Genomic DNA, 66,775 nt, shown 5'->3' with positions numbered 1-66,775 from the left:
CTTCAGCTTCAGAGCCACGCAGAGTACTTTCTCCTTCCCGGTACAAAAAAGACAGGGATCTCCTGAAAAGAGTCCAGAGGAGGGCAACAAAGATGATACAGGGCCTGAAGCATCTCCCCTATGAAGAAAGGCTGAGAGACCCAGGTCTGTTCAGTCTTGAGAAGAGAAGACTGACGGGATCTTATCAATGTTTACAAATACCTGAAGTGTGGGAGACAGAGGGATTTGGCCAACCTCTTTTCAGTGGTCTGTGGGGACAGGACAAGGGGCAATGGCCACAAAATGGAGCACAGGAAGTTCCGCACCAACATGTGAAAGAACTTCTTCACAGTGAGGGTGACGGAGCACTGGAACAGGCTGCCCAGGGAGGTTGTGAAGTCTCCTCTGGAGATATTCAAGGCCTGTCTGGACACCTGCCTGGGCAGCCTGCTCTAGGGAGCCTGCTTTGGCAGGGGGGTTGGGCCCGATGATCTCTTGAGGTCCCTTCCAACACCTACAGTTCTGTGATTACCTGAGTCAGGGTCTGTACTGTTCACCTCTCAACAGCACAAGCAAGCTGAGGTCTCAGGCTCGCTGGAAACGTGGAGCTGCTGCTTTGTGCATGAGCCCCTGGGACCTCTCTGCAGCATTTCATTCTCTGCCTTGATTTTCTCAACGCCCAAACCCAGATTTCAGCTGTCAGCACCACTCCGGCACAATACTAATGCTCTGAGAAGTCACACTTCAATGCACCACTTTAGTGTTTATCTAAATTTCAGACAGACTAATTGTCTAACTTCCAGCCTGAAAGGTCTGAAAGCACTGAAAAGCACGCCAACATAGGTAACTATGGGAAATGTATTTTGCAGAGAGCTGGCTGGAGCACATCCGTGGGAGAGAAAAGCAGAGAGCTCACTGAGTGTTGTGAAGAGCTGTAAGAAGGGAAAGTGCCTCATGCAGGGGAAAAGGGACAGGAAATTTAAGGAACAGAGTGGCACGAGGACACGACTCCAACTTCTTCCCCTCAGAGAGGTCAGCACCTCAAAGAGAGGTAACGCAGCTCCCCAGCCATGTCTCAGCAGCTTTCTCCCCTCTTGAAGGAAAGTAGGCTCCTTCCTTCTCCCAGAGGCAAGCAGCAGCTCGCTCCTCCTTGCTCCTGCCCGCACACTTATTTTCCTGCTTCTGCAGGCTCTGGCAAGCAGCACCTCCTCTCCTGCAGGCTCCACCATCCTGCAAACAGCCAGGGATAGGGACAGGAGAAGTGGCAAAGAGCTTTGTCTCCCGCCTGCAGTTCCGTAGGACAGCCATGTAACCATTTCCAGAGCCGTGCAGCCCCCTCCCTGAGCTGGTGCCTTTTTTAGGTCTGTCCCCAGGGATGAGGATATGCAACTTATCTGTAAACAGGACTCACAAAACATACTCTGCTGAGCACTTCCTCTAGTGCCTCCCACAGCAAGCACACCTTTTGGGGCTTAATCTACAAAGGTGATGCTTGTGACTTTTAGTTTCATGTTTAAAGCAGGGATTTCAGTCTTTGATCTCAAGGGAAAAAAAAAAAAAGAAAAAAAAAGGAAAAAGGCTTCCCCACTATCCTGACCTGAATATTTTCTACTTCTGAATCCGAAAGACTTTTGGATGCTGAAACCTTTAAAAATTGTGTAATTTTCTAAACGTTAGATTCTTCATTTCTGGAAAACTGACAGCCTCATGCTATATTTTATTTGACAGTCCTGGCAATTCTGAGCTTCACTTTAATGCTGTATTTGTCTAGGACTACATTGGTGAGGGAGTTGAGGAGGGCTGGACGTACATGACCTTCAGCCACCCGATTCCAGGATGTGCCATCTTACAGAAACCAGCTTTTGCTGATCTACCTGGTTCCAGGCTATGAGATTTAGGCTTTGTACACTCATCTGCAAGAGCAGTCTTCTCAAGTCTTCTGGGATTAACACGCTCCTTTGCGTAGCTGCAAAGGTTTATTCTATTGTTGTTTTGAATCCCATTTTACCACAAATTAAATCAATTTTCTGAAAAGCCTGCAACTCCAAGTCAAAAGTGTGTCCCTGACTGAGTCAGCAAATCAGACGGAAAATAGCTTGGGGGCTAGAGAGAATTGTTCATATGAACATTACTGGGAGGGGAAATGCACCGTATATTCAGGCTGTAAAGAACAAGAAGACAGGCTATTTCTCCCAGAGCTGGTGAACCAGGAGAATAAGCTCCTCCTTCAGCTGCCCGGCAGTATTAAGCTTGCCACAAGCAAACATTACAGACCTAGAGAAAACTAGACCTGGTTCCTCTGGTGGCGATACTTGTTGCAAGCACAGCAGAGACCTTGATAAGCACCGTTGTAGAGGCACTGCCCTCGGCAGCTCTGCGGGAGGAGGGAGACCTCTGGTCAGCGCAGGGGGTTGCTGCAGGGGAGATGGGAGGCCATCTAACCACGGCCTCCCATCGCCCTCCCAAACATCTTGGCTGTCTTAGGGGAAGGGCAGATAGCTGAGGCAAAGCCAGTTCACTATATCTTTTTATTTTTTTTTTCTTCCAATGAAGTAAAAAAAAAAAGTCAGCCACATTTTCTTTCAGTACATGCTCCAAGGTGCACTCTTTCTTTCTCTGCAACCCAGCGGTATTTTGCACCACACTAAATCCTGGCAGAGACACTATCCTGAGCTTTCAGAAGGCAAGTCTGAGGTTTACATCATGTGAAGGGGATCCTTCTCGCTCTGATGAGACTATCCCATGGCTACCAGAAATCTGAAAAACCGAAAAAAGCCCCAGGTACAATGGCAGTCATGCAGCACATTAGCAGCACCTCAAACACTGATCCTTGGGACAGCAACAACTGAGGAGACTAGGCATAGGGCTCTGTGTTCACTGAGCTGTCTAAATTCTTCCAGAAGGTCTTCCAGAAGGATCATGACAAATCCTAAACCCCTTCCTGGCTTTAGGATAGGACTTAACCTAGAATTTGAACATCTGTGGTCCCTGGAAGAGCTCAGCTCCTGGAGCTTCACACCCCTCTGAGCAAGGTCTCTTAAGAAAGAAGTCACCTCAAAATCGGGTTTTCTCCCCCTACCATAAGGTCTGTTATAAGTGTAAGATCAGGCATCCTTATTTTAAAATGGAGCAGCAGTCAGGCTGAGCTTTCTGCTTGGGCTCAACCACTCAAAGCATTCAGAATATTTGTCTTCTGTCCTGTGAAAGATTGGCAGGATGTGGGAAGTGGGTTTTAGACATGAAATGGACAGTTTAAGAAGTCTCCTTCATTTGTGGTCTTCTCCACAACAACAGGGCTTTCCTTTCACAGCCATGTTTTTTCTCCCGTTACTTATTTAATTTGCCAGAAATGAACATGGAACTTGCTCTTGACAAGGAGGAAAAAGCAGTTTTGCTGCTGGGATGAAATGCTGCTGAGGGACTCCAGAAGCACGTGGAGCTGCAGTGTGTCCTTCTCTTCCTTAGAAGCATCGCACACTCAGGATGCTTCCACTTTCCATCAAAGCAGCCGCTTACCTGATGAGGATCTTAGGTCATCTCCTCCTCCAAGCTGCCCTCAGTCAGGCTGAGCTCTCCACCTGGGAGCTCAGAGCCGTAGGCTGGAACACAAAACAAGTCGAACACACAACAGGAGAGTACAGGACTTATCAGGAAGAGAGATGTGAGAACCAGACTGGGGAGCAGATAACAAGCAACAATGTTTTCCATGGATCCAGCAGAAGGAAGATGATCTGCCACAGGCCGATATACTCCAATAACACTGTATTGTTAGGTAGATGCTAAGAATATGCAGAGCTAAGAACTATTCTTTAGTAGCATAACTGCAAACAGCATGGAAGGTAAGAGACTAAGAAAGCATCAACATTAGCATGTTAGTTCAGATTCAAAGGGTATGCTTTTGCAGCAAGCTTTCTACTTACCTCTGTGCAAACTTTGATTTGCACCATGAAGCAGTGTCAAACCACAAAAAGAGGAAGACACATTCCAAGAGCGCACCTGTCTGAGCTGGGCAACCAGTCCACAGGAACAGATCAGAGCAAGTCTGAAGTGAAACAAAAGCCCTAGTCTAAAATGACTGTAGCACAGACTACCTTGCTTTAAAGAGATTTGCTTGGCTGCAGTATTCTCAAATATAGAAATTGTCAGGAAAAAAGTCTGACCGTACAGTTACCTTCTTACCAGAGATGGCTCTATGCCCTTTGAAGTCAGAGAAAGCAAGGAGATCTGTATAGAGATTCTATAAAGATGGATTAAATTCCATTTATTCTTAAGTCAAATTCGCCCTCCACACAGCTCTGCCATCAGCATCAAGGATAGGAAGAGTTCTCCTACTTCAATTAGCCCTGCAACTAACAGGCTTACCAGTTAAAACAACCATTTATCTTTAACCTCCTGGGGCTGCAGTCCTGTCATCTACAGCTGCGCAAAGTGTTGGCTTAACAGCTGTGTCCTTTAAAGCTCAAGTCCAAAAAAAGGCTTTGTTATGGCATTCTTGTCTCTTGTATAAAAGGATACCATTAACATCTATAGCAAATAAAAAGCGATTCAGGAAAAATAAATAAATAAAACCAGAGTTTTTCCAACAACTCACACTGTGATACAAGCCTGTAGTTGAGCTAAACTTCTGCCACCAACTGATTAGCAACTATATGATGACCAGAGTGTTTTTGATGGACAACGGGTGGTACACTGACTGTTTAGCCATCCTGAACAGCTCCTCCCAGAAGTTTTTACTGATGTGGATGAGAAACACTACAGCCCTCCTACTAGTTGATGCTTATTTGAGTCCAGAGACAGAAAAAACCCCGCACAAGAGTTTGCAGGTCAACATTCCTGTTCTCATCTTTCATTCATTGCACTAAAAGGGCAACTATAACACACAAAGAAAAATCTGTCCTTGTTCCGTTGCCCAATAAGCCATGACACACTAGCACACCTGCTGACTTAAAATCCCTCTATAAATAGAGCATTTACACAAGCTGTTATGTATGGGTGACTTACCTTAGCAGACTGATAAGAGCCAATTTTAGCAGCAACATTTTTTCTTTATTCAAAAAACAAGAAAAGAATATTGAGGAAATTCACACATAAGGTTTCCTGAAAAAGAGACAGCTGCTGGTTTCACGACAGTCTTACCCTTTGTTTCAGCATGCAGAGCCCTACAGAAGTATGAGATTAGAAACAAAACCTACTTGCTGTCTATAGAAAGAATCCCTTCATGTGAAAGCCATGCCATTAAGACAAAGCCTAACTTTCGATTCATGCAAGTGAACTATTTTAAATGAAGCAACTAGAAAGTATCTCATTCCTAAAAGCAAGCCCATTCATAGACCAACCCCAAACCTCAGCAGCCTGTAACTCCTGAAAGGACAGCTATTTAACACCTGACAGCTTTTCACTTCAAATGCAAGGGGCCCATCCTCAAGGTTGTGAGCTAGGCCTCTTCACAGCATACTCAGAGTAGCAGATCGGAGCATAACACAAACCTTCTCTGATCTCCAGACTCAAAAGGATTATTCTGAAGTCAGTAAGATTCCTACAAGGTGACCGTAACATCAAGCTGATGACAGTGATGGCTTCCCTCCCTTCTGCTTTTTTCCCCCAAAAACACTATTACCCACACAAGTTCTTAGTGCCTTTAGTGGGTCTCACACTGAGAGGTCTGTTTTTCATTATTGTACAATATCCCAACCAGAAAGAGTCCCTGAATGACACGTGGCTTCTCATTAACTCACTGTCATGGCCTGCCCTATCTACCCCAGAAGTTTATACATCCTTATACATCCTGCTTTAAAAAAGCAATTCAAATTTAACAGTTTCCTCCCACCTCTCCTTTACAGACTAATTGTCTCTCAGAAACTAGAAAAAAACCACCATTCGCTGTCCTGAGCGGCTTCTTCTAGCAGGTCAGAAGCAGAGTTCCAGGAGTGTCTTATACGACAGGCTGTCTTCATCCAGAAGAGGAAAAACTAAAACCCAACCAAACCAGGTGTTAACAGAAAGAAACATACAGAAGTCTCCCTATGGAAACCTTTACAGCAACAATTATACCAAGTTTCCAAAACACTCTTGTGCTGGAGACACCAAAACCTCTTTGCAATTGTATCTAAATATACCTTGTGGCTCCTCCTAAAACATAAGCCATGGATGTATTTTGCCAAGGTTGGTTAAGTGCTTTCATCAAAAGCTTACTCAAATGTCGAAACAAACTGATAAAGACAGCATCAATAGAAGTCCATACAAACTGATTTGCCACTAGCAGGTACTGACCTTATTTCAATTCAGTTTTCCTCATTCATGAGGAAGGAAGCAGCACTACAAAGGGAGTCCAGGGTTTCATTTTTATTGAAAGTCATTTGCTCCTGCAACACTTGATAACTATTTTAACTACAGTAATTCGGGGAAGGTTTACATTAATGTTATTTCCATTAGCTGTAGCACGATATACAAATATTCACGTAAGCTTCCAATATGCATCCTCGTTTCATCGTCGTCCTGCTCTACTCTTCAGTGCTTTCAAAGTTTTCCTCATGATTGGCGCAATTTCTTTAACAGCAACAAAAAAAGAAAAGAAAGATCAGTTAGGATTAACAGCATAATGTGAATGACAAAGTGATAGTAGCGTAACGTTAAGCATACACTGATAACCAGCAAGTTAAAGCAATTATTCTGATAATTTCAGGAAATTCCACTTACTTTTGATAGACTTCTTTCCATCTTGAGTTGTTCCACTTGAGCTAGAGCTTCCACTGTTGCTAGGAGCATTCGGATTTGATGAATTACTGTTTCTGTCTCTGCTTTCTGGAATCCGTGTTCTTTTAAAACCATGAAATAAAGAAAATTAACTTTTTCAAAAAATAAAATAAAAACCTACTATTTGCTCCATCTCATTTTGATAAAAAAAAGGTCACAGCATTTTAACAAGTCTGTCTCCTCATCAGTACTGTGATACATTTAATATCATAGGATAATTCAGGTTAGAAAGGGCCTCTTGAGGTCATCTAGTCCATTTCCATTCTTGCACAATTTTTCCATTCATTAGATGATACCTCTTATTTGTCTTTAAAAGAAAATGATCTGAATTTACGACAGATGGAGCTATTATGACTCATAATAGGCTGTTGGCCTGTGTTCTAGTTTGCTCTGTGATTTTTTTTTTGTTTGGTTTTGAATACAGCTGAACTACTAATTGTCTCTCTGCCTGAAAACTAGGAAAAATTCACACTCAAGTTTTCAGGTTTTTTTTTTTCCTCCTTTAAGTTAGAAATGCCTAGGAAAAGGCACAATAACTAGCTTGGTGTTTCCAACCTAATATTTAGGGCAACAGGACAAGGACTGGGATGGTTGCAGTAGGCATCAGCTCTGTGTAAAACAGTTAAGCCAACACAGCATTTAACTGCCCAGCAATCTGGGCAGCCTCGTACGCCTTGGAGCCAGTCACCGAGGCCTGCTGCCAGTTAACATAAACCACTGCATGCCAAACTGTAAACAGCCTGCTAGGGATCTGTACATGTGCCACAGGACCTTTTTAGCTCCTGCAAGACCAGCTTCACAAGTGAAAATTTCAGCTGTACATAGTAAAACTGACAGGTTTTCAGAGGATATGTTCAAAGAAACAAAGAAGTTAACTCATCATGTCTAAACAAAGTCTTGTTTCTCGAGAAGGCAAACCAGTGACCCTCCTTGCAGCTCCTTTCACACAACAGCAGTTTGTCCTAATTTAGCATGTGTGAAAAAAAAATATGCAGGGCTTTGAGTACATCAGGCAGTTACTGGGACAGAAAGGACACTTACACTACTGTACTGAAGCACCTAAACTGGAAGGCTAGTCTGTCACAACAGATACAACCTCCCACAGGGTAACCAACAGCAGAAGCCTAACTTGAAGTGCCTTAAGCTACTGCGTTGGTGTTGGACCATCTTTTCACCAATAACAGCAACAGTCTGGAAAGAAGTTTCCTAATTTAATCACCTAAATGTGCAGCTGTAAAAAGATCATCTGCAGCATAAAAGCTGTTTTTAAGGATTTCCTACATGTGGGCTGTCATTCCTGCCTCATACCACCACGGTCTTGAGCAATACAGTAGGCTGCTGAACTGTAAATCAAGTTCCTGATACCAGCAGACTTTGTGTGTATATATATATATATATATATATATATACACACACACACACACATATATATAAAAACATTTATATATTATATATAAAAGTATGTTTATAGACACACTTCCCCAGGTTTTTGTTTGTGTGTTTTCTCCCCTCTCCCATAAGCCCAGGTCAGCTCAGTCTTAGGCACGTGAAGAATTACTCAGCACAACTGCAGACGCTGCAGCACGAGGACAGAAACTACTTACGACTGCTGACATTTTCGGTTACTGTCAGTCAGTCTTGCATCATCTTTGCAACAGCTTAAGTTTTATACTCCCCAGTTACCTGTCACTTTCCACTTACATATTTGCCAGTCTGCATATCTGCTAATTCAAGAGTAATCCAGATCAATTAGAACAGTTTTCCCCCCCTCAAAAGGATCATTTTTGACAGAGGTAGCTGCAGAACAGTTATGCCAACAAGGGAACACTCAAAGCTATGGGGAGAAGGGAAGGCACAATGCTCCTCACAGTGAAGTAAGTGACTGCTGCACAAGATGCCCACATCCAGGCAGTGTGAATAGTCTCCACTGCTTTTACAGTCCAACTGCTGATACACGGACTTACCAACCCATGGGGTGCTTTTAAATCAAACTGCTGATTTTCTTTTGGACAAGAACAGATATATAAACACAAAAAGAGTCTCTCCACATAGTTGAGAAGAGAAAAGGGGGTGGAAGTTGGTGCTACAGCTGTTTTTTCTTCCTGTTGCAGCTATTCTCCTGAGTCTAAGAGGAGTTCATCAGGCCAGCAGGAATGGCAGGACAAATCCCACATCTCTGCTTTGGTTCCCATGGCTGCTGAACTACCCTGAATGAAGTTGTCAGGAGGAGACCTTGGTTTTGTGCTGTACAAAGAAAACATTTGAGGAATCCCAATTTTCTGTTCCTCCAGTGATTAGTGTTGGCTACTGCCACTGACTGGCTGTTCCAGACACTCCTTCAGGCTGCCAAAGTGGAAGCCCACAATCCAGCGTATTAACAGTTGCTGAGATTCACTCTGGTCAGCTATATCACTCTGGACAGCTCACTGGGGATTTTATGAAAACAGGAGAACACGTGAAACTACTAGGCAGGTTTATAAACACCAAACATCAACACTGGGATCTCCCTCGGATGTCAAGCAGCATTAATGTAATCTGGAAGAAAACAACAGAGGCTGCTCACTCACTAGCAGGGAAGATGAATTCATCCCTGGCACTTGGAGAAACACGTGGTGACAGTGCACACACAGCAGAGGAGCATACAAGACTTAAAAGGCAACTTAGCTTCTAGCTGCTTAAAAAAGTAAACCAAGAGCTATTTATAAGAGCAAGATATTTTGCCAACAAATTTTAGCACTGACAGAGATGTTTAATCTCATTAAACGCACAGTACAGAACACTTACTTGCACTTCTCCGTGGGATGAAGCTGGGTGACAGGTCCTGCTGTCCCATGGATTTCTTGTTTTCGGCGAATATTCCTGGGTGGTTTTGCTGCACTAGTCATGTAAGCCATTTTCACTTGCCGACCTAATACAGAAGCAAGGAGCAGAGGATGTGATTTTTCCTTACTTATGTTTGAAAGTCAGTTGAGAACGTTTGTGTGGCAATTTCTAGGTTTAAATACCAAAAAAATCATTCAGAAAAAAATAATACGGTACCAAAGTAGTAACTGAACCACAGCAAGTCGCATACAGTATTTCTTCACATTAACTTTGATATTTGTAATTGTATCTGTATTTTTTGGTATTTGTTATTAAAATTGCACTCTGTATGATTGCCTAGAATCCTCAACCTAACCAGTAAGGTAAGATTCGTGTACAGCATGCTGCAAGCATTATGCATTAACGTACTGTATTAATGTATATGTTCACTTTGTGTGCAACCTGTAAATTAAAAGGAACAGCATCCTTACCTGATGCCTTCTCCCTCAGACACAGCATCAGTGATCAGTGCAAACAAGCCACTAATCACTACACAGTAAGCGTCAAGAAGAACAGAAGAGACTGGGTTTTGAAAACCAGAAGGTTACCCACATATTTTTTACCTTTTGGTTTCTCAGACTGAGCTGAAAGAATGTTTTTTGTAAGCGTCTTCAGTTTCTCTTCCCTCTCATTGAAGAGTCTCAAGTACATTTCACGCCAAGATTCATATTCCAGGAGGCTCTCATTTTTAAAATCCCTCTGGCAGTGTTTCTTCCACAAGTGGTCAGACACTTCTGTAAATGTCTTAGTTTGAACACAAGGTATTTTAAGATCAAGAATTTAAGAGTAACATTTCCAAGACTACTTGCTTGGCTGAGCCTGTCGACAAAGCCCAATCACCCAGTGGAGGAAGGTGCAGAACAAATCCCACCTGGTGCCCTCACTGGTACCCCCACCATGAGGCGTGACTGTGCCACACAGAGATGTCAGCGTCAGTCTAGAAATCACGTAGCTTCAGAGAGCAGAGCTCTATATTTGAGTCCATGAGCCATGCTTACAGGCTAGATTTGTGTTTTCAGCACAGGCTCAGGCCACGCCAGCTCTCAACTTCAGGCATGCAGAGAAGTGGCCAGCTTGCACTAAGGAGTGCCACGCATTCAGAACATCAATGTCCAAATGCACCATGGAGCTGAAGTCTTAACACTACAGATAAGAAATCTACCAGATGCAAATTGGGAAATATCTGGAGTGAAATTTCATGTATGCTTGGCAGCCTTAACAGTTTTTAAGCCTGAAAACATTTGTTCTTACTGTGTCTAGCAAATATTCTTTGTTGTTGTTTTCTCTTGTTTTCAAAAATAGCAACACTTCCACCCACAGTGGCTTTCACTTAGTCATCAGTAATAATTCTCCCAAATGCTTTACATCCTGACAGTGAAGAGAGGGAGGCTTGATGACAGCTGAACTCAAAGAAATAGGTATACAAGAAACAAAAACAGCGTAACACACAGAGAATCTTTATCAAGAGGGGTGCAAGGAAAGCAGAAACAGATGCCTAAAGTCCTCCGTGGTTCCCTGAATTTAGCAAGGCAGAGTTTACCGGATTACATTCCTCTATTCGAAACAACTGCTCTGGTGTGCAGCGTGTTAGCACAGGCTCAAGAATTTCAAAGGGCACACCTCCTACTTCATGTAGTGCTACAAGAGAGGACAGTACTTTTAGTAGCTCATTTGTTTCACTTGGTGTGTAACACCACTTACCAACAGTTTAAAAAATAAAAATACAAATTAACTTCAGCAAATACCAACAGAACACAGGTTTTGAAGTCAGGGTATGAAGCTATAAATCAGCAGTTCATAACTGAATGGTAGTTTTTATCTGAGGATGGAGAAAGCATCCTGGAATAGCTATTGCCCCATCTTTACTGATCTGTATCAGTCTCCTCTCTGCCTACACAAGGGAATAAACAGTTTCTTGATCACTCATTCCAGTTTACGTGAACAAACACTTTGGAGGGGCAAAAAAAAAGGCTTTTTGGCTTATACTTCATAGGACATTATATTTTAACTGAGAATTGGAGCTTTAAAAGAGGCAGGCCTCCAAACAAAACTGCATTTCAGCGTGATCATAAGTTCAGTTTTATAAACGCCTTTTGACCAGCTCCGAGTCACTGTCTGTAGGGAGGAACAGTATCTTCTAGTAGGCCAGCATGGAGGAAAAAAAGAAATCAAATAGTCTTTCAGTACAGCCTGCTACAAATCCCTTAAAGTACTCACAATCAATATTATTCTGAAGCACTCGGATGCACTGCTCATACAGTGTAAGCATCTTTGGAAGACAGACTGGTTTAGACCCGGAGTAAACCTGCATTTTAGAGTTCAGTCTCCGTCCCGTGAATTGAACTGGTTCGCTGACTTGCTGGGGTGCTTCCACAACAGGCGCTAAGGAAATCAAACAAAACATCAGGTGGGGTTTCTTTGGCTCCTGACATTTTACAGGGCTTTAAACATTCAGAGAAACATGCCTGGCAGGACAAATATATTCTTGCTTCTTGAAATATAATGTTATATAATGTTATTATGCTAGAGTTTGATACCTTACAGGTACTCTGTTACAGAGGTCCCCTCATACACCTAACAGAAATACAGGAACTACATTGCAAATGTAATTTTATCTGCATGAACCCAAACCAGCCTTACATTACTTAGCCCAGGTCTACACAAGTCAGATTCACATCTAGGCTGGGCCCTTAGCCTTCCCCTTGCAACAGGGATACTCATTGACATCTAGATACTCTCAGTTACCAGTCCACCACATGCTACTGATGCTACAGGGTTATCCTAGAGAAGCTGCAATAGCAATGATGTCTCTAGCCCACAGAGACGTGAAACTACTGAAACCTCACAGGAGCTGCAAGGGAAAACCACTGGCACTTTGTGCCACCTATGAATAAGAATACTAGCAGGTTTCTAGGCTGAAGCTACAGCTGGTGACAATTTCTACCACAGTTGCATAAGGCATAGACAGGAATAAAGACAAATGGAGCCTGGAGAATGACTACAGGATCTACACCTCCTCTACATCTGTGGAAACCTTCTACAGCATTTCTTTATTTGCAAGCTGTAAGACGGTAGCCTTTATATCTCTCCTCAGATTCAAAACGATTTCTACAGAGGAGCAAGTGAAGACATTTCTTTGCCACAGACAGATGAGTTACTATAGTTTATTAGGAAATAGGATGAAGACTACCCTAGATAGAGCTGTAAAAACATGCACTGCTTCACATTTATCAGCCTCACATACTACTTACCCTTAAAGTCAGCAGCATATGGGGGAGATGAGATTAAAATGCTTGGCAGAAATTTAGGCAGTGGAGTATTAAGAAGATCTTGGAGGGACGCCACCTTGGTCTGCACACAGTCAAGGAAACATTGCTTCATTGTTACAAATTCAGATTTACTAAGACTTAAAATAAACTACAAAATAAATTAAGCAAGCCCCAAAATTACCTAGGATAACCAAAACTACTGCTTTTCTGCACTAAGATTTGCTCCTGTATTTCAGCATAGTCTTTCATCTTCCGCTTACCGATACTACATCACAAAAGGAACTTAGTGGGGTATCTGCAATCAGTACATAATAAGGGATTAAAGAAAGGAGCAGATGTGTTCAGCTAACAGGCTTTCAGATAAATCGCTGCTGAGGTTAGAGGCATGCAGCAAATGAGACAAAACTGCAGGATGACAAAAAGCAGAGTTAAATGTTTAAAGGCAAGCTAAATGCCATCCTGAAAGACAAGAAACAGCTTTATACCTGGTTCTACCTCGTCTCCTGCATCGTGCTGGATAAGCAATACAGTCTTCCAGATATCGCCTTAAAAAGTGACTTAAAGATTCAGGAGTCTGGAAAGTGTTCCTGCAAACGCTCAGCATTGCATACAGTATCTAAATTAAGTCTTGGGTGTCTTCCAGTCGTAAGCCAGGCACTTACAACATAAAGCTTGCATCTCCCTAAACTTCATTTCAGTATCTGTAAGAACTTTTTGCAACTTCAACAGCCAACATTTTCCTCTCAATTTTACCAAGATTTCCCTCAATTCCCCAGTTCCTAGATGCTGCTATCATGTAGAAGCCTCCCTGTTAATATCCCTCTATTTGGGATAGAAGACATTCCTATCGCAGATCTTGCACAATAAATAAAGCCTGGAGCTTTCACATCACAGCAAAGATAATAGACTTGAAGAGACCTCTAATTCCCTGCGTACAAAGGGCTTCATTTAAAAAGTCTAATTAGTAAGCATGTTTACATCTACCTCAGCTCAAAGGAGCTACTTAAGCTTTCTGCCACTTCAAGGGACTACGATATTTCACTTTAAGAATTCATATAAGCTCCTCTTACATGTAATAATGTGGTTTACTTTAACGCATTGAAAGAAGAGTCTGTTCATTTCCACTACAGACCGTAACTAATACAGAACCACAGCTTCCAACAAAACAGCTGTGCTATGCCAACATCTGCTAAAGTCAAAAAACAAGCTGGTCAAGAATGAAGTTAGGGGTAAAAAGTCGATTAGCTGATACCAATTAAAGACCACTGCTACATAGGCACTTACCATAAAAACCATAAGAAACTGATTGTAAACTGTCAGTATGCTGTAAATCTTTTTTGTCCCAATTATAATTATTTGCCGTTGCCACGTGGCCTATGTCAAAGCCACACATTTGTTGCTTAAATTAATCACAGATTAATTCTGCTGGAAGTAATAGACCAGAACACTCCTTTGCCTGCAGTTTATTTGCTATTATTCCAAGCATGCAGGGGTTTACCTTTTTACTGGGAGTTTCTGACTGATCACCCTCACAGTTTTGGATCTTCTCTTCTCCCTCATCCGCGTGACAAAGTTTTGAAGTCTTTTGCGGTATTGAGCTACTCTTCTGTTCGCTGCGCTTCTTTGGACATTCACCTGTAGAGCAAGCTCTCCTCTTTCTTTTTTTTGTAACCTGATCATAATTAAGATAAGATTCAAAAGACATAGTAGGGGGCTCAAATTCCTCATCGCTAGGTAATTTAGCTTTGCTTCCCGTGACGAGCTTTTGTTTTGGTTTCTTCACGTGCTTAGGATCTCCCTGTTTGGGAGCATCCTTACTAGGCCTTTCCTTCGTGGGGGATACATCCTTACTGGCTACACAGGAACGCCTCTTTTCTGAGCCTTCCTTGCTGCCCTTGGAGGCTCTCTCTTTCAAGTCCCTTTCTTTAGCTTGAGGATCAGTACCCTGGGAACCATGTTTAGAACCACTGCTGCTACATTCTTTACTATCACATCCTTTTTGAGACTCAGAACCTGTATTTCGGTGCTTTTTTTCAATACAAGTATGCTGCTTATTCAACTTTTTAGAAAGGGGAGAGCTATTGGAGCTTTTGGAGGCCAATACAGATGCTTTGGACTTATCTGAAGGCTTAGTTCCTTTGGAAACAGAAGATTTTGTCTCATCTTTTTCTTTTTCAGTATTTTTTCTTCCTCTGTGATCACTGCAACACAAAGGAAAAAATACATCCCACGCTACATCTGATGCTAAATTCTTGAAGAATTAATCTTTTTATTTACACTAGTGAAACCAAAAACTTTAAATCACACCACGTGGCATAATTCTTACACAACCCAGAACCGCACTCTGTTGTGCTCTTATTTTGCTTCCACATCAGCACAGAAATCTGAGGGAAGTCACCATTGGGTCCAGCGCCACTAACTACTGCAACAAGAAACTGAGAGCAAAGCAAGGGGAGAGTAAGGACATAAGCATCAGTAAGAAAATATGTTTGACATAGTACTATTTGTTCAAAATGCTTTTGATACCACTGCTTTTACACAAGTTTCCCTGCATGCTATATAATACAGAGATAGTACCTGAAATAACTAGGAGGCAGAATTTAAAACATGTTCTGTAGGTGGTAAGAGTACAAAACATCAGCCTGGATACTTTGTTATTACCCATGTGCTCTGGTATGCCACTTTCCTGTTGTTTCAACAACTTCAAATTTAAAATGCACTGCTTAGTCAACCTGAAGCTTCAGCTTTCTCAGATCAACTTCTCCCATTGCCAGAGGACTGCAAAACACCTACAGCACAGTCAGCCTGCTGATGGCAGTGGAGGCGGACTCCTGAGAAGGAATCACATCTCTTCGAGTGTGACTGCCCTGACACACAAAACCCTTCTCAATCTGCAGAAATACAGTAGGGAAGTCCTGTATACAACCAAATCACTAGAGAGATGCTTCATTTAACAACAGCCTCATTGCTGAGAAGAAAAAGCAAACTTCCTACTTTTCTAGAGGAGTGGAGAGCACTGCCCATCGCTGGCTTAGTGCTGCTCACGCCAGTTGGCACCTAAGAACTTGTGCTGGTCAAAAAGCAGGTGAAGTTTGAGTGCTGGCTGGCTAAACCAACACTGGTTGCTTTGATCTGTCTTCTAGTAATTGATAAGAGACTCATTCCTACCGTTCATGTATATTTCATAATGCATATTTGTCATTCCAAATATTATTCTAATATATCCAAGTAGTATTTTATTAAATTAAGCAACAGCACAATTAATCCTTTAGAAAAAAAGCCCATACCTACCTTTTATTTTCTGGAGGAATAAGTTTTTTCCATCGCTTCACCAGGGATTTAGCTACATTCCCAGCAGTGGCATGTTTCCTAAAGCTGTTCACTGTTTTGCCTATGCCAGTTTCCTGTTGAAGACAGTGCAAGAAAGATGGGTGGAATAAATCACAGCTAACATCCCAAGTAGAACCTTCTCTAAAACTGCTACAAGCAGCATTAGCATAGCAGTCTGAGCAGTCTTACAGCAGCTAAAGAAGTAAACACTTCTCACCCTACAAACAGAACTGAAAGAAAAGCATATATTTATAACAAAATACTGGGAACAAAGTGCAGCCTTAATTCATAAAAGAAGCTACCTTTCTCCATTAAATGCATGTATTTCAGAAAGCTCACTTGGCTTGAGTGCTTACGCTCACAAAACGCATACTGCTAAAGCGAATTAAATTAATCAATTTGTTTCCTTTAGGCTTACACCGGTACAGGTTAGTGTGTTAAAGAGCACAAATGATCAGTGTATTGTAATCTAAAAGCCTCAACACGAAGCACCATGGGGCAGAGGTGCCAGATGAGCACAGTTCATGTGACTAAACTCAAGTCTCAGCCACAGGAAGAATCCCCTGATGTTTAAGATGCCATGTTAGCTGTTCTGTTCACTCACCATACAATTATTTTCACATTATCATTGTCTTCAAATCTTGCTCTAATGATTTCTAGATTGTCTAAGCAGAACTACCCTGCAGACTTTGTGCATATATAAGTATCACAGGTGAATTTTTTAATCCTGTTATTAGTATCTCCAGCTCACAAACCCCCATTTTTAAGACACACTTCTGTGTGCAAACCCTGGAATTTGCAAAGCCAACAGCAACCTATTAATGCTCTCGCTAGCCAGTGAAATTATACTCCTGTGAAGTCTGAGTAAGAGCTATACAAGTACTACTCCTCCGGGCTCAGCTCAGGCGTTAGAAGGGAATTCCTTAAAGTCTCAGAAAAATAATTTTGCTTTAAAAGAGATTCAGTTTCTGTATCATTCAGAAGCACTGGTTTGGAGGTTCAGTGTACTGCAAATACATGTGAGAAAACTGGTGGGAGGATTTCCTAAAGCTATCCATGTGAGAAATTTATGTTCCTAAAAATGTTTTAAAATATGTAGAATCCTCAATTTTAAGACATCTCTTCCCTCTGTCTCACTTGAAGACTTCCATCATAGTCTGCCACATTGTAACATGAAAGTATGCTGAGAACATTAATTATCTGAAGAAGCCCTTTGTCATTTTTAACAGTTCAGATGAGATTACTTCATTTCTCATTAAAAATATTGGTGGATTATAGTAGAGGCCCATCTGTTTTTAGGCAGGCAAGTGCCTTTGCCCAAATAAGCTGGCCAAATATTCCAATTACCGTATTTTTCTCTTGCTCTGCAAAGAACCATCTCAAAAAAAAATTCTTCTTCCCAAAACATAGATACATTGACCATAGTAACCAGAAGCTTCCCAAACACTGAGAATTTCCGATATAAAACATGACAGGATGCACCTTGGCTAAGGATACAAATCACAGGTATTCTTACTCCATGACTTGGGATGGCTGCTCTTTAGATGCAAGAAACTCACCTTGACCAGCTAATAAGAGACAGAAGATTTCGACAACTGGCCTGAAGAACAGATCACCCATATTTGGGGTATCTTAAGCACTGATTTGAAAGCAGATTTAGTAAGAAGAAACCAGCCTTGAGTAAGAGTATTCCCTATATGTTCAGATCCCTGCTCACCACTAACACTTGTCACAACGCTGAATTTGTTAGGTTTTAAGCCCAGCTTCCAGCTGGTTTTTGGAGAAGGCTCCATGGCTTCTTATACAGAGCTTTAAATGAACCATGCTAAGAGCCAGAATTCCCAAATGAAACAATGCCCACTGCTTCTGGGATTGCAGACCCCATAAACTCTTTTTTAGTGAATGATTGTGTAATGTATTACTGGTCACTTACCACTAGAATATCCAGCGATATATCCAAATCCTGTAGTACCTCAAGTGCTTTTAGAATCTGGAAGGAAACATTAGATTTTGGTTTTTTTTTTTTTTTTTAAGATAACATATTCATAAGTATCATCCTGCTTTTCTCATCCTCATTCCCATGCTTATCCAAAAAAAAAAAAAAACCTTGACAGAAGGAATATCCAGTAACTCCAGGAAAACATAAGCACTCCTTTACTGTACACAAGGGCTATGCTTGAAATTTGTTCTGCGAACCAGTGCAGCTCTGTGATACCCCCAGCAGCAGTAACACCAGAAATCCCAACAGGTTTGACTTTACTGCTACACAGATTACATTAAAGATCAATAATGCAGCAGCTCAGGCTACACATATGCCCCCACTCCTGGTGTACCAGTGACCGATCAGCACCGAACCGATTCAAAGGCTGCACTAAGCAGAAGCAGCACCCTGAAAAAAAAAAAAAGCAAGTTTCCCACAAGGTCTCCCAGCCAGCAGCACCACTCAAGGCCAAGAATTAAGAAAAAAAAAAAAAGAGCCTGTGGGAGTTCAGCTTGCAAAGACTATCAGGTTTTGAAGCCTTCACTGCTATTTGTACATTAACAAGACCAAATCAAGCTAGAACAGCTGCTTTGTTTCACGCTGGCAAAGTATATAAACCTTTGATTAAAATGTTGAGTTTTGTAGAAGCAGAAGAGTATTTTTCAAATATGAAACTGCTTATCTTACTCTGAGAGGTTTTTTAATAATACAAAAGTTTCATTTATAAATAGTATGAACTTATTTGGCAATGGGTGTGCAGCACACCTGAGTCTTGCAGTTGACTACACACAGTTTGCATCATTTTTGACGGATTTCTACAGAGTTATGTTATCTAGCTGACAGAATTAATGTGTAACTAAAGTAACAGCACTTCACAGGGCTCTAACAAAGCCTGGAATACTTATCAAGTTTTTTCAGACCATTACCACTTCTAAATGCAATGGCAGGAACCTCCTGGGATGCAAGACAACAACCCTGAAACTTTTTAAACTTTAATAATTGCTTTAATAATAGTCACTTCTCTCTATAACAGTTCTAATTTTCACTGTCCCTGTAATACATTAGAAGTGGAATCCCTGTGAATTTCACTGGGCTCCATCCATACGCCTGGCATGTGGTTCTCCTGCAAGGCATCAGCCCCGCAGTAGTGGCACTGAGACACCCAGAGGTGCAGGAGAAATACTGCACAGCCAGCTCCAGAACCAACACAAAAGCCACGTGAAGTTCTGCTCATCTCCTATTTAAAATAAAGATATTCCTTGACCCAGCAAATTGTGTTAAACATATGCACAATTAAGTTAAAACCAATTTTGCAGCTCTAGGAAGTGACTCTCCCTCCTGAGGACAACACAAGCTTAATATTTAACTTTTCCCAGACACTTCACAGGCATAGACTACACATTTTACAAGATGAAGACTTTTCTTAAATAAACCCCATCAGGAAGAAAATACACTGCAAAGATGCTTACAAAGTTAAGTGGAAAAAAAAGTATAAATAATATACCCACAATGTTAATGACAAGCATTAGAAACTAAGGTATCAGTGTCAATTTAGTTAATTTTCTTTCTAAAATGATATTCCCAGGCATTTAACTCATTTTGCAATCAGAAGGAGGCAGCCCATTGCTAAGTGGATGGACTTCGCTGTGTAGGATGACTGGCTACTCAAGCAGTGCAAACCAACTGGGAATAAATCCCACAGCCCAGACACAATCCTGCATGTAAGAATGCTAAAAGATGCTTTCATCAAGCTACAGAGACAATGAGGATTTTGAGTATTTCCTCTTGATGGGTTGTGGACCAAGTTAGTTCATGAAGCTGAGTTCATTACAGAAGAATCTTTAAAATGGGTTCAGGAAGCAAGCAATTACTATTAATGCAGCTTCAAAACAGCAGGGTAAATTACAAAAATACCTGGATGACAAGCATGTCTGAGAGCAGTCAACACATTTTAATGTAAGACAAAACTCTTAATTTTTAAGCCAAAGCCCACGCTGTTCATTCTGCTTTCCTGAAATGTGTATCCCATTTGGCGAATTAAGACAAACATAAGGGTTTCATTAGGTAGAAAGCAGAAAGCATTGATCAACCACTAACAATCCCGTTAAGAGAAGTGATCCCCATCTCCCAAAAGCTGGGAACAGCTCAGCTTGCAGTGAGACCAGCAGCCATGCCTGAGAGGGGCTGCCAAAGGAGAGAGAGCCCCGTGTGCCTGTGTGTGCAGCACAACCAGAGCCTCACGGACGAGCACACACATACCAGCCTGAGACACAAGTACGGGGGCCAACAGGAGCAGGAGCAAGATAAGATGAAGGGGAGGAGGGAAAGCAGACAGGCATTTGGGAAGCAGAGGGCCCAGGCAATGAATAACAGCAAGAAGCATGTGAGCAAGCAGCTCTCCAGAGTGAAAGCTGAAAGCAGAGGGATGATATGAAGAGGCCCAGCTGCGCCAGGTCTGTGTCTTCCCACTGCACCAGCGCTGCTCCAGCCTCGAGGTCACCTCGCCTCTTGTAGCTGGGCCCTCGCTCAGGCAGGATGGGACCCAGCAACCCAGCCGGGTGGTGAAACCCCACCAGGTCCCTAACTCAGAATCGTCTAGATTGGAAGAGACCTCCAAGATCACCCAGTCCAACCTCTGACCTAACACTAAGTACTCCACTAAACCATATCACTAAGCTCTACATCTAAACGTCTTTTAAAGACCTCCAGGGACGGTGACTCAACCACTTCCCTGGGCAGCCCATTCCAATGCCTAACAACCCTTTCGGTAAAGAAGTTCTTCCTAATATCCAACCTAAACCTTCCCTGGCACAACTTGAGCCTGTCACCAGGCACGTGGGAGAATAGACCAACCCCCACCTCGCTACAGCCTCCTTTAAGGTACCTATAGAGAGCGATGAGGTCTCCCCTGAGCCTCCTCTTCTCCAGGCTGAACAACCCCAGCTCCCTCAGCCGCTCCTCGTAAGACTTGTTCTCCAGACCCCTCACCAGCTTCCTTGCTGAGCTAGCCACCTTGTCTGAAATAGTATCAGGTCTCTGAAGACAGCGCTTTAGAAAAGTCTTAACACAATCCCAAGCAAGTCACTCCTACGTTCGGTTGCCCTCAATTTAAAAAAAAAAAGTTTCCTTTAAAAAGTCTGATTTTGTTTTCAGCCACTGAATCTCATCATCTCTTCCTGCTAATTAACGGGAGTCCTCTCTCAAATATTTTATACAACCCACAAATATAAACACTAATCATGCACATTGGTCTTTTTTTGCATATTGGTCACCTCTTGGTCTTTTTTTTTAGGGCCAACCAGACCAAGTTCTTGAGCTTCAGTAAGTTATGCTGACCAGAGCTCTAGCCGTTGTGCTGCTGTCCTAAAATCTTTCCAGCTCGGCAGCCTTGTTTTTAAGAACAGCCCCCAAAACAGGACATAATATTCCTGTAATTGCCCCTCTCATACTACATAGCTGTAATAACACCACCCTGCTAAGCTACCCGAAGATAGCAGTTATTCCATAAGCCACTGCCTCGTACTGCAATTTCATGCTCAACTAGTAATACACCAGAGCTCCAAATCATTTTCTGAGTCAATGCTTTCCAAAATACAGTCTCCTATCCTGAGTGACCTATATTCATGGCTCCTAGCTGTGACTTTCCACTGAGCCATGCTAAAACGCACGCCGCTCAAATGAATGTAGCCTAGCACATGACCAAGGCTGCCTTCTAGAAGAGTCCTCTTCATTTGACACAAATTACTTTGGTATTTGTAACATCTCCCCACACTGCTTGCTGTCTTCTAAATTAAGAAAGATTTGAGTAATGCCATGTCAAGATGAGATGGATAATTGCTCCCCCTCCTATTCCCACACTCCCAAAAAATAAACAGCATTGCTTTCTGATAAGGACTGTCACTTATTTTTGCTGAGTGTAATTTCAATCCATCTTGTGGATGTTACATCAGGCCTGTAACACTGCTACTGTAATCAGCATCATACAGCAGCAAGTGAAATTCCTTAAGAGACTTATGTATATTTATGACAGCTAGTGTCAGCTGAATATAATTTAAGATGAATTCAAGATAAATTTAGCAGTATATATCTACATGAAGTCTCGTTGAGTGCATTGGCTCCTGGTACCATCCTTTATTTCTACACCAGTCACATCTTACATGCAAGATTTTGCAGCTGCTCATTGCATTGCTTCATGGACTTTAGGGACAGGGCTCATTTTGTCTACCTGTATAAACAGAAGCACGGTAATTTTTTTTCAGAGCTGCTGAACTTCCCTAGTATCTTGAGGATCATTCAACCTCTAAATCATCAGTTCTGTTCATTTTTAGTCAGTTGCCTGAAAACTCACCAGGTAGCTATTAAACCTCGCATATTAAGAAGCTGTTGATATAAACAATTGATGCTCTGCGTCTTCCCTGGTGCCTATCAAAGTATCCAGTAGTTATTAAAAATGTGACATGATTAGACAGAGATTATTCTCAACTATGAAGCAGAAATACTTGACAACACCAACATATGTATCTGTAATAAGGATTTAGCACATCCTTAAAGCCTCTCTTTGCCTTAAACGTAACTACATGTTTTCTACTAGTAGGTTTATCTTTTATTAGTAGTGCATTTCATGACTGCCAATTTACAGTTATCAGTTTCTCCCTTCCCTTCCACTCCTTCCCAAAACTATTTCTATTTCACTAGACACAGCTTTACCAGGAACAGTGGAAGCGCTACAGCACCACCATTAGACCTACTTTATGCAGCACCTGCTTTTGGTCATCCTACAAACACGGGGCATCTCCTTCTTTAACAGAGCCAAACCTGCCAGGCATAGTCATATTTTTCTCCTTAGTCTAATGTGTTTTTAAGTTTAATGCTTTGGGAGAACTTAGAAATAATTCCAGAGATAATTTTTTTTCTTTTCCTCTTCAATCTCCTGTTCATAATAGCATATCATCACCAAACATAAGTATTAAAAGATATATTAAAGAGTAAAATCTGATCACTTCTAGAGCACAAGAAGTTTTAGTTTTGCTGAATTGGAAGGTGTAGCACCTCAAGTGGTACCTGCACTCTGATATTTGCATTTTGGACAGATAAAGCCTACAGCACCAGCAGAGGAAGATAAACCTTTACTGGCTAAGAAAATCAGTATTCCTTGCACATGCATAAACACACACTTCAAAAACACACAGTAGGTATGAATGTAGTAATAATCCCTTTTAAGTTTTATTAACTACAAAGTACAAAGCAAGTTAAATGATATGCCTGCCCTCTGTTTGCAAACACTTCCACTAACTTGCATCAAGTTATAACACTTCAGAAATCTATCACGTGAAGCATGTTCTGTACTTTCAAGAAGAATTCAACCCCTCAAAAAGAAGAAAAAAGCTCCTTTAGAATACGCTTTCTTTGGTCAGACATGATTCATTAGCAAACAGTAAGTCAAATTTGGGGCTTACTCCTCTGCTGGAACAAAGTGCCTTCCCTCCCGCTCATCTCCTTCCCTGCACCTTGGTACCTTCGAGTGTCAGGCTCTGCCTCCTTGGGCTGCTCTGCCCCACTTCACAGAGGACATTTTCTTGTTTCAAGCCCTCCTTATCTACTTCTTGCAGCTCCCGAGGAGAGCCCTGCTCTCCTACAGGTCACTTAATTTATTTCAGATAAGCGCAGCTTTGCTCTTCGCGTACCAGGAATCGTAGTGCAGGATGCGGTGCCCTCTGTGCACGACCACAGCACAGCAGAAACACCTATTTTGCTACAAAAAGCTCTTATGGAGCTCAGCACCTCAGCTTTGAGCTTCTGGCCAGGACAAGACATGTAACCACCAGCACCACCCATCAGGTGGTTTGATACATAGTGTTATATCTAGCTTCAAGACACAGATCCTTGTCACCTCATCCTACACTGGGCCCCCTATATATGACGCCATGCAGCCAGAGCCCGGCCACACACCGACCTCAGGGTGCCAAAGGGACCTGAGGCACATCGTCCCCCCCATGCTCCCCAACCCGGGGACGAAGCCCCGAGGCCACCCGGGGGGACCCCCGCCGGCCCCCCGCTACCTCCGCGGGCTGCTCCGCGCGGCCCAGGCGCTCCTTCAGCTCCAGCACCCTCCTCAGCCTCATCTTCCTTCTCCTCCCCGCCGCGCTCGGCCCCTCCGCCATGGCCGCGGGCACGTAGCCCTCACGTCCGCCATCTCGGCCCTCTTGTAGCGGCGCCATGGGCGGCGTCCCGCGGCCGGCTGCCTGCCGTGCCCTCCCCGGCCTCTGGGGGGAGCGCCGCCTTCATCCCGCTCCTCCATGTTCTCCGTAGGCTGCCAGTGCCGAGATCAGGCTCCCGGTTGCCCCAGCCTCAGCCCTGCAAGGTCTCATCCCCACGTCCTGCAGGGTCTCATCCCCCTGTCCTGCTGCTGAGGGCACAGCCAACAGTGTCCTGCCCAAAGCACCTCAGCCCCACGGGGCTGGCTGCAAGGATGGTGATTGTGGTCGACCTGGTTGTTCTATTCCCAGCACATGTTTGTTATCAGCATGTAATATGGACTAGATGCTTTGCTTTGTGCTGCCTCTCTCAGGTTTACCTTTATTTAAACACACACTATGGTTAGTACTTAGCAAACACTTATAATTCAAGTGTGCCTGCAGCTCTGAGTCGGAGAGCAGCAGCCTGCCCCACGACCCGTGGTGGCCCTTCCACATGTCCTTCAAGAGCACCAAAGACGAATCCATCAGTATGGCTGGGGCAGCGTCCCTGCAGGGGTGTGTGGTCATAGTCCCCACTACAGCAGCTGATGGATGGGACGCAGCATCAGGGGCAGTTACATTTGCCCACGCGAACTTGTTCGGTCATCAGCAGGTCATTTCAAGGCCTGTGGTGTGTCCGTTGTCCGTGCGTGGCTGTAAGGCTGCTTAGTGGCTGCTAAGTACGATGGCAAGCGTAGCAGTAGCAAGGCCAAGTGCATGAAGACGTGCCCAGCACCAGCAAGCACACTGCTGCAGTCTTAACCCCCAGGTAAAGGTAGCAGCCAGGCTGAAGAAAGCATCTTATTTGTCTTTCTGTCCTACCTTATTTATAGCCTGATAGTTAATGCAACTGTTGCAGAAGAACAAAGCACTTTTGGGCCCTTCAACTTGAAGCATGGCTTCTTTGAAAGGTACATAAGGTCACAAAAAACATTGGGCAGGGAATCTGTCTTTGTCTACTGTGAAAGCGAAATAGGATCTCTGGCACAGAGTTTACTGGGGCTCAGCACTTGAAAGACTTGAGGCTGAATGAGTCTTTCTGAAAAAATCTGTGGGTTTGCCATATTTCCTCGGAGGTTATTGTAGATATAATTAGAATAGTTAGATACGTAGGTCACTTTTCACTCCTTAAAACAGCATTTGGGAGAAGTGTTAAAAAGAGTGTATCCAGTCTAAATTACAGGGGAATTTTAAGTAGGCAAAAGAGGATTACCTTTATGTCTGGTATTGGCACATTACGTTGCAAAATAGATCTCATTACAGCTTGGCACAGCGTGTAGCAAATTTATCAGTAGAGCAACCAAAACAGGCAGTAGTGCAAAGCAGTAGGTAGAGCACTCGGGTTGGATATGGAAAAAACAGATCCAGTTTCCTGTCAAGGACTGGCTCTCCGGTTCACATCCTCATCTTTTATTTTGCAGAAATAATTAGCTCATCTTCGTTATGTATACAGTCTTCATTAACCCTACCCTAGAATCAGCCACCCACAACTGGTTGCTCGCTCTTTTTTTTTTTTTTTTTTCTGGCCCTAATAATATTCAATTACTTACACAAAGTGGAATTTGTGCAGAAGAAAATCTTGAAAGAGATTCAACCCACAGCAGCATTATGGTTAAAGTCATCTTTGAGTAGGGAAGTTGAGACTCGGGTCATCATATGAGTGATGTGATTGAAGCTGGGTTTCCCGTACACTGTATGAAAGCCTTAATTATCAAGCCGCTGGGTTTTGTGGAATGAAGAAAATCTCCTTCCTGTGTTTCTGCACAAATCTTCTGAAAGATCACAATTTCATGCCAGTGAAGAATAAAATATTTAAGATCTCAAAAACATTAATAGAACAAGAAATATGTGTCTTACCCAGGCGTAACTAAAAAACATCTCATATTACTTGTCATAATTTTTACAGAGAAAAGTGACAAGCCTACTTGGTCCTTCAGAAAGGCCCTCCAATGCCAACTGTCATGAAGATTTGTTTGACTGCAAAGAGGAACTCCTGCAATGAAGAAGTGGGGGTGCTGCACACAGGCTAGCTCTGATAATTGCTCTGTGTCACTACCTGCCAGAGAACAGTGGTGTGCTGCCAGCTGTGCTCTTAGGAAACTGTGAATCAGGAAGAGAAGTTGGCTTTGCATGAGCTAAGAACAGCTAGGGAGGAGTTCCAAGGGCTGAACTGATGTGAGAGATTTGGCTGAGCAAAATTAGGCAATGATCAAGTATTATGGGAGCTCTCTGTGGTTGGGGAGATTTGACCGACCAAATAGGTGTTGGTTGGTTTACTGCACTCAGTTTCTCTGAGCCACCATCCATGAAATCAAAGCCTGGTTATTTGATTCTACACTATGATGGTTTATCCTATGTTTATTCTGTTGCTTACAAAGAAAATGTATGTTTCTTTTCCATCATTTTATTAAAAAGACTGCAGTTGCAACAGAAATTCAATATGCTTTCATGGTATCTCCAATCTGCAGAAGGAGCTTCAGCCTTCCTGAAGTCATTATGGGTGAGATTACTCAATACATTCAGATTAATGCATTTAAAGATATCTTTCATAACTAATTATCATCATTAAATAAATATGGGCTTTTGAGGTGCATAATACTTGGCTGAGTATGCACAAAGGGTTCAGAGCCAAGAAAGCAATAATAATCTAAAGCTGAGCCATAATTTTATTAACAGTTTTAGTTGAACAAGTCTCCATGTAGCCATGGCTGTGGTGCTAGCATTCCACAAACACATTGAGACATGCTGACATTAGAGAAAAGGCTTTACATTTACCAGAAAGAGTGCAGTAGTGATTGCACATGGATTAGAAAGGATATAATTGCTGTAATTGCCTTGAGGCCTATGTTTGCTGATAAAAGATCCTTCCCTATTGCTAATTCTGGCTCATGTGTGTGGAGCAGATAATAACAATTATTCTTGCTTGTTGGGCTATGAGCAAATCTCTTGAAACGTTTGTGTGTTTTTTTTCCCTAAAGAATGTTAAAACATTACTACATGATGTGCTACTGCTGCATGGATTGATTGTATTGTCCTTAGTCACTCACACAGCTGCTTATGGAGCAATTTTATTTTATTTTTTCATTTTTTATGAGATTTACTTATAGCTAAAAAGATACATATTGACAAGCTTAAAATATTGCCAAATATGTACTATCCTTTCTTTTAAATGAGAAAATCATTTGTAACTAGTTTGCAGGGACTTACATTTTCTGTAGACAATTATCAAAATATTTTCATAGTAATTAATTTCTATCCCATTGGAAAGGAAATAATCAGCAAGATAGAAGGTCATTTGAAGGAAATAATATTAAGAACATCTGTTTAACTATAACAGCATCTTAAAAAAAATATTGAAGTCTGAATTTTAAAAACGTATCACAATGCCAGGCTAATCCTAGTACAGTTTACCTGTGAAGAGACTTTGCTGTATGCAAATTAATGGAAAATGAGAATGACAGGTTCCAAGATCAGCTTGCATGCTGTGTAACAGCTACGTGTGGTATCAGCTGTGTTCTGATCTTGAAGACCAAGTAACTAAAGTTTTTGTGGTTTTGCCCTAAGGTACAACCAGAGTTTCAGAAATATGGGAGATGTTTGACTGTGTCAGCATTAATACACTGAAATGCTGAGGCATGCCTCATGTGATGCTTATCTCTATACGGCACAGCACAGCTCAAAGCATGTTCAGTGTTTTCTGGAAATTAGAAATTAGTTTTGTATTCTCAGGGGGGATACTTCCTTTTTGTAGTTTGTGTGCTTTTTTTTTTTCACAGTGAATCATATAGGGATGCTGGAAATACATTTTTAGATTCTGAATTAGACTTAAATTTATTTTACATCTTGCAAATATGTTTTTATGATATGGTATTAAAATTAGAGTGATCTTTTATTTTCTACAGATCATGATAGCATATTCACTCTGGAGAATAAATGCCCCTTTTAATGAATAAACTAACTGAAAAATAACAAAGAAGATATTCCTTCTCTGAAAAATGTTGGCTTTTTAGGGCATCATTTAATTACACAAATTGATAAAAGTCTGGCTGTGAGCTATTAGAAGTAGTTTGACAACATCCTACTCCCCGTTCTGTTTTTTCATATTTGTCATGTAACTACACTAGCGGAGCAATGCCCTTTTGTTCGAAACGACAAGTGTTATTTTGCAGCAGTTGCTGTAAAAGCCCATCCAAGCCAGAAGCTAATCTAATAAATCTATCGGATTAAGCATTACATGAAGTCCAGCCAAGAGAAAATCTTCCCTTTCTGTGCTGTCCGTATCCCCCGATGTCCCTCCTTCCCCATGCAGTCACCCCCACCCCCTTTATCACCCCCATGGTATGAAATTCCTCTGGGATGTGGAGACTTGGCTTTAAATTTTTCCTGGGGATTTCTGGCCAGAGGTCTTGAAGGTAAAACACTCCGGTGTATTTTCTAACCCACAAGTCGGGATACCTTCTTGAGAGACAGATCAGAGCTCAGATCTCTGCGCAAATATATCAGGGGTTGTGAGCCAGTATCCCTGAAAGCCGAGACAAGCCTATATGGAAGCAGTGAGCTAACGCCGAGAAATAGGACATGACAGTGAATCCCTGTCAGTCTGCTCCCTTCCCTCTGCCTGGAGGCAAACACCTCATTCCGATGAAAAGTGGAACTAAAGTGCCAACTTCTCCGTGGTGTTACCTGCTGGTTGTTTTAGACGTGTCCCCCAGAGCATACTGGCTTTTGCACATCCCACCCTTAAACTTCACCGTCTCCCAGCATTGCTCAGGGAGCCCGGGCACCCAAGGATGGGGAATCTGATGGTCCACCCTACGCTTACTTGGCACAATCACTGTCTGCTGTGGGTCTGCCATTTTCATCTACCTCCTTTTCTGCCTTGTACCGGAGCATTTCAAGTATCCAGGTTTGTTCCCCTAGTTTCTGAAGGCCAGGCAGGCCAGGGAAACTTAACTCCCGTGGCTGGGCAGAGGCAGAGAGCAAGGCACCGAGAGGAGGGGTCATTTTAAAGAGCACCGAGCACAGGCTCCGGTCTCTTTTGCTCACTGTGGCAGAAAAGGGTCACACTAGAAACCACAAGCTGGGACATACCAAGTGGCCTCCGATCTTTCTCCTTTCTTTTTACCACTTTTCGTCTCTTTGTCTTCTCATTTTTTCTTAGGAAGAGGCATTTTCACTGACAGCTTCTTGGACAGCTCTGGGACAACATTTTTCTGAGGAGGGTAAGGGGTTTTTAACGCCTCACTTTGATAGTGTTTAGAAGATAGCATATTAAAGGGGGGAAGGTTGTGTGTTTGAATGCATTGGTTTGGGACCCTCAATGTCCTTTGGCATAAGTTGTTGTAAAGCAAAAGGAAATTAGGGGAAGGCAAACAGCTAGAGGAAACCAAATCGTCCAGGGATTTCAAAGCTCAGTAACTTGGATTTGTTACAGGATTGCTTGATTTGTTTCACTGGTTTTGCATTTCCTGTCACTTATGCACTTATACACTAAACTAGCTAGTGCAATTTCTGCTGACAGAAAAGTAGTGTTCAGGAAAAAACTTTGGAAAGTGGACATTTTTTAACAGAGAGCTTCAAATGACACATATTTAAATGTGCTCCGCAATGATTTAGTGAGGCAATAAACACTAAGTGGTGCATGCATTAAAATTTTTAAGTTATGGGTCTCTAAAAATACATAGAACCACAAATATGACTGCCAAACAAATATGCCCTTGCCAGCTATGAAGTTGTGGCTATTAATATGAAAAGCTATAACTATGTGGCTGACATACAAAGACATCCAAAAGTTCTGTTCTGCTTTTATTCTGTGTCAATAATCATACACTGCAGGGGAGATAACATAGTTTTATTGCAAAAAGTTGCGTTAAACAACGAAGCAGACTGAAGCACCAGATGCACCTCCGATTGAACCTGTCTTAAAATGGCAAGCTGCTAGGAGGTTGCTATTCTCGGAGGTGACTCTGATAGCTCTCAACAGATGCAGCTCTGGGAATGCAGCCGGAGCGGGGGGAGGCGGGGAGCAGCTGACCCCTGTGCTGGCACCCAGACATTCAGGGCCCGCAGCTCACGTCAGCTTGCGCTGACACTGACACTTCCAGCACACATGGATGGCCTTCTCCCTCTGCTGCTCTGCACGCAGTCATCACCCGGTAAAAGAAGAAAAAAAATCCTGGTACTCGCAGGCAGCAACCATTCCTTTCTATAATTAAATTACTGTTTTGTTACATGCTGCGGGCTTAAGGGAAAATTGATGTGCTGAGATTTCAGACTGAAATGTGACTGCATTGAAATATGACTTCTGATAAATTATCTGAAGTAATCCAGATTGTTTTATCATTAAGTAACAATACTTCATCTTCTGTCTTTTGTGAGCACAAGGATCACAAAGAATGTGTAAATTCTTGTGTAAGACAAGACACAAAAAAAATCTTGTGTAAATTCTTTTAAAATCAATGGATATCAAAGAGAAATGCTATATTTGAACAGGTTGCATGCTGATCTCAGCAATTCTGTTTTAACTCTGTTATTGAAGACCAACATTTTCCTTCACTGTATGTTTGCATACACATATTTTTTAAAATAAGCCTTTTGAGAATTACTTAAGAGCCATCTCACATTGTGTTTGACAAAAACCTGCGTCTTCATTTCAGCAAAAGCTGAACTTGCCTAGAGTTGATAAGTGTGGTTCAAATATCTCTTCTAAGATAACTGTATGTGAACAATTATTTCCTTCACACATGAAGAACCTGTTTAAGGTAATACATTCGGCTACAGTTTGCACGACATTTTTTCCAGATAAAAGTTAGACATCATCTCTTCTCCCTAAATGTCCTCAAAATCCTAAAAGGAAGGTTAAGTTTAATAGTTTCAAATTACTGACATCGAAAAGCAAGCAAAGGGTCTATAAGTAGAAGGTATTTGCAAATCTGTCATGGGAAACAGAATATCATCAGTCTCATAAATCTAAAGTTATAAAAATTGAAGCAATTTGGAGCAGATCCTAAATCTAAAATCAAGATAACGTTATACCCAGAATTCACTTTCTCCTTTATGTTTTACTTTACTCTTTCTTTAAGTATTTCCCCAACTCTTAATATTTCTTGGTCAAACTCTGAATTCACTTACCTGTAAATCTGTATTAGCCCTAGAACAAAGCTGGCCCATATCTTTCCTATGTTTCAGATCTAGAGCCTGGCTGACTTAAATATATATTTCCAAAATTTTACACTCTGGCAAACTTGTTTAATGTTTAGGAAGATAATTTAACTCTTTGAATGTGATGACAATATGGAAATATTATTTTTATGATCTTGTTATTAAAAAAGGAAAATTACTTGTAGTTCTATTCTTCGTAATTTGAGTATCCATTGTTATGAATAAGCAGCCACATTACAATTTAGGACCATATAATAGCTTTTAGAGAGGTAGATTATCCCACGTGTTTTATTTTTGTGGCATTTATATGTATTGACAAAGGTTAGCTTTGTTGCATAACCACTCAGATACTAAATTTCACAACTGCAGTGTAGCTCTAAACTTTTTCATTTTATTTTTAGCAAGCTCTTGGCTGTAATATTTCATTGCAGTCATGGCACCTAAGAAGAAGAATGTGAAGAAGAACAAAGCAGATATCAATGAAACGACTATCATTGTGGAAGACGGTCCCCTCAGTAAACTAAATGGCTTGAATGGACTCTTAGAAGGAGGCAATGGTTTCAGCTGCATCTCATCTGAAGTTTCTGACTCATCATATAGCCCTAATCTCTTGGAAGGTCTAAGCAGGATGAGACAAGAGAATTTTCTTTGTGATTTGACTATCAGTACCAAAACCAAATCTTTCAGTGTTCATAAGGTGGTGATGGCTTCAATCAGTGACTACTTTCACAACATCTTAAAGAAAGATCCATCCACCCAAAGAGTAGACCTCAATGATGTGTCCCCATTGGGTCTAGCTACTGTTATCACCTATGCTTACACTGGAAAACTTACTCTCTCGCTTTATACAATAGGTAGTATTATTTCCACAGCAATTTATCTTCAGATTCACTCCCTTGTAAAGATGTGCTGTGATTTTCTAATCCAAGAAATCAGTGTTGAGAATTGTATGTACATTGCCAATATTGCAGAAACGTACGGACTAAAAACGACCAAGGAGGCGGCACACAAATTTATTAGAGACAACTTCATTGAATTTTCAGAAACAGATCAGTTCTTAAAACTTACTTTTGATCAGATTAATGAACTTCTTGCGGATGATGACTTACAGCTTCCTTCTGAAATTGTTGCATTCCAGATTGCAATAAAATGGCTGGAATTTGACCAAAAAAGAGTAAAGTTTGCTGCTGATCTCTTAGGCAACATCCGTTTTGGTACCATCTCGGCTCAAGACCTTGTCAATTATGTTCAAACTGTTCCAAGAATGATGCAAGATGCTGACTGCCATAAGCTCCTGGTGGATGCCATGAACTATCATTTGCTTCCATATCATCAGAATACACTGCAGTCCAGAAGAACAAGGATTCGTGGAGGTTTCAGAGTGTTAGTTACTGTTGGGGGACGCCCTGCTCTAACAGAGAAGTCTCTTAGCAGAGACATCTTATACAGAGATCCTGAAAAGGGATGGAAGAAGCTTAGTGAGATGCCTGCTAAAAGTTTTAACCAGTGCGTGACGGTGATGGATGGATTTCTCTATGTGGCCGGTGGGGAAGACCAGAATGATGCCAGGAACCAAGCCAAGCATGCAGTCAGCAATTTCTGCAGGTAACTATTTATTTAAATTTATTTATTTATTTATTCATTCCACACAGTGCAGGGAGAAGACTGAGCTGGGTTGTGATGTGCAATGTGATCAGATCAGGTACCTATAAGGAGGACAGGGTGGAGGAGGTATGGATGGTGTTCTGTACTGAGTTTGAATGAACAGAAGAACGCAACTGAAATATGTAAAAACTTCACCATGGATACCCATGCACAATGAGAAGACGGGAAGACTGAGAAAACATATTCCAAGTGGAGGAAATAAATGGGAGAATAAACAGGAGTTCTAAGAGTTTCTAAGGTAACATTTAAATGCATGAAATCAGGCAAGGTAAGATTTTTTAAATTTCAAGAGCTGATGATGCCTCACAGAAAGTTCCAAAAAATTCTCTGAGTTATTATAATCTTGTCTTTCTGTGCACCATTCACCATATTTTTAACAGCTCTTGTACTGCATTTCATATCCTTTGGCTTTTTTATTTATGACGAGTTTAGAAACTACATCATAGCCTCTTGAAGGCTGTATTTCTATCCTCCAAGGTACTCCAAACAGTACCTTGCTTACAATTCTTATCTGTCATCATCTAACAACCATACTGGTGATTGCAAGGGCAAAAGAGTATGTAGCCTAACGTGCAGTAGTCAGATGAATGGTACTAGTTATTGATTAGTTCAGGCTAAAAGCTGATGGCACACAGTAGCTTGAAGCAAAGGCTGGAGGTGAGAAAACTCATCTTTTATCTAGTAACAGACCATGTAACAGGCTATGGACAAGCAATGCCAATATGCAGCCTACCAGTGCTTCCTTTTCTGCTCCCAGAAAAGAACATTAAGATAACTTCTCCCAGAGAGGTCCACTAACATATAAAGATAATGAATAAGGGAAATTCTCTAGGTCATTTCTATTGTGTAATCTGCTTTTTCAGAAAAATACATCACTTAAAGGAGACTATACTGTTGCTCTCCCAACCTTCTGCCTCGAAGCTATGCCTCACATTCTCCAGCAAGTTGTGTGCTCGCTGCACACCCAGGTTGTGTGAAGGAGGTGGGGGAATCCTTGTGGTCCACTTGGTGTTCTGCTCCCTCTTCAGCCTTTATTCCTGACAATGTCAATTCACATCAGTGTGTCTGTGAACTTACTTTCAGAGCTACCGATAAGAATGCCATATAACAGCTAGCGATTACTCTTCACTTCCTCATAGTCTTTTTCTTGTGTGATTCTCTGGTCCCTTCGGCATGCAAAGGGAAAAATGTATAGGTCTACTAATGCACCTCACCCAACTCCTTGTCCAAAGGAGTTGTTATGTTCTATTTGCTACTTCTAAATTGCTTGTTGAAATGTCAGGGACATAGAATATTATTTCACATAGGTTCAGAAACAAAGATATCCTCTCCACATAAATATTACTTGATAGGAGTGGCAGGGAAAGAACACTTACCCTTACTAAAAAGGAGCAAATATAAACCACCACCTAACACTTTTTAAGACTGTCTGAGTAAATTTTGTCATCCTTGCTGTAGGCATAAATCGCAATCATTTTAAAATTTCTATTGTATGTTAAAATTATTGCTTTCCAATATTCTTATGAGGTTATTATGCAAACTCAAATTACAGAAAGGAGACAGATTTACTTTATTGAAATAATATTGGATGTGGATGGTACAAACACAGTTTTCTCCAATAAAAAACTAAATTTATTCTGAAATTTAACAGGAGTACCAGTGTCATTCTACTGACTTCTGCCAGGCTAAAGAAATAGCTGAACACAATAGTGATTTAGCATTCCTCAGCCACTGTAGTAGTGGGACAGATATAGGAGTTGTAGAACTTACCATAGCTGCACGTGGGATGGTTACCCTCTGTTTTTAATGCTTTCAGATACGATCCCCGTTTCAACACCTGGATTCACCTGGCGAGCATGAATCAGAAGCGTACCCACTTCAGCCTGAACGTGTTCAATGGCCTCCTTTTTGCAGTGGGTGGTCGCAACTCAGAGGGTTGTCTCTCCTCGGTTGAGTGCTACGTGCCTGCCACTAATCAGTGGCAGATGAAGGCACCCCTGGAGGTGCCCCGCTGCTGCCACGCCAGCGCTGTGGTGGATGGTAGGATCCTGGTCACAGGAGGTTACATTAACAGCGCCTACTCCCGTTCAGTGTGCATGTATGACCCCAGCAACGATAGCTGGCAGGATAAGTCCAGCCTTAGCACTCCACGAGGGTGGCACTGCGCCGTGTCCCTGCTGGAGAGGGTCTATGTCATGGGTGGGTCGCAGCTGGGCGGGCGAGGGGAAAGGGTGGACGTCCTCCCCGTGGAGTGTTACAGCCCTTACACGGGGCAGTGGAGTTACGTGGCGCCCCTTCAAACCGGAGTGAGCACGGCCGGCGCCTCCATGCTGAACGGGAAGATTTACTTGGTGGGGGGCTGGAATGAGATAGAGAAAAAATATAAGAAGTGCATTCAGTGCTATAACCCAGATCTCAATGAGTGGACAGAGGAAGACGAGTTGCCTGAGGCCACTGTGGGAGTATCCTGTTGTACTATATCCATGCCCAACACCAAGACAAGGGAGTCCAGGGCGAGCTCAGTCTCTTCTGTACCAGTCAGTATTTAAACACTGGTCAGACCAGCAACCGGTAAAAATGTTTACCAGCACAGCAGTTTAATTAACCCTTTAAGTAGCATTTTTGTGCTTATGTGGAAAAAAATAATTGGCTTTGCAACAATTTTAACAGTGCAAATTGGCCATTTTTCCTGATCTTTAAGACAAGTGGCGTGAAACAACATATTAGGGATAAGATGAATTTTCTTAGCAGGAAAAGAGTTAAGCCATAACAGTAGAGAGAATTTTATTCTGTTCCTGACTTTGCCACTGACTCACTGTGTTATCTGTGGCAAATACTTTATTTGTGACTTGGTTTCCTTACCTGTAAAATAGAGATAAAGTTGCTTCAGAAGATTGTTGTGAGGCTTTTTTAATACTGAGTTTTAAATGCTTTCAGAACTCAAAATGAAAGCCAAACATTAGTAGTAATAAATCTCAATATACATTGGAAATGTGCCATGTCATTATAAAATTTATCAGTTTTGTTCTTTTCTAAGCATTTTATTTTTTGAGAAACAAGCCAAAAAAAAAAAAAAAAGAAAGAAAAAACAAGAAAAAATTGCATATAGCATGTGCATACTTTCCGTTTGGGGCAGTGATATTCACAGAATTTTTTTACAATGTTTTCTCCTTCAGAAGCTAGAAAGAGATCCCTATCTTCTGCAATGAGACATTTCAATCCTCTTCTCTAATGCTGTGACACGGCTTTATCAAGACCTGAATCCACAAAATACATTAGCTCCTGTAAGCCTTATGGGCCAGCCCCGAGGTCTGCCTTGGGTGCCAAAGACCTCTTCTGACCCCCACGTGTACACCAGGGAGCAGACCGCCACCCTGTCCTCCTCCTCATGCCAGGGAGACTCTCCTGTTACTCCCAGAGGAAGGTGTGAAGGCCATGCAGTATGTCTCCTCCTGTTCCTGCTCTACCCATCTGTGTAGGAATGTACCTCGGGGTTACTTCTGGCTTCTGAGAAGCCAGAAGCCAAGAGGGGCAAAATCTAGAAGCTGAGTTCATGCCAGGAGGCACCGAGGCTCGCGGTTTCTGAGGGTGGAGAAGACGCACAGAGCATCTCTCCTACTCAGTATTATTCTGAAAAATTCCCAGTGCAGTGAGGAACAAAGTATGTATAAAGACGGCAGGATCTGCCTTTAAGCATAGTGTATGTATATGGAGAACATTGAATAATGGGAAAGTGGATGAAATCAAAGAGGCTTTCCTTAGAAGTGACAAAGAGGTACCTTAACACCTTTCTTATCAGATGTAGACACAACATCACCCAAACTAACCTTTCTCTAGACATACTGTTAGGTACCTCCTTTTGAAGCCTTTGTTACAGCCTCATTTGTATTTTGAGGAGCTCTAACTCAGGTTTTTCCAAAGGCTAGGCTAATGCTGTGCTTGTTGAATCCTGTGGAGTTTTCCCAGTGAGTGAAGTCTCTGATCAACTCAGATGATTTTCCAAGAACTCTTTTTTCCCAGTCTCAGCATGCAGTGGAGGAGTGAATTATGAAACCTAATCCTACTCGCTTAAGCAAAGGGACATACAGCCCATAATGTCCCCTTAGAACTTGATACCGAAGGAGTGCTGTCAGTACAAAATGTCCACATCCTGCTGTTTGAGAAGGAAAGAGGCAATACAAGGAACTAAAATGATTTAATATAACCAAAACAGTAGAAGTTCACTCACTTCAACCAATTCATAAAGGCCTTGCATGCAGTTTCCTTGGATTATAATTGACACCTCCAGGCTCCAGTGCCAATAGGAAGGCATACTCTTAGCAACATTTACAAGGCAGCCAAACTTTCATGTCATTTGCAAAAGAAAAATGCTATAAAACTGTCTGTATGTGCAGACTTTTGTTGAGACAAATATTTACAGGACTTTGTTACAGCTACATACTGAGCATCAGCAATGAGCGTGACACAGTATTAAAGATGATGTGATTCACCCTGTCCTTTGGGATTACACTGCATGGTACTCAGTCCTGTTTTCCAGTTCTGACTTAGAATTCATGTCTGCATCCTGACTACACAAACTTAAATCCCAAATTCTATTTCTGAGTACTGCATGCTATTAGAATATACTGCATTGCGATGACTTGTAGTCAGAGTAGCAGTCATATTGTTCTGATTAATTTAATTTGCATATAGTTATCCTTTGTATTTTCTAATCCGAATAATAGGAATTCAAATCCGCAGTCACAGAACAAAACATGGAATTGTATAACAGAGTAGGATCACTGTGTTTTAAATACAAAAATGCTGTTCCTGCCCACTCCAGTCAAAAGCATTCAGAAGTTGGAAGGGACCTCTGCAGGTCACCTGGTCCAACCTTTCCCAAAGTCGTGACCACATGTTCTATATGGAAATATTTAAGATGCTCTTTAAAAAATCCATCTGCTCCAATAATTTTTGTAATATTGTAATACTATTAGATGTAGTTGCCTATCCACCCAGGTCAATAAAGACACACATACACAAATTCATTTATATCTGTTTAGATGCACTATTTATTTAGCGGTTCTAAGATACCCATTAAGATGGCATTTAGGAATTCAATAAACAGTCATTTTGGCCTCAGATAAATATGGGATAAGACTGTGTCATATGCAAGTGTCACTTTTTTCCCTTTAGGACTTCAGTTCCAAAATGATACAAGTAGTCAGATGTTGCTGCACGCTTTCCTCTTCTATGAACCAATGCTTCCTATACATCAACACTGATCTTCTGTTTTTGGATAGAAAGTTATTTGTGGATGATGGGCTAAGTGCAATGAAACTATTCTCTTAACTACTTAAAGGGTTAAAAACTTTGGGGGCCAAATCCTTTTCATCTTACTCACAAAAAAAAGTTCCATTGACTTCCCTGGGACTGTTGAATAAGATGTATAGGATTTCAGACTCTTGGCCAAATTCCGGCAGAACAATACATACAGATGCCTGCCAAAACTGTCATACCCATAAGGAAGACTGATCTCTCAGCCCTCACTGCCCTTGGCCACAACAAATCCATAAGGAGGTGTCCTAGGACAGGAGTCAAGCACCACTGGCCACATGTTGCTTCCATTGCACAAACTAGGTACGTGCCATAGGCCAAAAATCTTAGGTAGATTAAGAAAAGGTATTGTTATCAGTATAGCACTTCATTGTGTTATTTTCATTATTTTCTCTAAACATCTGTTTAGGCTTCAACTGCACATTGAGCCAGGATTTGGCCTTTAATATATGGCAATATCAGCTGAACTTAATGTTGCTATGATCATACCAATGTATTGAGCGGTGTGACATTTTTATGTACAATCTCATTTTGTTAGAACTGTAAAAAGTGGTTTGTATGTTATGTGTTATGGGACAGTGCTCTTCCGTTGTCCAGTACCATTCTTTCAGTCTCCAAATATATAATAAGAACATTTCACTGGAACTTAAAATATTGTATACGCCGAAAAGAAATTTTAAAATGCCATTTAGGAAGTACTGGACATGATAATATTAAGTAAAGCAGAACTTCCAACTGTATGAGACACAGGTTGCTAAAACACTACAAGAATCTTCTTTAATGCTATACAGATAGAAAAGGAAAAAAAAAAACTCTTCAAAATTCCTTATGCCTATGCATTTTTGGGTCTACAACATCTGTGCTTCCAAGGGATTCAAATCTGAAAATGACCTTTCTTCAGCCTGTGAATGAAACAGTTTGATAATATTTTACTTTCTTGTTTAATTGTGCTTGTATAGGTGCATGGGAGAGTGTGTTATGAGGTTGTGTGTGACGGGGTTGCAAAGTTATGCTGAAAGGAATTTTTTTGTGCATAGTTCTTAATCAAGATGAGACCACGGTTGTTTAATCTTTTCCTGTAGTTAAGCTGTAAGATCATCTATGTATGAGTGAAGAGTCCAGTAAGATTAAGTGCCAACATCCAGCTGGTCAAAGAGGGAAGTGGACGAAATTAGCATCAACCAAAGCTATAAAGTGTTAAAAAGCGTTCTGTGTCGAGATTTTTAAAAAGCAGTTCTTGCAGGGAAAAGTACATAATGAATGAAATGACTGAGTAAGACTATGTTACCCTGAAACCTAGATTCATTGAGCCTACAGTTTTAACTCTCAAAACTCATGCTGGGTTTAGAGGGAGTATTTCCCTACTAATGGCTGGGTTTGGTTGCAAACCCAACAGTCATACACGTAATTGTATGAGCATGCAAACCATCTTGAATTCAGTGGGGCTTCTCTTACATATAGTTATTCTTATGCATTTATGTTTGGCAAAGTAAAAAACAAGAACTACATCCATGGGGAGACAAGCATCAATACATGAGGAAGGCCAACGTGGAGGTATTAGACTGATACTCAGTATTACCGTTCAGCTACCTACTTATCATGCTGTACCTGAAATTTTTAGGGACTAGATTTCCCCATAAGGGTTATTTCATTGGGGTTAACTGCTTAGTAAAATCCTGTGTAGGCTCCAGGGACTTCATTGTTTTTTGGGCTTACCCAAGCTGGGAGATCTTTTTTTAAGTTCTGAATCTGCCTGCTTGGAGAATGCAATAGTCCTACTACAGTCCCCTGGCCTTTTTGTAATGAATCTTCTCATCCTTTTGTCAAAGGCCTACTTTGTATAAGTAATCAAAAACATTTTAATGAATGGATTTGTACCTCTGACTCCTCCATGCAGGAGAAGTATCTCTTATCCTAGAATCATAGAATGGCTCAGGTTGGAAGGGACCTTAAAGGCCATCTAACTCCAATCCCCCTTCTGTAGGCATGGACGCCACCCACTAGATGGAGTTGGCCAAGGCCCTATCCAACCCAGCCTTGAACACCTCCAGGGATAGGGCATCCACAACTTCTCTGGGCAACCTGTTCCTGTGCCTCACTACCCTTACAGCGAAGAAGTTCCTCCTAACATGTAATCTAAATCTATCCTCTTTTAGTTTAAGACCACCCCTCCTTGTCCTATCGTTGTCTACCTGAGCAAAGAGTACTTCTCCATCCTTTTTATAAGACCCCTTTAAGTATAGAAAGGCCACAATGAGGCCATATCTTTTTAATTTTCTCTTCTCTTGTCCGTAACTGAGTGACTCTCTCACAGTCCACCAAAACAGATGTTTGTAGTGCATGGAGTTGTAGAGCTCATAAAAGCTCATCTGTGAATCTAATGCAAAAAATCTCTTTGCTGGTGGCCACAGGAGAGAGAAGATCACATTCTGAAATGCCTGTTGGGAAAAAGGGGTAAATAGTGAGTCGCTGGAGCTCATTTGAAAGTGTGGCACTGCTCAGAGCTCTGTTCCCAGCAGTTCCCTGAAAAATAAAGGAAAACACATGCAATTCTATATAGCTTGAGTGAGAGTTTTACCAAGCAAAAGACTAGTATGAGCTCGTTGTGTCAATGGAAATGAAATTTTCAATAACAATACAGGCAGTTGGTATACTTGTGAGGAAGACATAGTTGATATCTGTTGGTAAGAATGGGAACACACACATTTAGATACACTGGATGTTACACTAGTTGCTGCCTTGGCAGTTTTGTTGTCAACAAGAAAAGTTTAAAATATAACTTATTTGTGCAAAGCATTTCCCTGGCTTATGACTATTAGACATCCTGCTTATACAAATAGCTTTTCTAATCACACACTTTAAGGATGGACTGTGATAACACAAGGGAACATATTTCAACAGGAAAATCTATACATGTCATGTGAGAATGTTACTACTTAAAAATTAAAATATGTGGTGCAGCAGTTGTTGTTAAGAGGAATAAACCAGCATGTCAGTATTTTTCATTGTATGCTTTAAATAAAACTGTTGACATGTAGAGCAAACAAATTATTTTTATTGTCACGTCAGTTTGAAACTCTGAGACTCTCTTTCTGCCTGGCTAACTCCTGGTTCCAGTTCAAATCTCCTTTGTTTTCCGAGCCCCGTGCTGATCGCTGCTTTCAGAGCAGCTATTTGGCATTTCTGTTAGACCCTGGCTGTCAAACCACCGTCACAATGAGCCACACAGGATGACAGTGAAGCTACTTTTATCCTGTCTTTTTCATTTTTTCACAAGGAAAACATTCTTTTAACAATGCATTTCACAGTCATTTTTCGTCATCAAAATGCCTAACAAGACATGAAAACAGAGTAGACGTCTGATTAGCAATTAGCAGCTTGTCTCCTTAGGTCGCCTGAAAAGATGCTACCTGCCTGCAGGTGTGCTCAGCTGTGCATCGAGCCTGAAGGTCAGGAATCAAGTGTCTGAATGTTCCCCTCGAGTCCTATTTGACATGTCCTGGTCTGTCCCACTAGTCCTTGGTAACTACAGCATTTCAAATGTGCTGAAGCTCTTATCCAAAAAGGTCTGGTAAATTATGTGTTATAATAAATATAACTCACTGTAATTACCCTACATAAATCTATCATCAAAATTTGCATTGCTGTTCTCCCCATCCTATCTCAAATCCTAATAAGAAAGCTTTTCAAATGCTAAGTGCAAGCATTATTTCCTTCAGGGAGAAATCTATTCGAAGTGGTGATGTCTGAGTTTACCAGTGAAAATAAAGCGGTGTTCTTAGGGAACAAACGTATCCCCAGAGCTTGCAGCTTTTATTTCACCTGGTTGATGGTGTGGAGCAGAAAGCAAAAGATTCAGGGAACGTGAGCGCAGAACTTCTTCTGCCCAGCAAGCATGAAGTGTTGATGTTTATCCGTAAAACTTTTCCCAATGATCCTCACATATTGGATGTGAATCTTTGATAGTCTCAGATTTGTCTCTTCGTGTGAATGATGTTGCTGGAGAAAAGGACAGTGTTGATTTGCCTGGCCTAAGGAAATTTCTTTGTATGGAGGCATAAGCTTTAGAAAGAGACCCAGTATAGGATGTGTCATTCACCTATTCAAGCCAAAGTTTTAACATTTATTTGTAAAGAAACATAATTAGGATCACAGCAGCCTGACAGGGATTATGACCTGTTCTTGTGCAGAATGGGAAGAGCAAGGCTCTCCCTTGATCTCTTGCCAGGGCTAGTAGCACACTGGTCCTGACCTCAAGGAGGGAGTGAGGCCAGTGAGGTATTGCTGTGCCCCCACCGCTAAAAGGCCGAACAATGTGCTGCTGGCATGAATCGCCGCTAGATGACTCCTTCCTGAAGCCAGAGAGGGGAACAGGGAAGAAATATTAAATTTCCAACCTGAACATCTACAGCATCACAGCTAGCCATGATCTGTTGGGAGCAGATCGTAAAACGATCATCTGGGGCTTGTCTGTAAAGGGGAAGATAGAAACTAACAGAGCATCACAAGGGCTTAGAAGCGGTCTCTGAATCGGCAGGCCCTTCGTCTTCTGGCTGTAATCTTCAAAATAGTCCAAGTAGCTGGGGTGGAAATAATGGTGTTAAGTAGTGTTAAAGAATAAAATAAAAAAAAAAAAGTAAAGAATAAAGTAATAAAGTAAAGAATAACGTAAATCATTGCCAGGAGCTAAAGTAGAGCAGATCAAAGTCCAGGCATGATTTTGAGGAAGCAAAAAACAGGATGTCTATGTCAAGCCATGGATCTGTGTGATAAAAGCTGCTAAAAATAAAAATAATAATAATAAAAAATAAACCATGGTATAAAAGACAAAGATTTTAAGCAAGTCTTGCCAAATGCATTATTTGGCAGTGTCACTAAAGTAAAAAGCATGGAGTAATGTAAACATTAGCTGTATCCTTTATTTCTTATAGTATTTGCCTTGTTACTTGAGGGTCTGAGAAAACTTTCTGCTCTGTATTCCAGATACATTTCAGAGCTTATTATGCCATCATTTTCCTTTAACATGAGTGAAATATTCACTTAGAGGAAGCTGATTTTCCCTAAATTATTCATAATTTAGCTGTAGGTCTTTCATACATTTGTGGCGTCTATTATGCCAACTTAAATCCAGTTTGTAAAGGCATATAAATTGGTATATTACTGCTTTCTGTGAAATGCTCACAAGATAAATAAGACCCAAGCCTGTGGCAATGCATTTTGTTTGTGCCTTCCATCGGAAGGACATCCTGCATTCGTTATGCAGAATCCCCCTGTGGCAATGTGAGAATAACCACGAGGATCAGTAGGGCCAGACTTTTGCTGTTAATTAGAAACAACCAAATGGAAAGGACTGCTTTTATCTTCTTGCTGTTTATGTGTGGGATTATTCTGAGCCAAGCAGTGAGTTTGTTGAAGTTACTTATCCAAACAAAAAGAAAAACACAGAATAAAAGCCTCACAGTCTGTAACTCACGTTCTTATCGTTTAAACCAGCCAAAGAACAAATCACTACTTCTCATCCCGTGTATCTTAATATTATCTTTTAAATAAAGTGAAAATGATTGTACGGTGCACATCTTTGTTAAGGCAGCACCCCAGAATAACCATTCAGCTAACACAGACACTGCACTGCTTTCCTGAATTAAAAGTGAATGCAGCAAGGCTTGTTTTAGCCTGGGTTAATGTCAGTTGGGTGCTTAAATTCCTTCCTTTTAGTCAATGGTACGGTGCTTATGCTAGCAAACTGCACTGAAACTTCAATTAAATTCAGTGTCTGATCCTCGTGTGTGTCCAATGAAGTATCGGAAAGCATGGGCAGGGGACTTGTCCCCTTTCTGCAGGGACTTGTTGCAGCGCCCCGTAAGGGTCCGGAGCACTGGAGGGCACCAGAAGAAAGGAGCTGGCAGCTCCATGGTGCCACTGCCTCAGGGGAGACATCTGGGCCACGCAGCTGCCTGTGCCCAGAGACGCTGGCACACAAACCACAATGCTGCAGTGACCTCAGGGAGAAGAGTGTCCAGCAGACACCTCGGGACAGCTAAGGGACAATCCAGGAGGAAAGCCATAAAATGCTTCTTTCGGGCAGAGGAGCTGGTGGCAGCACTGAAGTGGGGAAAATAGAGGAAGAAAGTCAAAGGCCATAGGTACATCATGTAAAAAAAATATTTCAGTAGTGTCCTGCCTGCTTCCCCTCGCCTCATGTCCATCTCCTGCCTGCAAACGTTTTGGGAGAGAAGACAGCAACTCAGGAGCAGCCCACAGAGTGGTGAAACGATCTGAAAAATGCAGGGGGTTATTCAAGGAGGATGAGCTGAAAAATTCTGTTTCAGTACAATCAATACTACGCAATAATGAACTACACAAAAATGCAGGAAGTTTGACAACGTTTTCCTGAAGAAAAGTTTTCTCCGGCATGAATGCCTGGCCACCACAAGAGAGCATCATCCCCACAGTAAAGAGGACGCCCAGCTTTGGCTGGGGAGGGCATATGTCTCCTTTATTTTCAGCTCTCACATAAGGAACTTTGTTCACGAATTCACATACGTGGTCCCAACCACCACCTTTTTGAAAGTTTCTCCATCTCCTCTCCCAGAGTTTGTTCCAGTTTGGCTAAACAATTAAATATTTATCCCCATCGCAGAGGATTTTCAAACGGATTTGCTTTCTGCCTCCCAAACCTGTGCCCTAAACACTGATCTCTTAGATGCTCCAGGACAACACTTGCGAATACATTTTATGCTTTCATCCCAGTGCAACACAGATATACATACTGGAAATTACCAAAGTTCAGGACATGGGAAAAACAATTCTTTCCCATGCTGCTGGGAGGATGGTGCAGCCAGCAGATTCCTGGCCCAGCTGCTTCTCTGAAGCTCTTACGCTGGTCACAGCATACACTTGAGAGTTCAGGCAGTGAATTATAGCTTGCTATAATAAGAATGCTCTGCTTTCCATTAGATCACACTCACTGGAACAATAGCAAAGGCACTGCAGCAGCCAGCGCGGCCGTCAGTGACATTTCAGGGTCTCTTTGCTTCATTGCTGCTGTCAAACAAGTTCTGGCAAAAGGACACTTTGGTTGCGTTGTCAGAAGTAACAGATCAGCTCTTCTGAAGGAGAAAGAGAGGTTCCAGGACAGGTGAACAGAAAAGCTGTTAGGACTGCCAAAGAATCTTAGCAAAACTGGGGGGCTGGGGGCAGATACCATAAATCATGTATTAAAACTCCGTGCAGAACTCTCTCGTGGTGTTATGTGAGTAATAAATAACACTCTAAGCTCTTAGCAGCAGCTTGAATACTTCATTATCAAACCACCCTTTGAAACTAAAGATAGGCATATGTCCAGGGCTGAATTGTTGCAAGGAGTCATGAAAAAGGGACTGGTTCACCCAGCGGAAGCAGGGCAAGTTTGGTCACACCAACAGAATTTGGATCAGTTCGTACGAGAAGTAAGTGTTCAAAGTATTCCCATGTGATCTTATCTCTTTGGAGGGGCAGACCACTTATAAAGGAACAGATAAGTCATGCAAGTCATGAAACTGAGCAGTCGCAGGCATAATCTGTCGGGTAACATAAATGTTTTCATATCTGCCACTGCTCCTTTGGAACAAGCATGCCGAGTGCTGTCAGCATTGCCTTTTAATACTGCAGTAAATTCAAGGTCAGGAAACACAAAATGTAGGCATCGATATATGCAGATGTTAAACCTCCGGTTGTAGTTGATACAGTCAAAGATAAAATATCAGCCAATAACAGCCATATCAAGTGATTTATTCAGTCACCCACAAAGTCCTGCTATAGGAAAAGATGAATTGCTCTTTAGGCTTTACTGACTGGGTTGGCAAGACACAAGATTTACCCGTAAGTGTCCAGCACTGCCTTAGCACTGGGGAGGTGTCTGGGCTGACATCCAGCTGCTCCGAAAGGGTATGGGTTTCCCCTCTATGTTTCCCTGCAAGTGCCAGCCATGTCTTGGACTTGTGAAATATTCCAAATGGCACCAACATTTAGGTGACTGAATCAAGCCGCTGATCTCCTCTGGCTGACCCATTGATCTCCATAGTCAAAACACAGCATGTTTATTTATACACACCTACAAACACACATGTGCATTTAAGGGTATTCATGTTGAACTGGATTCCTCTCTAGATACTGTATATCTGTACCTGCTCTTGCAGGTTTCTTTGGTTTGAAGTTTTGTTTCGAGGCTGTTGTGTCTTTTAATTGCAGACTCCCACCTGCTTTTGTTTCACCCACCACAAGGCAACCTGAACTATCTGTTCAGGGACAGCTTATGTTATTGAGCCTTACAACAGATGCACCTGCACACAGTTAGTTCAGAGACTCCTTTCAAGCCTTCCTATATCTGACTTACTCCAAGTGACTGAAAACTGGCATCAGCCGTGTTTTGCAAGACAGTTCTGGAAGGCAACCCTATGGCAAAGACTAAGAATAGTCAGATAGCTACAGGTGAAGCAGAAATGAAAATATGTGAGAGCACCAGACAAAGCAGCAAAGTAAGGACAAAGGAATGGTCAGTATTGGTACCCAAGGACATGGATGGCAGCAGTGAAACTGGAAAGCTCTGAGGGATGAGTTCTTCATTTATATCATGACCAGAAGACCTGTGTTTTGACAGCAAGAGGATGGCAACAAGTGCCATGCATGCCATGTGCCATGCTTCCTTCTGCTGTCCCACCGGGAGGACAGAGATACCCAAAAGGAGGAATCATGGACCATGGGCAGTACCCCTGCTGGAGATTTATAGAGAATGAAGCTTTTGCAGGTGAAGGAAGGAACCAGCATTCACTGTTTGTCATTCAGAGTACGATTCCAAGCCAAATTATGGACAGCATCAGCTTGGGACTGATTGCTCCAGTCCATTTGTTTTGAAGTTTTTCTCCCAGCCTGTATGACTTATTTTGATTTTCCTGGAACTAAATGTTGACAAAAACTGCCTACCATTCAAACTGCTCTTCTGATGAGTCACTGATGCACTCCCTGGCTTTGAGCAAACACCGAGCTATCCCAGTTTTGCCTTTTGAAAAGCAGGGCAATGAGTTACACTTTGCTGATAATGAAAAAGTGAACATGAATGGAATTATACCCAGAAAGTAAATTATTAAATAAATATGCATTAATGAGTGATCCTGAGAAGAGAACATGCTTGTGGGAGCAACTGCCTTTTCACCAAGGCCAACCTTGATTAATGCCCTGCTTTATTAAATGCAGAAAGTCACCGTGACAAAGCACAACTTTATGAAGGTTATTAGGGTGGGGATGACTTTTCATTCAGTGATATCACCGGGGTTAGCAGGCTCTTGAGATACGCCTTCTGTGTTCTTGTTTCTTCCTGTGAGATGTTGCTGTTGCCAGCATCTGCCCCTCCTGCAGGTATGGCTCGATCTTACTTCTCTGTCTCCTCATACAAACAACCAAGTGATTGAGTTTAACCAGACATTTCAGAGGAGAGTATATAGTGGTCTTATAGCAGCCTTGCAGTACCTAAAGGGGGCCTACAGGAAAGCTGGGGAGGGACTCTTTGTCAGGGAGTGTAGTGATAGGACAAGGAGTAATGGCTTTAAACTAAAAGAGGGGAGATTTAGATTAGATATAAGGTGGAAGTTATTACTCAGAGGGTGGTGAGGCACTGGCACAGGCTGCCCAGAGAAGCTGTGGATGCCCCATCCCTGGAGGTGTTCAAGGCCAGGCTGGATGGGGCTTTGGGCAACCTGGTCTGGTGGGAGGTGTCCCTGCCCATGGCAGGGGGATGGAATTAGGTGGTCTGTAAGGTCCCCTCCAACCCAAACCATTCTATGATTCTATTTTAGAGACATTGTCATAACAAGCCCCAGACCCTTAACTTTAGAATGAATGCCACCAACATTCATGCATTCAGAACAGAACCAGAACAGTAATGTATTCTTATTTATTTATTTGCATTACCATAGATTTTACAAACTTAGGTTTATTGACCAAGACTTCTACCACACACAGCAGTGAGAACTTGGACTGGGAGCCATCAAATGGACAGCAACAGGAAATGGAGATGGTCAGTCCCAGGCAGCAGTCTCAGCAGAGCAACCACTCAGTCATCATCAGGGCTTAGGCAGGCCTGGGGAATTTCAGAGAACAGAATGAGTTAGTTTGGAAGTGTTTATAGTGGCTTTTTCTAAGGAGAGAGAGCAGCTGTAAGGAAAAACACAGAAGTGTTTGTTTGAAAATTAGTAAGTTGGAAATGGAAATTGGCATTGTATGTTGATCAGAGGTAGGACTTGGCCTCTGGATGATGAAAGGGTTATTTTAGAAGTGGTTTTATCTGAGCAGTCACAGCCTGCAGAGTTGTGGTGAGTTCATGGGGAAAAGCAATTAATTCTGTGAGCAGTAAATCCGGTGAAGTCTTGTTTTTATGAACTCGTGTCTTATTTTCTTACCCACCCAACACAATAACCCTGACAGCTCTCCTGGCCCAAAAGCCCTGCATGACTCTCCTCACCCTGGCAGTGCACTCACCTAAATACCAGCTAGGTGAAGGGCACTGTGAGCTCCCTCCAGCTCCTGACATGGGGCACGTGCTCCCCAGACACTGCCGCTGCTGTGCACATGCTTCAGCTTTTGCCTCAAGGGAGACATTACATTTCCTTTCTTACCTACAGCCGGTCCTCAGAAGTCTTGTAGAAAACTCCACTATTAGCCATTCTTCATCTCAACCGATCATCCCAACTGAATGGTAGGTACGGAGAGGAAGGCAGTCTTAGTCTGTGATTCATCCCACCCCAAAATAGACGTCTAAATCAGGTCGCTTGAATCATGCTGAAAGGTGCCAGCTGGTCTCCACTAACTGTAAGGACAACCTAAGGTGACTGTCTCAGATGAGGACACTGATACCGTGTCTAAAAGCTAAACTTAGGTGAAATGAATCCTGTTCCAGTGCCTGTGAGCTGTGTGCCACACTATTGCACAATGCTAAAATTCGGCAGTTGATCTGAAAGTTGATTTAAAGTTGGTTTGAAAGTTACTAGAGGGGGACAGGTGGACAGATGTGATCACCAAAGACTTCCTTCCTCAGGATGCTAAGCTGAAAAATCAAAAAATACTGTGGAAGTGAGAGAAAATAAAAATAAATTTGTGTGTATTTCCACAGAGGAAGATGCTACGTTTAATGAATACATTATTTTTTGCATCACTCAATCTGTTGTAGATTTCAGGCCTGTACATCAGATTGAAATATTTAAGGTCTGATCTCCCACATGAAAAACTGCCAAAAGATGTACACAATAATTCCTGCATAAAATTCAGAACTATTCATCAAAGTAGAGAATATACTGAAAAAGATAGCATGTCTCAAATTGAGACACCTTCTTTCTTTGAAAAATTAAATTCAGAAAATTGCATTTATCACTTTAATAGTTTTTAAAAATCTACACAGCAGCTTTTCCAGACCTCAGGCCATTTTCTGCCTCTTTTCGAACCCTCCCCATCTGCTCAGCAGCTCTGCACATGTGTGTGCAGTTAAAACAAGGCATCCCAATGCTGGTGTCACCACCATCTTTCCAGCTGTTAAAAACACTGCACGTTGTTTGACAGCAGGTACCAACAAGCTGTCTTATCCTGCAAAGGTAAACGAGTTCACTTACCTTTTTGTCTTTGGCAAGCTTTTCCAGCAATTGATGTATGTTTTTGCAGTCATAGGTAAAGAAATAAGGTGATGAAAGCCAGAAGATGGAAGAGAAGTCACACAAGCATGGATTTCGACAAGATGATAATATTTGTTCTGTGTTACAATAATAATAATAATGATATAAACATAACTTGTAAAGGACCTTGAAGCTTTCTCTTACATGCCCCTTTCTGGGTTCAGCTTGGGTTACCTCTGTTTCTGCAAGCATGGAGCTGGCCCACAAAATCCCCACTGAGGTCTGCAGAGCAGATCCACAAGTGCTCCACAACTCTGCAGCACGTTCACTGAATTTCTTTCTCAACACACACACACAAAAGTCCTCTTTGTGCAACTCCATTGTGAAAAGAAGGGCTGAAAGACACAGTTGTGCCATAAATGCTCCTCCCTTACCTCATGCGTAAAATGCCAGGGCAGCTGGGGTGTGGACACTTTCCAGCTTGTCATCCTCATGGTGGCCCCATGCCCATTTCTTCAGTGCTGGAGGCAGCCCAGGAAATCCCTTCCAGGGCTCTTACTCAGGGGCCGTGTGCTTGCTGCTCCGGTGCTTCCCTCCTGCTGCATCCTGCTGTTGTGCGGGGCTTGGCGTTTGCGTGTGCACCAAGAGCAAGGGAGAGAGTGAGACTGAGCAAGTGAGGGAAGAAGCAGTGCTACATCTTTTGGCGCTGTTTCTTGCTAATGTCAGCTCACAGATACAATTCCTACCCCTGTATGGACTTCTCACCCTTGGCAGAACAGTCCTCCAGCTTTTTCTTCATGACTGTGGAGGGCACATGACTGCTTCTGTTACCGGGCTCTGCAAGTCATATGGTTTGCAAATAGCAATAGTTATTTTAAAACGGAATACAGACTAAAAAAATAATAACAAAATAAAAATCAGGAGAGGAGAGTCTGAAAGTATTCATTCCACCAGTTTTACGAAAAGCCAGACAAAGCAGTCAGCTGCCAACATCACATGGGGCTCCTCCTTCCAGCCCCCAGGACACACGGGCTATTCCTCACATGGGATGAGGCTAGAGCATCCCAGCTACCCAGACTAGTCCCTCTGGATGCAACTGCAAACCCATAAAAGCTTCTCACGAAGCTGGGGATCTCATGCTTTCCACTCTTCCAGCTCTGCTGAAAGGAAGTGTGAGATGTCGGCTCACGGGCAGAGAGCACAGCAAGGCTGTGTCCCATCCCAGTGAACCCCTCTGGTGTGAAGTACTGCTCAGAAATGATGTTTGTCTATGAGATGTTTGTCCAATAAATCCACTGTTCCCTGTTAAAGACCAATCTTTTGGAGACTTCCCCATCTCCATCTGCAGGCACCTGTCCCCCAGTGCCTTGGCCTCCATGTGCAGAAATACTGCAGCCAGGACTTCTGTACCTGGAGGAACAAGTGGGAGAAGGAAATCTTCAGTCCTTATGAAGCTTCAGAGGTCCTAAACCCCAGGGAACTGGCCCACATAATCCAGTTCAAGTTGCTGGGGCCACCGAGAGTTGCAGAAAAATGCCATTTTGTGGCAGTTGAGATTAGAGCACTAGGGAATTTTAGATGGGAAGAAAAGTAGTAAAATAAGAGAATTCCTTGCATTGTGTTAAAAAGACATAAAATTTTAATAAAATGAAGACTTTCTCCTGTGTCTTCGGCACTATTTCTTATTAGCCCAATGAAGGAGTGTCAGCTTTCCCGTGCTGATAGCAGAGGGGAGTTGTGCAATGGCAACCTGTCTCAGTGCCACGCGGCTATGGGCGTTTCATGCCCCGCATAATGTGCAAATACGAAGTTATTGGTTTGCTAGCGAGTTTGCTCATGTGAAACAGGGCCAACAGGGAATGACTGGACAGAAATTAAAGGGACTTTTCACAGTATGGAAGGGCACAAGGTACATGACCCTCATCACAACCTGAGAGCAGGGCTCTACGTTTTTGCAGAGAAGTGGAGGCTAACACAAAAATTGATCAGGGACCTCCTTCAGCAAATTGAGCACCATGTTATGAAGAAATTGTGTTTCCAAATTTAGATGGAATTTGCATTGAGCCTGATTTTCTTTCTTTCTTTCTTTTTTTTTTTTTTTAGAAAGTAGAGGACTTACTATATGGGTAATGGTATAGAGAATTGGTAGTGAGTATGCAGCTTGACAAATTCTCATTTCTTTGTGAAATTCATTAGTAGATTTGGGCCACACTGCTCACTGACCTGGGCATTGATCTGTAGCTCCTGCTACACTCTGAATTCCCTGGGAATTATCTCGAGACTGCCTCCTCCAGCCCCTTTCTGCCCACAAACAGGCATATGCTTCAAAAAGAAAGTCACTTGAGATTCCTATGAGTTTAATTCTTGCAGCTAATTTTTTTTTCTGTGACTACTGTGCAAGCTGTGCTGCCTGTAAGTACTGGGAGTCTGTTTACAGCTCGATTTTCCACTTGAAGCTTTTAGAAATAATTTACAGTGCAAAGGATTAAAACAAACCAACACACTAGTCAGAAGAGAAAATGTCATTTGTCACAATTATCCATTTTTTCTGGTTTATACCGCTTCCTACCACTCTCAGTAGGAAAGAGGCAAAGTCTGTGGCATATTTAATCTATTAATTCAAGTGAGTAATCTAATCATTTAGGAAGAACAGGTGCCAACTAGAAAACAAGCAGACAACTTAAAACTAATTAAGGTTAAAGATATTCATCTATTCACATTCCAGAAGGCTGCCCTTTGGACTTTCTTTGAGATAATACATTAACATCAGGATGAAATGTTGACATGCTGTCCAAACTTTTCACCTGATATTGAATTACAAGCAGCAGATGCTGAGTCACTCATCTTTCTTATTAGCACAGTGAGAGCATGACATAGCTCAGTCAGCACTGTGCAGAGATAGCAAATGGATCAATTTCCTCCCAAAAGAAGTCCATATCTTCCTGGTTTCATTTGTCGGTATGTCAAGGAAAAATAAAAGGAACTCATAAACAGGATCTGTTCATTTGTTTTCTTAAAGAAGATTTGATTCTCTTAGATTATTCCAAGTGTCATCGTATTCCAACTGCTAAGGAATTAAAGAACTGATTTTCACAGTACTGTTGCTGACTTACGCAGTAAGGTAGTTTGTCACTATAACCATATAACCATGGTTATATATGGCTACTTATAACCGTCGTATGGCACACAGAGACACAAAGAACAACCACAGGGAAACCCATCCTCAAGTTTTAATTGTTTTCAACCCCAAGCAGTCCCATGCTGAAGCAGAAAGCTGAGATTTTAGGGGGGTACAAGAACAGCTATGTGATGTCAGATGGAATTAGCCAGCTTGTCCAGAGAGCACCATGAGCTTTTGCTAAAAGACAGCAACTTATTGGATGGACCTGCATAAGGTGCACGTTTATCACAAAGAAATGGTGAAAGGCAAATAGCTGTGTAGTCCTGTGCTCGGTTCACATCAACTTCTTCTGGAGCCAGGAATAAGAAGGTTTATTTTACTGGCAAGTAATCTGTGAGAGGCAGTAGGAACATGTCTTAGTGTCCTGTGGGCATTGACTGACTCCCTGGGGAGGACAGCCTCTCTCAGTGCAGGTATTCAAATAGCAGAGGTCAGCACGGGAAATCTGAAACATCTAACTTGCCGATGAGCACCTAAGTGTCCACATGCTGGTATACACATAGCAAGCCTGTGTTTCCAGCTTCTCTCTTGTAAAATTAGGAACCCCAACATAGGCCTGCACTGAATGAAAATTAGCATTGCGAAGTCAATCCCTCTAACATCACATGAAATAACCAGAATTAAGTTCACCTCTAATGTGGCACTCTGTTGTGTATATATTAAAATACACCTTTTTAATGGTACCACTGCATTAGTGTTCCTTTCAAGAGATCCCTGCTTCATTCAGTGCACAGGAACAGCAGAGGTTTCTTCTGGAGAGTCTAGCCAGGATTTTTATTAACACTGTCATTCAGAGAGCTGCATCCTGCATTGCTTACTAAAGCCTTTCCCAACATGACCCTGAATAGAAAATTAAGAATGTAACACTTTATTTTGAAAGTTCAACTCCCCATAACATTCAGCTGCAGAGGAGTGCTAAGACTCAATATTCCAAGACAAGAAACTAAAACACAAAGACCAACCAAGCTGTGAAAATCTTGTTTTCAGGTCTTGCCTCCCGTAGGTTGTGAGACACAGCAATGTCCAGCTGCATTTGCCATGGCACTAGTCCTGCTTTCCTTTCAACTTCTGACCCAGCCCTGAAACCTTCCACGTTCTGCAGGAAATGCAGCCAAGACCCTTCAGGGAACAGCATCTTTCAGCTCACCCCCAGAAGATGTTCATCTTGTCCTCTCACCGGGCACAGTTCCACCAAAGACCTAAGGCTGCCACTTTTCTGACTGACTGTAGGAAATGTTTGTACAGAAAAATGCCCCAGGGTATGAGAGTGACGTGCAAAGTTGAAAACTTGCAATCCCCTCTGATCTATCCCAGAATTGACCACAATATCCAATGCCTATGTGCATGCTCATAGAATAATGGACTGCTCTCTTAGAAGGATCCTGAAGGTGAGCAGATGGGCCAAAACTCATGGAATAAGGCAAAGCTCTTCCCAGGAGACAACATGAAGGCTGTATTTGTGGTACCAGGAGCACTAGGCTGAGAGCCGCCTGTAAGGCAGTGGCAGCTGCACTACGGCACTTCCAATCTGCTAAGAGGTGCACTACGGCAAAGTAGAAAGCAACACAAACACCTTGTTTTTTAAAAAGAGGCTAAATTGGAAACCCATAATCCACTTAAAGTTGTCAGAGGAGAATCTGTTCAGGAAAACCAACAAGTGTTCTCTCTGTGAGGGTTACATCTTCCAACCATGACTTCTACATAATAGTGCTTGTATATATTCAAGAAAGATGCATGTTTTCATACATAGGTGCCCTCTTGAACACTCTAGAATATTGTGGCTAGCCTCCAGCTGCTAGCACAGAGGGCATGAGGGTCCATGAGGTCCTGTGTTGTATCTGCAGCACTGTGTGGATGCCTTGGCTACTTTCAGTAGCTTGTGTCCAGGCATCTGCCCTGTTCCCCACCAACCATTTCACTGAGGCTGTCAGTGTTTTGACATGCCTTTGGCATTTAGCCCATCTGCTTCCATATACCCGATGCTCCCACACACCTGCCCACCACACATGCCTATTTCATGCAGGGTGCCAAAGGCAACGATGAGTCATTGCAATGCTCACCCCGAGATGCTGTTGCGTGAGGAAGATGAGTTGTTCTTCCTGTGGTTTTGTTTTAATGAGCCTAAAGCTCCACTTCCTGCAGAGCTTAAAAGATGGAAAACTTTATATGACCTTTCAAGAGAAGATAGCTTGGGAGGTGCCTTTCTTTTAAACCAGCCTTGGCAGTAGTACGAGGAAACAGTCAGGTAAGTGTTAAAATGAATGATGAATCCACATATCAGTTATCTGATATCAGTTCTGAAATAATACCATACTTTATTATTTTAGGTTGAAAAAGAGAACAGTTCAGAATTTATGACATTAAAACTCCTCTCGCTGCAGCCAATGGAAATACTGGCTTTGACTTCAGTAGAAACAGAAAATGCCCGAGTTCATCTGGAAAACACTTTGAACACTGGAGTGATTACTACTTGCTGACAACCATTAGCTTTCTTTCTTTTCCTCTGACTGAATCACATAAAATCTTTCTGGGCAGCACATTTATTAATTGCTGTCTAGCTTCATAGTTTCTCTACAGATTTTTGAGAGGAATATGAGAAGTTTATTTTTGAAGTTTTCAGAAATCTAAGATACAAACAAAAAAACAAACAAACAAACAACAACAAAGATGGAGAAAGAAAGCCTACCTAAGTCCTGTGGAGATGGCAAGAGATATTGCAGTTATCTCTTGGGGGAAGCTGAAAGATGAGCTTACAAAATACCCAAATTTTATTGACCTCCTTCCCTTTGAGCAAAGCCTTCTTGCTGTTGTCACGCTGGCTAGCCTGTAATATTGCAGTCACAGTTTTATCCACATATAATCACTTCGTGAAAGACAAATCCATAAGAGAAAAAAAAAAAAAAAGTATGCAGAATAGTGCTAAGGGTGGACTGTGCATGAACAGAACTTGGTCCTTTGTTATTCACGGACAGTGGTACATTACAAAAAGAGCTGGTTCACCAGCTTGCCACTGGTATAAAGATCTTGTTTCCTCTTCCTCTTCTTCCTTTCCTGAGACCCAGACCCAACAGGTAATCCTAATCCAAATTAGCTTTGGTGCTCTTCAGTACCTTCATGGTTTGAGTCAAATAATTCCCCTTTTTAACAGTTTAATCTTCTTTTGTTTCCAGTAAATGGAATCAGCTTTGTGCAAGGTCAGAAGCCAGTGCACAAGCCAGTGCAAGTGAGAGGAAGAGGGCCAAGACAAGGAGAGCAGCAAGAAGGGCACAGAGCCTCTTCCTGTACCTGGAAATGAGCTCTTAGATCATGTTAAGACTGAACACATAACTTCACCCTTGGCAGCTTTGTTGCAGACACTAATTCTCTGTTATTTGCCCTATAGGCTTGTCTTAACAGCCATCCGCAGCCCGTCAGTAATTATACTGCCTGGCTCAGAGGGGTAAGCAACAGTGTAATATATGAAGAACATAAAGAACTTCAAGAGAAAACTACCTCAGAGCTCAGATATTAAATGTGTTTAAAAGCCTAAAATGTACAGTAACATCTAGTGAGGCACTTCCAAAGCACCTTGATGTCCCTTGAGAGCTGTGCATTTCTTTTTAGCTGTAGCACTTTTGTCTTCGAAGAACCTAGGCCTCACCTCCACACAACCTCCTTGGTCAATTAGGAGCATGTCTTTCTTTCTGCAACACGTTCTGAGAAACAAGTGTGGTAACACCAACAACACCACGACTGCCCATGGTTTATGGCTACATCTTCTAACAGCAGTGTTGATATGGCATATGGGAGCAGTGGTGAGACAGCAACCTGCAGAGCTCTTCCTTCACGCGATATGGTTTCTCACAGGTAGTAAGTAGCACTACTGAGCTCATAGTCCACCCATTCTTTTCAGGAGCTGAAGATCTTCCTAGGAATACAAGCTGCCAAAGGAAGATACAAGTAGGATGCAAAATTGGAAAGAGTCCAGTGGAGGTCAACAAAGATGATATGGGGCCTGGAGCCTCTGCCCTATGAGGAAAGGCTGAGAGACCTGGGTCTGTTCAGCCTGGAGAAAAGAAGACTGAGAGGGGATCTCATCAATGTTTACAAATACCTGAAGTGTGGGAGACAGAGGGATTTGGCCAACCTCTTTTCAGTGGCCTGTTGGGACAGGACAAGGGGCAATGGCCACAAAATGGAGCACAGGAAGTTCTGCACCAACATGCAAAAGAACTTCTTCACAGTGAGGGTGACGGAGCACTGGAACAGGCTGCTGGGGAGGTTGTGGAGTCTCCTTCTCTGGAGATATTCAAGGCCCGTCTGGATGCCTACCTGGGCAGCCTGCTTTAGGGAAACTACTTTGGCAGGGGGGTTGGGCCCGATGATCTCTCGAGGTCCCTTCCAACCCCTACAATTCTGTGATTCTGTGAAAATTATTTGAATACCTGAACCATTCAGCGGAAGACCAACACTTCTTTTTTGATCTTTTTGGTCTGTTTGTTCAGAATGGAAATGGCATATTGACATTTCAGCTTCATTAGTGTTTGCTGACCTAGCTGAGAACATGTTTTACTCATGAGATGTCTGGAACATGCTTTTGCTCACTAATAAATTTAACCTCCTGTTACACATAGTAATAAATAGGGTTTTATTTTGGATTTTAAGCAACTCCTACACAGTTAAGTTGAAGCCTTTTCCTTGGTGGAGTGCCACAGATTATACAGCTCTTGTGAAAAGGAAGATTAGAGCAGATTGGTGGAACAGGAGTCATGAGAAGTTTCAGAACTACAAGGGTTTCTCATAGGATGATCCATGGGACTAAAACCAATATACCAAAAAGGAGGTTAAAAGGTAACACAATTTCTTGTTTCAATGCCTGAGAAGAAAATAACTAGCACTAGATTAAATTATGTTGAGTATGAAGACTTTTGGCAGGTTATTCTATCTGCTGTGTGACTAGAATAGCCCACACTGTGTGACCCTTTCAGCCTTCTCTGCCCCTTTGTGTTGTGCGTGGACAGAAAACACATCAGCATCACTGCCTTGGCACTGCCCTTTCTGTCTCCACCCGGAGCAAGAGCACCAATGGATCCTATGGCCCTAGTTTTGGAAAGAAATGAGTGATAGCAGTTGATCCCATGGGCAAAACCGAAGGGAGTTCTGGTGTCAGCACCACCAAGCATGGGAGCAGGGTTTGGCAGGCAGATACTCTTTTTTACATAACTGTGCAAAGTACAGTTCCTGTGATAAAACATTACAGTACGTTACAGGTTATTTGGGGCAAGGGTTAAATTTCCTCTACTGTTATCTTTGTGCCCGATGCATTCTTTCACAGAAATGGGGATTTGGGCAAAGATTAAAGAAGATACATATGCGAATGACTGGTTTACCACACGGGTGCTGTATTATTGTTACTGGCAGTATTAGCAAGGATTAGAATCTGAGGCAAAGAATCATTTACAGGCATTGAGGAGAAACTAGGCAGTTATTTTCTATAAACCTCAAATAGTTGAACAACAGAGCCTTTAGGGATCTACTAATGCAAAGCTTGGTTTGGGTTCCAACTCTTACCTCACCTGCTAAGCATTAACTATTTCTTCTTGCTTAAAATGAAAATATTCAAGAATGCCACATGACAGGCATATATATGTTTGTGTGTGTGTATATATATGTATACAGAGTCTATGCTGAAACAGGGAATATGTACCTTGCACGCTTTTGCAATAAAGCAAGGTTATTAACGCAGACTCTGACATACAAAGGTGCAGCTCTATTTCAAGAGCTATTTGCGTATCTTTATTATTTTATAATCATTGCTTTAGTGTCAGTGGTTGAATGGCCAGGAGAATATGGTTTGTCAAGCCTCCCAAAGGGAACCAGTCTGAGAAGGGGTGAGGGGACAGAAGGCACACTTCATTCACCTGCTCTGTTGATCTTCTGCACCAGGAGACCAGAAGGTCACCATCAGTAGGTCCAAGTCCCACGTCAGGGGTTTGCTAGGGAATACGTGGCTTTGCCCGGCGGGTCTTTCATTAGTCCTGACCTTTACAACAGTCCTCTTTGGCATAGTGCTCTACCCTGAAAAGCTGACATGGGGCAGGGATGCCACTAACCAGTTCCTGGCTTCAGTTAGCTACACAGATGCACAAATGACTGTGCCAGTGCAAGCACAGGGGACAGGAGACGGCAGGATGGCATGCCATGTCCGCCGGGCCACTGCCCAATTCACTGGTGGTCCCAGTACCCATGTCCACATGTACCTCTTTCTACTCTTTCTTACACAGTAATTTCACAGCAGGCTTTATAGGAAACTTAGACTCTTACTCTAAGATACCTGGATCTGCCCCTGGAGCTGGGGGCCTACAGTAAAGGTAAAGCAATAATTATTCTAGGTACATGAAGCATCCTGGTACTTAAATAAAGCACCCAGAATAGCTTGAAATCTCTGATCCTTAATTTGTCTACTTGTATATAGAGAGCTGTTTATGCTTACTCCCACTTGACGGTTCCTCGGAGGTGCTATAAATAATAGAAACATATTAAAAAGTTCTATAGTGCTAAGTACTAGGCCAGCTTTTGAAATTGTATCAATTGCTCCACTTAGACAATTTTCAAAAAAGACATTTTCAGCATCTTCTGCTTTAATTCTCTTTGACATGGAGCCTCCAAAACATTTCCAACTTCTCTCTGGAGTATACACCTGTCTGGTGAAAACACTTTGGAGGTATGAATAGTGTTACGTTACAGAAAGAATATGTTAAAAAAATACTGATTTTTTTCTCTCAGTGTTTTCCTCTTTCAAGTTTTCCTCTCACTATTTTGATTTTGCATTGGGCTCTGCCCAAAACCTTTAGAAAATCACCAAGCAACCAGTTTCATCAAAGAGAAGAGGAGAACGCATTTCCAATAATTTTCAAGTTTTCAGTAGAACTTTATACTCCATATGAAGTAGATTACACACAATAAGCAATACGAAGTAGATGAGATGCAGGGACTTTGTAATTAAAGATTTGGAGATAAACTTGCAACTGAAGAAGGTGTAATTGATCTCTGGAGACTATTCAGTGAGCAACTATTAGTAGACTATTTTCTCCACACCTGCCACTCAAGGTATCCTGGTTTTCAATATGTTCCTGAAAAAAAATGCTTTGGTGCAAAATTATGTCTGAAAATAAACTATTCTTCACTAGCCATCAGAGCCATAAGTCATGCAGGAACTAAGGTATGGCACTCAATAAAAGTTTGCGATTGCTTTTCAACATTTTCACAATGGCAGCCACTACTGTCACTACTTTTAACCTATAAAAGCCTGTAGGTTGTTATTTTTCTTGCTATGTGAATGGTGGGTTAGTCTTTATGGAAAATGATGTCCTGGTTATCAGTAAAATACCAAAGGGTACTTGCTGACTGCCTCAGTCTTTCTAACCAGATGCAGTTCTTAAGATTAAGCTACTGCCTGGGACTTAAATGTTTGAATCAGATCATTTTTTGAGACTCTGTACTTTGCATTTAGGGGCTTGCAAAGCTTCCAATAAGGTTTTGAAAGGCTCTAATCTTAGAAAGTCCTGCTCTATCTTATTTTCCTCTTGAAGGCTAGTTTGTTTCCACTGCTGTTTTTATTAAGGTACAAATGCCTATATGCATGCCCATTTAAAACACAAGAGGATTATTGCCATTTGATTCATTGTTACATGACCAAAGGCTTCCAGAATGAACGATCTTGTCAATATTGACTACTCTCACCACAAATCAATCAACCATAATTGAAAATATAGTAAGAGAATTGAATGACTACGGGAGACAGAGCTGCAACACACAAAAAGCTGCCAGGCAATGAACAGCTACACAAAGTGGGGAAAAATGACAGACCCTCTCTTGGGAAATTTGTGATATTTCCAGCTTTGCAGATCTAATAATGTGACAGCTCAGTACATTGAGCTGGACCTGACCTGAATGTGAGTGGGTGCAGAAGAATGTGAGCTTCATGTTAGGTACCTACACACCTCCCAGGCGTCTGCTTTCCTGGCAAGGAGACCTGATTACAAGAGGATGCGTGAAGCTGCTGCCGGGATGGGACAAGCTTGTTGTCCAGGTTGCTGCTGGGCAGGAGAACACATCTCCAGGTGGGATGATGGAACCCAGGCCACCACCATTGCCTGCCCAACGGCAGGGCCACAGCACGGTCCTACGGCCATTCCACCCCTCTGGGGTGTACCTGGCACAGCGGGTCATGGGCTCTGCTTTTCTTTCCCAGTCTGGAAAACACTTAAGGTTGAAATATTGTGTTAAAACCCAGGTATGAGCTGTTACTAATGAATCTTTCTTAGCGATGATGCTATTTTCCACTATGGACCGGTATTTTATTCTTAGCTGCTAAACCTCTCCATATAAAATAAATATATCACAATTTGGGAATGGCAGGAAAGAAAAGGCAGTTAGTTGCTAAAGAGAAAAATGTGGTGTATTTATTCTACTTTTCAACTAACTTGTGAATGTTTCAACTAATATTCAACTAACGTTTGGGGTTTTTGTGGGTTGTTTTCGGCAGAAGTTGATTGTGGACTTGGGAGTTTTCAGTGTGTCTTCTTTCAATGCAAGAAAAGAGCACAGATCGACAGTCCTACCTGTGGGAGGACCCCAAATAATGAAGGAATTCAGCCACTTTATTAAACTGTACACGTCTGAATTCAATCCTTTGGAAAACTGAACTGTCAGCAAAGCCTTTGGAAGGATGTTGCACACAGCCTTTGTTTCAGGTCATGCCTCTATTGTTTTTCCCATCTTTTGCCTAAAAAGGACTTTTGCCGCTTCTCATATTCGTTGTGAATGAAATGACATGTTAAATAAAACAGCTTGGCATGCAGAGAGGACAAGAAGGTAGTCGGTCTTCTACTTCGTCACTGAGCACCTGGAATTCTTTTGTTTTACATTACACGGTTATTACTAAGAAAGAAAAAGAAAACAACTAGGTCAGCTTTTGGAGAAACAAAATTAAGATAGTCCTGTAACACAGACTCTCCAGCTTAGAAGATGCCGGAAACAAGATAAACTGGGAAATAATTTGGAAGTTCTTACTTTTCTTAGAAGCACTTCATATCTGTGGGTATCACCAAAGACAACTCTTTTTAGGAGAGATTAGGACACAATGATGAGTGATTTTTTAGGAGAGGGAATCTCCAAGGGAACAGATCATAGAATCACAGAATATCCCGAGTTGGAAGGGACCCATAAGGATCATCAAGTCCAACTCCTGGCACCGCACAGGTCTACCCAAAATTTTAGACCATGTGACTAAGTGCACAGTCCAATTGCTTCTTAAATTCAGATAGGCTTGGTGCAGTGACTACTTCACTGGGGAGCCTGTTCCAGTGTGCGACCACCCTCTCGGTGAAGAACCTCTTTCTGATGTCCAGCCTAAACTTCCCCTGCCTCAGCTTCACATCATTCCCGCGGGTCCTATCACTGGTGTTTACGGAGAATAGGTCACCTGCCTCTCCACTGCCCCTCGCGAGGAAGTTGTAGACTGTGATGAGGTCCCCCCTCAGCCTCCTCTTCTCCAGGCTGAACAGGCCCAGTGACCTCAGCCACCCCTCATATGTCTTCCCCTCTAGGCCCTTCACCATCTTCGTCGCCCTCCTCTGGACACTCTCCAACAGTTTAATGTCCTTTTCGTACTGTGGTGCCCAGAACTGCACACAGTACTCGACGTGAGGCCACACCAGTGCAGAGTAGAGCGGGACAATCACTTCCCTCGACTGACTAGCAATGCTGTGCTTGATGCACCCCAGGATGCGGTTGGCCCTCCTGGCTGCCAGGGCACACTGCTGGCTCATATTCAACTTGCTGTCAACCGCAACCCCCAGATCCCTCTCTGCGGGGCTGCTCTCCAGCGTCTCGTCGCCCAGTCTGTACGTATAGCCAGGGTTGCCCCGTCCCAGGTGCAGGACCCGGCACTTGCTTTTGTTAAACTTCATGTGGTTGGTGATCGCCCAGCTCTCCAATCTGTCCACATCTCTCTGCAAGGCCTTTCCACCCTCATCCGAGTCCACAACTCCTCCAAGTTTGGTGTCGTCGGCAAATTTGCTCAAAACACCTTCTAGTCCTACATCCAAATCATTTATAAAAACATTGAAGAGGACTGGCCCTAAAATGGAGCCTTGAGGGACCCCACTAGTGACCACCCGCCAGCCAGATGTGGCCCCATTTACCACAACCCTTTGAGCCCTGCCCATCAGCCAATTGCTCACCCATCGCATGATGTTTTTGTTTAGCTGTATGCTGGACATTTTGTCCAGTAGGATCCTATGGGAAACCGTGTCAAAAGCTTTGCTGAAGCCCAAAAAGATCACATCAGCTGGTTTCCCTTGATCGACTAGATGGGTGATCTTATCATAAAAGGAAATGAAATTTGTTAGGGAGGACCTACCCCTCATGAACCCATGTTGGCTGGGACCAATGACTGCATTGTCCCCCAGGTGCGCTTCAGTAACTTCAAGGATCATCTTCTCCATAATTTTACCAGGCACTGACATGAGACTGACAGGCCTGTAATTGCTAGGGTCTTCAGACAGTGGCAGGAGGAAAGGTGCAACAGGGCTAAAAGATGAACAAGATGCAACAGGCATCACTAGACTAGACTGTTCTGAGAGGTAGCAGTTCAGCAGTTTGCACACAGAATAACTCACACAATACAGTATCTGCTACAACCCCTACCAGCACTCACAACCAGATTAGATATGCCAGATTCAATAGACACCGTAATCGTATTGTGCATAGTCACAGCAAAAGAACATGTGAGCTAGTAAGAAACTAGAAATTCAAGTTCTTTGCAAGAAGAACAAGCTTGTTATGAAAAAAATATATATATCATTTTCACATAAACGCATGAAACTTTATAGACTGAAAGGCATGATTAATTCCCATTGAAGTGTATAAGTAAAAAATTCCAACCCTCAAAGCTAACTGTATGAATGAGAAATCCTACAAAAAAGTAGAAACCCATCACTCAGGCTCATGACAGAATTTAATCCTAGTGCAATAGTTTCCTTACATCAAGCAAGGAACAACAGGCTGAGAGCAAGAAAAAAGAAGAGTTTTAAAGCAATACTTGAGAAGTCACAACAGTGTCTTTCATACACTAATTGAGAAATTAGCTTGGAGAGGAATCAGCATCAAAATTTTGACTGGAATTGGTCTTTGTTAGTCGTCTTCCTCACTGCAGAACAGGAAGACCTTCATTTGAAGATCCTTCACTTGAAGCTTTTCAGTGTTGTGACTCTCCTCTTAACAGAAACAGATTATTTAGTTCAAGTTACTAGTTGGAAGACTTTCTGCATTGAGAAATAACTGCTTGAGCACAGGTCTCTCCAGTGCCTTATGCCTGGAGGTCTTCTAGCTCAAAAGAAGGCAGTTACCATATCTGCTGCTCACCTGAGTCAATACTGGACACAGGTGCACATCATAAATTATAGACCTGAAAGCATAAATTGGATCAAAAAAAGACAATGATTTTTTTCCCCTACCAAAGATACTATTCTAAAACTTTGAAAGTGGATTTTTCCTGCTGAACCCTTCAATGCATTCACAGAATAACACAAGATTCAGAAATGTCAACTCGATAATCACTTTGAACAATGCTACTCTAAAAATTTTCTCTGATGATTCATGAAGAAAACCATGTGTTTCTTTACTCCCTTCAATATCAGCCTCATCCCAAGACATCTACTTTTTTACTTGTTATGTCTAGTGACAGCTGGTAAAAGGAAGCATTCTGAGGGATGGTTCTTTGAGCAACGTGATCCAGTGGGTGTCACCCCTGCCCATGGCAGGGGGTTGGAACTCGGTGGTCTTTAAGGTTCCTTCCAGCCCAAACCAGATTTTATGACTGGTCTCACCCATGAGTATTTCACATCTCCCTGTAGGTATATTCTTGAAGCGCCAAGCTACTTTGTTTAGATTACGTGGCAGCTGATTTAACAACTTAGCAGATACCCAAAAGATGAAGTGGGTTGTACTCTAGGGAGTTTCTACGAAGACAGGAACATATAAACACGAAGGCTAACTCCTCTCCATTGCAGGTACCAGGCCATACATCCCCTTCCAACAACCTTCTCATCTCCAACTTAAAAATTCATGGGCTACTAATCCATGACTACTTTAACTGGAAAGCTCTTCCATATCTCTATTGATCTTCATCTAAATTCTAGTAGAATTTAGACAGCTTTAGAATGCTTTTCTTCTGGTTTTCAAGGCAAGGATAAGTAAGATCACCCATGATTTTGTAACTTCAGTGTATCTTTATTTCTTAAAATATTTTTTTTCCTAGCACAGGCCTTTCTGGGTGTTATGCTGCATCAATGTTATCATAAAAAAAAAAGGAAACAAACAAACAAAAAAAACCCAGCTGAATCTCACCTGGAAGTGAATTTTCCACCTCTGGAAAAAAAGATAGATATTTCCTTTTTACAACTGTATGCAAACAATTTGTGTTCCTTTTCATACACGGCAAGGCTCCTCCATCAAGTTCCTGTTCTAAATCAGAGCAAGGAGAACAAAAAGGAAAAGCTGATATTTATTTAACTGGACACGTAATTTGATTAGAGCAATTCTAATTGCTTCATCTGAGCCCAAAGTAAAACAAACAAACAAATTAAATATAAATAAATAAATAAATAACATTGAAAATGCACTAAAGCCACACTCCCTGGTCACATTTGCCAAATAAACGGTAATTTGCTGTTTGATAAGTAGATAGATACAGTTTCAGGAACTGGGAATAATCCCTAGCTGGGGCTGAAAAGCAGCTACTCAGGAGACAAGGAACTAATAAAGTGGTTTAGCCCAGTTATAAAACAGATCTTTTTGGAGCAAAGGGAAGGCTTAAGTGGAATTTGGACTGAGTCTGCCTTATAAAAATTCCATGTTGCTAAGTTTAGGTAAAGGATGTTTTTCAGGAGGAAGTATTTCTTCTCCATGAAATACTTTTCTAGTAAACAATTTGTTTCAAAGATGAATCCAGAAGATTTTCCTTTGGTCTGTCCGGAGTCATGTCTTGGGTCTGGGAATATTGGTTCCAAGCTAAACTCATCACATCATCTACAGCCCTACATGGATGGCTGGAAAAGCTTTATTTTTTCATATTATGTGCTCTGAAAGCAATTATACATCACTCTAAGTGTACTGGAAATAATTATACAACATTATGCACATATGCAGATATTACACAATAATTGTGTGTCTTGAAGTCATATTTTATGCTATGCATAAATGAATACTTCTGCATGTGATGTTGTGAGCATTAGAATAGCTTACACTCCTCCTCCATGCCACAGTCCCCTACAAAGAAAAAAGGCTGTATACACCCCAGCACTGCCAGAACACATACTTTTAGAACTGAAGGAAAAAAGAGCTTCAGCTGAAGACAGTAA

At 42.0% G+C, this 66,775-nt stretch overlaps 2 protein-coding genes across 2 annotated transcripts; one reads left to right on the top strand and one right to left on the bottom strand.

The window, feature by feature from the left end:
- Nucleotides 1–6,422: 6,422 nt before the first annotated feature.
- Nucleotides 6,423–24,377, bottom strand: LOC118246228 (elongin-A-like). Its single transcript, XM_035543122.2, has 11 exons — nucleotides 24,234–24,377; nucleotides 18,127–18,183; nucleotides 16,155–16,267; nucleotides 14,362–15,064; nucleotides 12,846–12,945; nucleotides 11,812–11,976; nucleotides 11,135–11,232; nucleotides 10,158–10,338; nucleotides 9,517–9,640; nucleotides 6,676–6,794; nucleotides 6,423–6,525 (listed from the first exon to the last, which is right to left on the bottom strand). The coding sequence occupies exons 1-11, from the start codon at nucleotides 24,333–24,335 to the stop codon at nucleotides 6,464–6,466; spliced, it is 1,824 nt and encodes a 607-aa protein (XP_035399015.2). The 5' UTR covers nucleotides 24,336–24,377; the 3' UTR covers nucleotides 6,423–6,463.
- Nucleotides 24,378–26,772: 2,395 nt separating this feature from the next.
- KLHL31 (kelch like family member 31) lies at nucleotides 26,773–36,226 on the top strand. The gene is made up of 4 exons (XM_035543120.1): nucleotides 26,773–26,910; nucleotides 29,572–29,632; nucleotides 31,973–33,176; nucleotides 35,053–36,226. The coding sequence occupies exons 3-4, from the start codon at nucleotides 32,005–32,007 to the stop codon at nucleotides 35,783–35,785; spliced, it is 1,905 nt and encodes a 634-aa protein (XP_035399013.1). The 5' UTR covers nucleotides 26,773–26,910; nucleotides 29,572–29,632; nucleotides 31,973–32,004; the 3' UTR covers nucleotides 35,786–36,226.
- Nucleotides 36,227–66,775: the final 30,549 nt, after the last annotated feature.

The sequence above is a fragment of the Cygnus atratus genome, chromosome 3 (assembly GCF_013377495.2).
Source record: "Cygnus atratus isolate AKBS03 ecotype Queensland, Australia chromosome 3, CAtr_DNAZoo_HiC_assembly, whole genome shotgun sequence".
Lineage (NCBI taxonomy): Eukaryota > Metazoa > Chordata > Aves > Anseriformes > Anatidae > Cygnus > Cygnus atratus.
Note: the sequence above shows the minus strand (reverse complement) of the source record. Positions and strands in the feature narration are given on the sequence as shown.

Coding starts and splice junctions, on each gene's coding strand:
- LOC118246228 (XM_035543122.2), bottom strand. CDS start 24,335: ATGGCGGAGGGGCCGAGCGCGGCGGGGAGGAGAAGGAAGATGAGGCTG. Junction 18,184..24,233: donor GCGCGGAGCAGCCCGCGGAG/GTAGCGGGGGGC, acceptor GTTTCCTTCCAG/ATTCTAAAAGCACTTGAGGT. Junction 15,065..16,154: donor ATTCCTCCAGAAAATAAAAG/GTAGGTATGGGC, acceptor TTTGTGTTGCAG/TGATCACAGAGGAAGAAAAA.
- KLHL31 (XM_035543120.1), top strand. CDS start 32,005: ATGGCACCTAAGAAGAAGAATGTGAAGAAGAACAAAGCAGATATCAAT. Junction 33,177..35,052: donor GCAGTCAGCAATTTCTGCAG/GTAACTATTTAT, acceptor TAATGCTTTCAG/ATACGATCCCCGTTTCAACA.